This window comes from Rutidosis leptorrhynchoides, chromosome 2, assembly GCF_046630445.1.
Source record: "Rutidosis leptorrhynchoides isolate AG116_Rl617_1_P2 chromosome 2, CSIRO_AGI_Rlap_v1, whole genome shotgun sequence".
In the NCBI taxonomy this organism is placed as follows: domain Eukaryota; kingdom Viridiplantae; phylum Streptophyta; class Magnoliopsida; order Asterales; family Asteraceae; genus Rutidosis; species Rutidosis leptorrhynchoides.
In genome coordinates, this window is record NC_092334.1 from 547,311,518 (window position 1) to 547,383,606 (window position 72,089).

The 72,089-nt window shown below is 33.3% G+C and overlaps 7 protein-coding genes and 1 long non-coding RNA gene across 9 annotated transcripts; 5 read left to right on the forward strand and 3 right to left on the reverse strand.

Moving 5' to 3' along the window:
- Positions 1-6,377: 6,377 nt before the first annotated feature.
- LOC139894561 (serine/arginine-rich SC35-like splicing factor SCL28) lies at positions 6,378-18,482 on the forward strand. 2 transcript variants are annotated; one of them, XR_011775082.1, is made up of 7 exons: positions 6,378-6,578; positions 8,159-8,236; positions 8,856-9,020; positions 9,121-9,176; positions 9,297-9,336; positions 16,870-17,124; positions 17,368-17,504. XR_011775082.1 is itself a non-coding variant. In XM_071877915.1 (7 exons), exons 1-6 carry the CDS (start codon positions 6,421-6,423, stop codon positions 17,663-17,665), a joined length of 795 nt encoding a protein of 264 aa, XP_071734016.1. In that variant the 5' UTR covers positions 6,378-6,420; the 3' UTR covers positions 17,666-17,673; positions 18,285-18,482. The 2 variants fall into 2 exon arrangements, 1 of the variants encoding a protein (XP_071734016.1); XM_071877915.1 differs by lacking the exon at positions 16,870-17,124 and adding an exon at positions 18,285-18,482 and having other exon boundaries at positions 17,368-17,673.
- A 1,354-nt stretch (positions 18,483-19,836) lies between these two features.
- LOC139889670 (uncharacterized) lies at positions 19,837-22,869 on the forward strand. The gene is made up of 6 exons (XM_071872606.1): positions 19,837-20,039; positions 21,148-21,174; positions 21,435-21,533; positions 22,466-22,598; positions 22,648-22,655; positions 22,708-22,869. Exons 1-6 carry the CDS (start codon positions 19,875-19,877, stop codon positions 22,867-22,869), a joined length of 594 nt encoding a protein of 197 aa, XP_071728707.1. The 5' UTR covers positions 19,837-19,874.
- Positions 22,870-22,888: 19 nt separating this feature from the next.
- On the forward strand, positions 22,889-23,987 carry LOC139893038 (uncharacterized). The gene is made up of 3 exons (XR_011774314.1): positions 22,889-23,032; positions 23,214-23,268; positions 23,890-23,987. It is a non-coding gene; the product is annotated as an uncharacterized lncRNA (long non-coding RNA).
- Positions 23,988-25,296: 1,309 nt separating this feature from the next.
- Positions 25,297-26,899, forward strand: LOC139889671 (uncharacterized). The gene is made up of 4 exons (XM_071872608.1): positions 25,297-25,671; positions 25,884-26,126; positions 26,205-26,636; positions 26,728-26,899. The coding sequence occupies exons 1-4, from the start codon at positions 25,297-25,299 to the stop codon at positions 26,746-26,748; spliced, it is 1,071 nt and encodes a 356-aa protein (XP_071728709.1). The 3' UTR covers positions 26,749-26,899.
- A 221-nt stretch (positions 26,900-27,120) lies between these two features.
- On the reverse strand, positions 27,121-30,761 carry LOC139893039 (3'(2'),5'-bisphosphate nucleotidase 1). Its single transcript, XM_071876175.1, has 8 exons — positions 30,435-30,761; positions 30,227-30,302; positions 29,667-29,740; positions 29,365-29,570; positions 28,499-28,706; positions 28,271-28,369; positions 27,557-27,710; positions 27,121-27,426 (listed from the first exon to the last, which is right to left on the reverse strand). The coding sequence occupies exons 1-8, from the start codon at positions 30,741-30,743 to the stop codon at positions 27,260-27,262; spliced, it is 1,293 nt and encodes a 430-aa protein (XP_071732276.1). The 5' UTR covers positions 30,744-30,761; the 3' UTR covers positions 27,121-27,259.
- Positions 30,762-35,101: 4,340 nt separating this feature from the next.
- On the forward strand, positions 35,102-41,140 carry LOC139894562 (ABC transporter F family member 5-like). Its single transcript, XM_071877916.1, has 9 exons — positions 35,102-36,036; positions 36,480-36,821; positions 38,571-38,711; positions 38,808-38,987; positions 39,585-39,740; positions 39,860-39,961; positions 40,079-40,207; positions 40,438-40,542; positions 40,810-41,140. Exons 1-9 carry the CDS (start codon positions 35,191-35,193, stop codon positions 40,903-40,905), a joined length of 2,097 nt encoding a protein of 698 aa, XP_071734017.1. The 5' UTR covers positions 35,102-35,190; the 3' UTR covers positions 40,906-41,140.
- Positions 41,141-41,558: 418 nt separating this feature from the next.
- Positions 41,559-44,744, reverse strand: LOC139893040 (alkane hydroxylase MAH1-like). Its single transcript, XM_071876176.1, has 2 exons — positions 43,492-44,744; positions 41,559-42,131 (listed from the first exon to the last, which is right to left on the reverse strand). Exons 1-2 carry the CDS (start codon positions 44,707-44,709, stop codon positions 41,811-41,813), a joined length of 1,539 nt encoding a protein of 512 aa, XP_071732277.1. The 5' UTR covers positions 44,710-44,744; the 3' UTR covers positions 41,559-41,810.
- Positions 44,745-45,258: 514 nt separating this feature from the next.
- LOC139889672 (uncharacterized) lies at positions 45,259-46,607 on the reverse strand. Its single transcript, XM_071872609.1, has 2 exons — positions 45,995-46,607; positions 45,259-45,854 (listed from the first exon to the last, which is right to left on the reverse strand). The coding sequence occupies exons 1-2, from the start codon at positions 46,605-46,607 to the stop codon at positions 45,259-45,261; spliced, it is 1,209 nt and encodes a 402-aa protein (XP_071728710.1).
- Between the last annotated feature and the right edge of the window lie 25,482 nt (positions 46,608-72,089).

Genomic DNA, 72,089 nt, shown 5'->3' on the forward strand with positions numbered 1-72,089 from the left:
AACGGACGTTAAATAATAAACGTTAAAAGATAACGGAAAAAGTAGGGTCGTGACAGTTTAAGTAAACAATACAGAATGTGCTTGAAATAGAGCTCGTTTAGGCTTGGCTCAAACCGAGATTTTCACGATCCGAATTCGAGTAGCTCACGAGTAGCTTGGCTCGTTTACACCACTAGTTGCAAACGAGGTTGAACTAACGGAACAAAACTTCTGGATGTTCATACGTTCTCTTAGTCGTGCTTGCTTGTGTGATACTTGCATTTGTAAAGTGTGAAGAATTAGGCGATCTATTTATTACATACTACTAAAATTACGAACGAAGTTTTATTAAACGTTAAGGAAATGAGCGTAAATAAAAAAATGTATTAAATTTGTGAGTCTTTTTTATGAAGGAAATGAAAGAAAAACAAATGAGACAATAGCGCGATGAAAAAATCAAAAGAAAATGAATCGATATCTACAATATTTTTTTATATACTTTACATCTATATAAGCCGATCAGAAAGAAAGACTATGATATTATATTATAGCATACAATATTCATTCTTTATAAATAATTCGGGCGTCAATTGACTCAAAATTTTAGCTCTTCCTCTAACCGAGATTGTAGAGCTTGATCTGCAAAGTGGTGGTGGAAGTGATGAAGTTAGTGAATAACATGTGTCTAAGATTGAAAAAAAAATTTGTTGAATATGTCTTAGAAGTCTAGATGAGGATAATGAGAATTAAGATGACATTGCTATTAAGCTCAATTGTGCTTGCAAAGAAGATTTTGATGTTGCACATAAGGAGTGATGAAACGTGGATAATAATCAAGGGCAATAAGTAAGTACCCATTGTTCTTCCAAGATTCAATTTTTATTAGTTATATGATATACAAACTTCACTTGGTATAACCTAAACCTCACTACATGTGTGATATGTAAATCAATTGCACAATATATTGCTGGTGCAAACGAGGCTGAACTAATGGAACGAAACTTCTGGCATGTTCGTCTGATTCTCTTAGTCTTAACAGCGTGTTTGATACTTGCATTTGTCAAGTGTGAAGAAATTAGGTGATCTAGTTAATAGATATTTTCAAATATATTTTTATTTATTTATTATATACTAGTATAAATATGAACGAAGTTTACTTAAATATAAAGGATACTAAAGTAAATAATAAATGTGTTACATTTGTGAGTTTTTATTGGGAAGGAAATGAAAGGAAAACAAATGAAACGACGGCGAGATGAAAGAAAACCAAAATGAAACGAATAGTTATTTACAATTTTTCGTTTGATATACTTTACATCTAAAATAAGTTGATAAGAAAGAAATACTACATTATTTAATTATAACAACCAATATTTATTCTTTTTAAATAAGTTGAGCCTCTCCTAACTCAAAATTATAGCTCCGCCTATGACCGAAATTGTAGAACTTGATCTGGATAGTGGTGGTGGAAGTGACGATGTTAGTGAATTACATGTGTCTAAGATTGAAAAAATTGCAGAATTTGTCTTGGGAGTCTAGATAATCAAGACAATGAGAATGGATATGACATTGCTGTTAAGCTGGGTTGTGCTTGCAGAGGAGAATTAGATGTTCCATATAAATAGTGTGCTGAAATATGGTTCTGAATAAAGGGCAATAAGTAAGTACCCAATGTTCTTCCAGTATTCAATTTCTATCAGTTTTATACTAACTTCAATTGGTACAACCTAAAGCTTCACTACGTGTGAGATATGTTAATCAATTGCACAAAATGTTGTTGGTGCAAATAGGGCTGTAAACGACCCCTGTCGAGCCCAAGATTGGTAGTGTTCAAGCTCGGCTCGTTTGATATTTACAAAGTCTGATCTCGAGCTCGGTTCGAGCCTTAAATTTCTAGCTCGAGCTCGGCTCTTGATATATGTTAAAAGCTCGGGCTCAACTGTAATGACCTGACTTTTCGACTTATATTTTTATATGTGTGTATATGTGTGTGTATATATACGTATATATATTCTTGTCATCATTATCGACTTTTTGAAGTCACGGCTTATTTAGATATTATCCGTTATATCTTAGAAAGCATTTTCACATGTTTAGCCTACCTTGATTTAAGTTCTGAATAAAACTCGATCGTTAGTGTTATTAGCCGCAAAGACTTGAATTTAAGGAGACTTATCTTTATCTTATAATAATAATTGGGATATATTATTTTATTTAATAATAAAATTTAATTTAATATTACTTAAGTGAATTTACTAAATTAAATTATTTAATTGAATGCATTAATTCACTAGTTTGGACTTAACGAATTGATTAATAGATTAATTAATTTGGACTAGAATCACCAACCTAGCTAGTGACCCAATTTAAATAATTAAATGGACTTAGCGGAGATAATGACCAACCCACTAATTTATGTCATTTTATAGATAATGCAAACTCACCCACCTTTAACCCTAAAGCACCCACTACTTAAGTACCTTTTCACTATTTTTTTTTTTTTTTTTTATCATTTAACAAAAAAATCACCTCCTTTTCCTCTCTAAAATTTTTGCCACCCATATCCATCATCATCTTTACCATTTTCAAATTTTAAACATCTCTTTAAGCAAGATCTTATATCAGGGCCGGCACATTGATTTTGGGGGCCCTGTGCCAAATTAAAAATATAGGGCCCCAAACACGAAAATTTTGCTATGAGATATCATATACGTTTTTAATGATACGTCTTTTATTTTGTTTTGAAAACGAGTGAGTTTGATTACTTTTATAATAGAATCATCAAACTTCAAATATTTGGTAAAAAAATAAATTGCACGTTGTATTTTAATAAAATAATGATGCTGTGATTGAAATTTTTTATTCATTATTTGTATTTTGTATTCTAATTTAAAATGACAGAACTACATTAAAAATTGGTGTAAAATGAAATACCCATATAGTTGATGGGTTAAACTGTAACTGTAAAAATAACTAAGGGAGTGTTCATGAAGAAAGCAAATAACGTTTAAAAAAAGATACGGTCCATACCGTTTTTCATATATATGCTGGACCAACAATATTCACTTTTACTATCCATAGCCCATATAGATATTAATTGGATCTTGTAAAAATTGGGCCCTATGTGGGCTGGGGCCCTGTGCGCCAGCACAGGTTGCACATGTTGAAATCCGGACCTGTCATGTATATAGTTTGACTCCTTTCATTTGCTTGCAAAAACTAGTTAGTTTTCTTTACTTTCCCTTACTCTTCTTTACTTTAATCAAGCCTTTTCATTTATTTACTTATCATCATCTAGATCTAAGCTTTCTAGCTTAAGATCCCATAAAAACTTGTAGATCTAAGCTTTATAGCTTAAGACCTCATAAGAACTTGTAGATCTAAGCTTTATAGCTTAAGATCTCATAAAAACTTGTAGATCTAAGCTTTTTATCATAAGACCCCATAAAAATTTGGTTTTTGTTTGTTTGATGGATGAAAGATGCAACCTTTGACACCTTTGTTGCAAAGGTGGTAACTTTCTTAGATCCATACATTCTTTGCTATTTATATTACTTAAAAACACAATATTTATCATTATATGTGATTAAATATTCATATTTATAGATAAAAGTTGGATCTTTATCCCTTGGATGTGAAAAGATCAAACTTTGGTTGATCATGGTGCATTAAATCACCAAAAGATTGAAGCTTTATTACAACTAGGTGATAAAGAAACGATATAGGTTCACCAAAATGTTTAAAACATGTAAAAATTTGATTTTTATTGTTGTTGAAGTGTCAAAGGTATAAACTTTGACCTAAATGGTGTAAAAACATCAAAGAGTTGCACACTTGGTGCTTAAATGCATTAAGGAAGAGAACTCTGATAACCACCATTCGTTTATGGTTCTACCGGGATAAATCCGACTTTTTCGGGTCTGATATGACACCTGAGACTTCTGAAAAATTAATATTCATAAAGTTTAGGTTATGTAGATAACTTTCAGTTTAAGATTCATCAAATTTCAATGTACGGTTTAAGAGATACGCCTAAAAAAAATTTTGCTACGTTTTCTTTTGTGATGTGCTGCAAATTCTGCCCCACTCACCGTTTAACCGACACCACGGTCAAACAACATTGAGTTAGGGTCCGAGCTTCGGACAGAGGCAATGGGACTCACAAATGGAGCCTTGGTCGCTGACCACACGCCAGTTGATTAAGTATAGAGAGCACAACGACTGTCCGAAGTCGGGTATTAAAAACTGACCTAAATTTGAAATGCAAAACTTTTATTTGTAAGAGCTTGATGATGATGATGATGTAAACATGACATGAACAAATTAGCAACCAATTAGATAAGGATTAATGATGAAGTGACTATGACTTAGGTTGATGACATGTTGGACCGACCACCTTATCTACTTTTGTTACTTATTGTTGTCGCTGAGTACTCGAGGTGAGTTATAGCTCTCGTTTTAAACTTTCTAAATTATTTTGGGACTGAGAATGCATGCGTTGTTCTATGATTGACATACTAGACGCGAGTACTTCAAACATTATATGTGTGGGTTATATAACGACACAAATTCCCTTTAGCTTGGTAACGGTTAATTATCGGTTTTCTAACCGACAAACGCGAATCATAAATATGGTTCAAAAGCACATTGATTCTTTTTAGAAAATTGAGCTCATCCAGAGTTGATAAAATGTCCCGTCCAAAACTATTACGGCCCGAGACAATTACAAAAGGTTCAAAACAAGGTCAACGCCCTCTATATGAGACGGTTTAACCAAAATTTGCATTCATTACATTAAAATTTTCTCAAAATAAAAAGTTGATAATAGTACTAAGCTTCCAAAGATAGAAAGCGGCATAAAAAGCATGTTGACTCAAACGTCAATCCATAAACAAAGTACATAAATACAGTTTTAAATTATTGAATGCAAAGTATATTGTTTTGAATCTGCGACACCAAATGCAGGCCTCTAGCACAATGGTAGCAAACAACTAAAAATCTAGGAATAAAACATTCTTAAAAAAGTCAACACGAATGTTGGTGAGATATAGTTTTATTGCGGACAATAAAGCTATGTAGACAACGAGACTTCAGTGTTCAAAAATCGGTATAAGATTATATGTATAATGGGCATCAGGTAACCAAAGTTAACGACTAAAGTACCCCCTAATGTGTACACTGGCAAGTGTATAATGTCTACTAAGTATTAAACACCCGTTAAATGCTAGCGCGATTAGCCTGAGTGGGGTTGCCGTACCCGATAAAGCTCGGCTCGTTAAGTAAAATATCAAGCTCGTTAATAAGCATATTAGACATAACTCGTGAGTTACGAGTTCATTCATAGAGATAACAATACGAAGAGTATATATAAATAACTAGTAGAGAGATTTTAATGATTTTGACAATTGTTTATCGACTGAATTTATAGATATATGAAAAAGAGAGACGTGAATACATAGAACCAAAAGACTTACTAATAGATATTTAATTTAATAGATGTAATTAAAATTGAATGGTCACGTTGAAAAAAGAAAAGTCGGGTAATGAAAATTTGGGTAAATATAGACGTGAATGCAATAGTTCTAACATCAGAATGAGGAATAACATTCAACTTCAAATAATCATTGTCACCTCCTTGATTTATAAATACTACTTCGTTTATAATAAACAAATAAACATTATGAGTGTAGATACACACATATAAGTATATAAATATAAAAGCTCGTTTAAACTCACAAGCTTAAACGAGCTTAACATCTCAAGCTCGAGCTTGTTTATCAAACGAGCCCTAACTTACACTCGAACTTGGGCTCGAGCTAGTTTAGGCTTGGCTCGAACCAAGGTTTTCACGAAGCGAATTCGAGTAGCTCACGAGTAGCCCACGAGTAGCTCGACTCGTTTACACCCCTAAATATAATACTGTTTGTTATTTCTAGGTGACATAATTATGCGATATATCAGTGTGACCTAAGTAACGTACTGATAGTCCACTAACTTATTTAGATGTTCTTGTTGCAAATTAATAGTCTTTCATAAATAGATAAAAAAAACTAACGAAAAGTTAAATATATGAGAGGTGATCTTCACGCACCACTTTTTGATTCATGTACACTTTTATCTTATAAACTTACAATTATACCTCTAAAGTAATTTCGAAAATTGAACTTATATTATTATTATTATTATTGTTATTGTTATAAGCATAAATAAATGTATAATATGTAATTAGGTTTACACGGATTAAAAAATGGTTTGTGAGAATTAACTCAATCAATATATATCATGATCACTAATCTAAATTAAAAAGTGATTAATTATTAGCAAGTTACACTAAAATACGCACGTTTTAATATGTTTAGAAAAATCCCAAATAGAATATATACTATTGAGAAGGCTCGTTATCACCGAACCGAACCAAACAAACAAACCAAACTAACCACAATGGGAAGAAGTTCTAGGCGAAGCCGAAGTTACAGTCCCCGTCGTACTCCGCCACCACCACGCCGTCGTTACGATGACGTCCGAGACCACCGTCGTTCTAACCGCCGCTCCCCTGCTCCTTGTGGCCTCCTCGTTCGCAATATTGCCCTCGATTCTAGGTAATCTTATCGCTTTAGTTGTTGTAAACTAAATTAACCTTGTACCTGTATCATGTCATATAGTTTTATATATCTTAATTCTTAATCTTATATAAATATAAATTAATAAATTAATAAATATATCCGGTTAGGTCATTAGGTTGTGACCTTGTTACACAGTATTATTAGAATGTTAGGTCGATTTCATCCCAATTCTATTGCTGCCGTGGGATCTCTTAATTAAGCTTACAGAAATATGTATATATACGTATGCGTTGTTTATATGATTAAGTTTATGCAAAATTTGGTGTGTATGTGTTTGAAATTAAAAATTGAAGAAATATATTTGTAAAACAAAAGGAGATCCGGTTGCAGGATCGGTCTAGAGATTTTAAGCACCTAGAACAGTGGCGAAAACAGAATTTTTTTTCACCCGGGGTGAAATTTTTTAAAAAAACGAAGCAACTTTTTTTGGGCAAAATATGGAGGTTTTCGGGCAAAATATGAAGGCTTTTGGGCAAAATTTGGAGGTTTTTTGGGCAAAATTTGGTGGTTTTTGGGCAAAATTTGAAGGTTATGGGGCAAAATATGGAGGCTTTTGGAGGTTTTTGGGCAAAATATGGAGGCTTTTGGAGGTATTTGGGCAAAATATGAAGGCTTTTGGGCAAAATTTGGTGGTTTTTGGGCAAAATTTGAAGGTTATGGGGCAAAATATGGAGGTTTTGGGCAAAAAAAATTCCATTGGGGGACAAAATCAAAATACCCGAAATTTTTACACTTAAAATTGCAGATCCACTGGAGGCAGGTCCCCCCTTCCCCCACCTGTTTCCGCCACTGACCTAGAACGAGGTGAAAAAAAGGCCTTTAGACCGTAACAAATAACATAAGCCATTTAAAAAAAAAGACTCTTAGACCCTAACGAATAATATAATCATTTTAAAAACAGGGCCTCTGCTATAATGCTAGTGGACTTTGATTTCTTTCTTTTCTGGGGCCCTTAATTTTTACTTTTGGGCATTAACTGTTTCACCTTCGCTGCTTCATTTGTGTTTCTCTAGTTCTCATGTTTCTCAAATATATATATTAAAAAATTAGGCCCCTGAAAATCCTGTGCTCCGAGTGGTTGATCACCTTGTTCCCCCTCCGAGGCCTCCCCTGCTAGGTTTAATCCCCACTAGTTACACTTTGGGGTCTTGCATTTAAAAAAAAATAAAAATAAATAAAAATAAAAGTAGAACTAGGGTAAGAATGGAAGGTGTTGTGATTATAAATGTTTTTCTTGTCAGTTTCATCTTCATTCGATCATCATTTGTTTTTCAAAGTAATTACTGAACAAGAAAACTACTTGAGCAGTGAAGTATAGTCGTTTGAATTAAGAGGGAAACAATGATAAGTTAAGAAAATTGGAAACAAAAATTGATAATTATCATACCTAAAGTCTACTTCACCGTAAGACTATGATCTGATATTTTTATTTTATTTCTGTTTATGTTCAATTTTACCCTGTATTTCCTATCGTAAGTAGAAGATGTAATTCAATTTATCCCATGAATTGTTAATTGGATAAAATTTTTTATTTTTTGTTATTTTTGTCTGTGCAGGCCAGAAGATCTTAGGGTTCCTTTTGAACGTTTTGGCCCATTGAAGGATATATATCTTCCAAAGAACTACTATACTGGGTATGATTTCATGTAGTCTAGTCAGATGCCCAATATTTTTTTGTTTTTATCTAATCCTAAATAAGTAAATATGGGAAATTTTACTGTTCGCTATCCTGAATATATGTGTTAGTATTACGATATGGAGATATAGCTCTATGAAGAGTTCAATATAATAATTTTATGCATAATTTTTGTATGTCACTAGTTTACTTCCTCAAGCTTGGTAACTTGATTATCCAGGATATGATGTATATCTTGATTTTTTTGTTTCATAGTGATCAAATTATGAGTATCATTCTTGGTCATTATTTTTATGATAATGCTATTTCAGTTTTTTGTAACTATTGTATATTTCATTAAAGCTTTTTTGGAAGAATTCTTATCTTCACCATGGATATTTGGATATGGATGGATTTAAATTATAAAAAGTTAAAGACATCTGTGATACTTGAAACATACAGTAAAACATGTCATGCACTCAAAATATTTCAATATTAACACCATTGATATCTCCTTCTTACTAAACTTCATTTTGTAGTTGTATAATTCAAAATTTTTGGATGATGACATACATTGAATGGAAGAAAAACTTGCAAGTATTCTATTAGAGCACTAATACATTTTTTTATAATTGTAGTGAACCGCGCGGCTTTGGTTTTATTAAGTTCTGCAATCCTGAAGATGCAGCCGAAGCAAAACATCAGTTAAATCATTGCGTGATTGGTGGGCGTGAGATAGCTATTGTATACGCTGAAGAAAATCGAAAAACTCCTCGGGAAATGCGAACAACTACTCAGCCAAGGTGATTAATCTCACACATTGCAGCCGTATTTTTATCTCGTTCTTGATCTATTAAAGGCTCTTATCTGAACGCTTTTGTTTTTTATTTTATTTTATTTCAGGGGGCGTTATGGAGGCTCTGGTAGGCGGACCCCACCGAGGGTTTCGAGACGCCGCTGTTAGTCCTACTAAAGCTTTTGGCATTGATAGGTTTCATTCAGTAAATTAGTTTACGGTGATTATGTTTATGTGTGCTGATATGTTTTTTGTTTTGTTTTTTTGTTTTTTTTTCAAACAGCTTATTCACGTTCTTTATCACCGGTCCGGCGTGACGTCAGGTTAGTATCGTATTCATAATCTTAGTAACTCTTTTTCCGTTTGTATATAGTTATGTATGCCCTTAACGAGTGTAATACACAGATAAGACAGTCCGCTGGTTTAAGACATAAACAGGAGAGCCGTATAAAGTTCCCTTCAACATGTATAATTTATGTTTCTGCATTCTGCAAAAGTGTTCTGTTTTTAATGCAGTTGACAAATCTTAATTAATGGACAACAGGATGAAACATTTTTATTCAATTGTGAAGTTAATAACATATTCATCTGGCCCTTAAAAGTAGAGATAGGACTCTTCGGATAAGGATCACTTTAAAGATAAAAACGGTAGGAAAGCATCAGATTCACACATATACTTGATAAAACCATTAGATTTTCGTTCATACATTTCAAATATGTAAAGGAAAATGGATGTGCATTTCATGAGATGCATAAAATTTGAAAAAGTAATAGACGCACAATAATGTGAGCATCAACGGAAATTGTCAATCTATTGTTTTGCCTATTTTTTACGCAGTTTTAAAAAATGCACATTCATTTCCTACACATATTTGGGATGGATGAACGTGAGTCTACTGGTTTTGTCAAGTATGGGTGTGTTTGGCGTAAGTAGCTGGTAGGTGTGGTTATAAGTTGTAGCTTTTGGTTTGAGCTGAAATCTTTATTTGTATAGATGCGTTTGCTAGATTAGTTGTAGCTGCAATTAATTTATGTAAAATGGCATAAAAGGGTATAAGTGAAACTTGAATCAAATTGTTGTTAAATATTGGAGTAAGATACTTCCAAGTCTATATGTGTATGTGTGTGCGCGTGCGCGACATTTTAAAAGTAGGAGCTTTTTTTATTTAAAACGAAAACCTTGAAACTCCGAAATGCTTCTCTTTATACAACCCTATGTGTGTTAATGTGAAGCGGGTTATGACCGTTAGTTTAAAGTTGAAGGCTATCACTATATTCAAAATTTTATAAAGGGGTGTACAATCTGTCATGCTTGGCATGGCGCACACAGAATTTAATTTGACAGTACTTTACCAAGTAAAGTAGTAATTCTGGATTTTGGCTCTTGAATTAAAATTTAGAAAAGAGTGTGTGTAAAAAGCTATGGTCTCATGTTTGATTTGTTACAAACAAACTCTCTATGCTCTGGTATCAAATCTCTTGCACTTTTATGTCATCTTCGACTGCTATCGACAATTGACCACCATACGATTTATTGGAACTTGCACCGCAATGGAAGTTAATGACCTGTCAAGTTGCAGGCAAGAGAGAATCAGATTGGAGTATAAGGAAGGGTTTTTAGGTGTATTACTATTTGAACTAGCCAAGGTTAGATAATGGCATGCTGCTAAATGTTATTACACCTTATTAGCAAATTACATTAGGCTGCTAACGTTTAGTGTATAGATATAGATATGTGGGTGTAGGTGTCATAATCTAAAGGAACCAAACTTATGCATCATAAAGATCGAGGTAGTTGAAGGTGAAGGCGAAAAAGGCAAATGCCTGAGTCAGCTAAGCTGTTAATCTATGCTTGTCAAATCATTGGTATCTTTTTTGGAGCAGACAGATGTGAATATTTTCATGTCGGGTCTGATCTGTTGTTAGTGTTAAGGCTAGAACCTGCCTTTTATCAAAGTAGAAACCCTAATCGACTAGCAATCACAAACAAGCACAATAATAGCCAAGATAAAAACACAGAAAAAAGAACACGAGAATTATAGTGGTTCGGTTTCTAGGTGAAACCCACATCCACTTTGGAACTAGAGAGTATTATTATTAATTTTGGAGGTGATACCAAATACATACAATTGAGAGACTATTTATAGACAAGGATTAGAATAAACCCTAGTCTAAATAAACCCTAAACCGGCCCAACTAAATTAGGGTTGGCCAAACCCTAACTTAACCACTAAGCTAGCTGCCGTTTTATTTTAGACCGAAGCCTACACCCTTTACAATCTCCCACTTGGAGGCTTCGAATAACATCGATCTGCACTCTTGTACTTCTGCAATGCAAGACTCAGCTCATCTCTTCACTCTCTAGTTCCTGCCTTCTCTTCAATGTTCCTGAAGGCCAGTTGAAGCTATGCACAACTTCAACTTATCCAGCGTTACTGGTTTGGTAAACATATTTGCTGGATTCTTTGAACCTGGAATGCTCTCCAGATTAAATGTTCCATTGCTTATCCGTTCTCTGATAAAGTGATACTTTATGCCAATGTGTTTCGTTTTAGCATGATAGACTGGATTCTTTGCTAACTTGATTGCGCTCTCATTATCACAATATAAGACAAATTCTGTCTGTTTGCTGCCCAGTTCTTTCATGAATGTCTTCAACCACACTAGTTCTTTACTGGCTTCAGTCAAGGCCATGTATTCTGCTTCAGTAGTAGATAGAGCATCCAACTCACTGCTGTTCCTCCTATAGTGAATACATACCCGGTGGTGCTCTTGAAGGTATTGTTGCATCTACCCAGATCTGCATCAGAATAACCCCTGAGAGTAGTATCCCTGCCCTTGAAACATAACCCAACTTTGGGAGTACCCTTTAAATACCTCAGTATCCACTTAACTGCTTCCCAATGTTCTTTCCCCGGAGCTGACATAAAGCGACTGACCATCCCAACTGCATGTGCTATATCAGGTCTTGTACACACCATAGCGTACATTAGACTACCCACGGCGGATGCATAAGGAACCTTAGCCATTTCTGCTTTTTCTACTTCAGTTTTAGGAGACTGATGTTTAGAAAGCTTTAGATGACTTCCTAACGGTGTGTTTCTTGGCTTTGTAGACTCACCATTCATTCTGAACTTTTCAAGAACCTTGCGAATATACTTTTCTTGAGATAAAGAAACTGACCCATCTTTATTCCTGCATATACTCATACCGAGAATCTGCTTAGCTGGCCCGAGATCCTTCATTTCAAATTCTCTAGATAATTGCTTCTTCAAATTGCGTATTTCAACCATATCAGAACCTGCAATTAACATATCATCGACATAAAGAAGCAATATAATATAGGAGCTCTTGAACTTCTTCAAATAACAGCAATGATCTGTAGAACTTCTCACGAATCCTGTCTTCTCCATGAAATTATCAAATTTCAAGTACCACTGTCTGGGAGCTTGTTTTAAACCATACAAGGTTCTCTTTAGATTACACACAAGATTCTCCTTTCCTTTGACACAAAACCCCTCTGGTTGAGACATATAAATGTCTTCTTCAATGTTGCCATGCAGGAAAGCTGTTTTAACATCCAACTGTAACTTCTCGGTTGCCACCATACTTAGAACCAATCTGATAGCCGTCATCTTCACTACTGGAGAAAAGATTTCAGCATAGTCGACTCCTTTCTTTTGTTGAAATCCTTTGACAACTAATCTTGCTTTGTATCGTTTAGAACCATCCGCTTCATCTTTGACTCTGAAAACCCATTTATTCTGTAAGACTCTTTTTCCTGGTGGTAACTTGGTTAACCTCCAAGTTTGATTTTTCAATAAAGATTCCATCTCGCTTTTCATAGCCTGCTCCCACTGGAACGAATCTTTCACCTTCATTGCCTCAGAATAACTTTCTGGTTCCCCATTTTCTGTCAAAAGAAGATAGTTAACTGTGGACTAAACCTCTCTGGCTGTCTTGTGACTCGTGTAGATCTCCTTACCCAATTGGACTGGTCAGATTGTGGTGGGGGCTGTGGGGGTTGCTCATCATCAGAATCTGAGCTCCCACTATCTGAAGTCTGCTCGTGATCAGACTCCGAGCTTTCACTGTTAGGAACTCCCACTGGAACTTCAGTTTCATACTCTGGAGTTTCCCTTTCATCTTCTCTAGTTGTCTCTGTGTCAACCTCAAATTCAACTGATTCTTTTTCTTTTGGTGTTGAGTTGAAATCCTTGTACAATTCTGCTTCATTGAAGGTGGCATGTTTACTTCTGATAACATGTTTTCCCTTGTTATCCCATAATCTGTAACCCATGTCATCTCCCCCATAACCAATGAACACGTACTTCTTTGCTTTTGCATCGAGTTTGTCACCATCTTTATTAATATCATACGCACTGCACCCAAAGATTTTTAGATGCTCCTAACTGATTGCTTTACCTCTCCATTCTTCTTCGGGTATTTTGAAATCAAGCGGAGCTGATGGAGAACGGTTGATCAAATAAGCGGCAGTGCTTACTGCATCAGCCCATAGAGTCTTTGGTAGCCCACAATTAAGTCTCATGCTACGTGCTCTCTCATTTAAGGTACGATTCATCCTTTCTGCAACTCCGTTTTGTTGTGGAGTACCTGGAACCGTCTTGATCATCCGAATGCCATGATCAGCACAATAGTTAACGAATTCGGTGCTGATGTATTCTCCTCCATTATCCGACTTCAAGCATTTTACCTTCAAATCACAAGATAATTCAACAGCAGATTTCCATTTCTTAAAAGCTTCAAATACATCAGATTTATTTTTAAGAAAGTAAACCCATACCTTGCGTGTTGAATCATCGATGAAAGTAACAAAATAGCGTGCTCCTCCCAATGAAGAAACAGGAGTAGGCCCGAACACATCCGTGTGTACTAGCTCCAACTTCTTAGCCTTTAACGTTCTGCCTGCTTTTGCAAAGGTGACCTTCTTCTTCTTTCCTAGAACACATGACTCGCAAAAGTCCGATTCAACTCTCTTTAGACCAGGAATTTTACCATTAGACACTAGCATTTTCATTCCTTTGTCACTCATGTGACCTAAACGTTGGTGCCACTGACTGGTTAAGCTACGATCATTGGAAACTACATTTACTTCATTAGCTGGAACTTCTACCATATAAAGAGTGCCTCTCTTCTTACCCTTGGCTATTACTAAGTTCCCCTTTATTACTTTCCACTGACCTTCACCAAATAGCACACTGTATCCTTGATCATCAAGCTGTCCAACAGAGATTAGCTTCTTCTTTAGGCCAGGAATAACTCGGACATTTTTCAAGGTCCAATTAGTGCCCAAAGAGGTCTTCAGCTCTAAATCTCCAATCCCTGTAATATCAAGACAATGATCATTAGCCAAACGAACTTTACCAAGATGACCTGTTCGTAGATTCTTCATCATATGTGGACTTGGAGTAGCATGAAACGATGCTCCTGAATCCATAACCCACACATCAATTGTATTCTCAATGCAGCAAACAAGGACGTTATCATAATCATCTGTTGCAACTGCAACATTAACTTCCTTTGGCTTTGATGATGTTACTGGCTTAGTGCACTGGTTTCGGAAGTGCCCAGTCTCCTGACAATTCCAACATTTAATATCATTCCTTGTTCTCGACACTCTCCTTCTTCTTGACTTTGACCTGCCCCTAATGTTACTTCTGTCTTTTCTCCTACCCCTCTCTTATGTGCTCAGCAAGTTTCCTGATGGTTCTCCTGAGCTCTTTCTTCTTATATCTTCTCCGAGAATAAAATCACGAATGCCCTCAAACTTGAGCTTTGAGGACTCTGTGGATCCACTGATAGCTGTGACTGAACCTGACCAGCTTTCAGGTAACGAAGATAATAATAGAAGAGCTTTGACTTCGTCATCGAACTTGATATCAACTGACAGTAACCGAGAGATAATATTGTTGAAGTTATTAACATGATTTGTTACTGAAGCACCTTCTTTCAACCTGGTGATCAAAAACACCTCGTTAGAAGCAGACGGCTTCTCATACATATTTGCTAAGGTCTTCATCAAACCATGTGTCGTGGTTTCGTTCACAATGTTAAAGGCAACACTTTTTGTCAACGTGAGTCTGACAACTGCTAGGGCTTTCCTGTCAAGTGTTTTCCACTCGTCGTCTTTCATTCCTTCTGGTTTATTCTCATTCAAGGCATCGATCAGATCCTTCTGACATAACAAATCTTCAACCTGCATCTTCCACCACCCAAAATCTTGCCCATCAAACTTGTCAATTTTAATCCTTCCTTCTTCAGCCATTTAGCTAGCTTTATCAGATCTGGAACAGCAGCAAAAAAACACCTGTGATTGGGCTGTAATTGACGGCAACAGAGGCTCCTGTTGGTGTTTATCAGCTGTGAAGAAGGTGACGGCTGCACCTTAATTGTAACAGCAACAGATCCTAACAGCAGCAGCTGTTAATGAAGCTGTTAATGACGGCTGTCCTTGATTAAAAAAAAACAGCAGTAGTAGACTTGTAACAGCAACAGCGGATCTGTAATCTACTTAATCGAACAACAGCAACAATTGGAGAAGGTGACGGCTGCACCTTGATTGCGACTGTAGCAGCTGTTGGTGACGGCTAGGGTTAAACCTGAGCTCTGATACCAGTTGTTAAGGCTAGAACCGGCCTTTTATCAGAGTAGAAACCCTAATCGACTAGCAATCACAAGCAAGCACAACAATAGCCAAGATAAACACACAGAAAAAAGAACACGAGAATTATAGTGGTTCGGTTTCTAGGTGAAACCTACATCCACTTTGGAACTAGAGAGTATTATTATTAATTTTGGAGGTGATACCAAGTACATACAATTGAGAGACTATTTATAGACAAGAATTAGAATAAACCCTAGTCTAAATAAACCCTAAACCGGCCCAACTAAATTAGGGTTGGCCAAACCCTAACTTAACCACCAAGCTAGCTGCCGTTTTATTTTAGACCGAAGCCTACACCCTTTACAGTTAGTGCTCGCAATCTTGTCTTGTTTCATAATAAAGGAAACCAAAATTTAGATAAAATTACATTTTAAGAATAAATAAAGGTTTGATTTTAAGGTTACAACTAGGGGTGGTCAATATTTGGTTTCAAACCGTTTAAACCGAAAACCAAACCAAAAAAAAGAAACCGAACCGAATTTGAACTCGGCTTTGGGTTTGGTTTTGAAATCTGAATTCGTTTTCGGTTTTAGTTTTCTGAATTCGGTTAAACCAAATTTGAGTAATAATATATTAAATTATTAATTTATATAGACCAAAAATCATTTTAAATACCCAAAATTGGAAATCAAAGTCAATTTTTATGTTTATTTTGATTAAATTATGATTTTTTTCGATTTTAACCGAAACCGAACTGAATTCAAATTCGGTTTTCGGTTCGGTTTTGGTCCAAAAATTTTTAAAGCCGAGGAAACTGAACCGAATAAACCGAAAACCGATGAACACCCCCTAGGTGAAATATCTGTCTTCTTCTTTAGGTGTAATGTCAGCAGAGTAAAATCGCGTGTTAAGATATTTGGAGCATGAGGATATTGGGAAAGGAAATACTTATCTTTGACGTATTTGTATTTTAGATTTAGTTCTAATGAACTAAATTTTTTTAATTATCTTTAAAATAATAATATCCCATAAAGCCGTTAGTGGCTGCTGGGTGAAGGAGAAGAGTCGGGAGGTTACTGAACCAATTCTTGACATTAAACCTAATTCTTTAAACCTAATTCTTGACATCCTTTGGGTTCTGATGTTTACGGACACTTGTTTGCAATGTGCCGAGTTTTAATTTATCCGATATTCAGTATAATGTTTAATATATTGCTTTGCGTACCAACAGTCGAAAAGAATATAAAGATTAAAGCTGGCCCCAAGAGAATGGAAGTTTATCATATCTAAAGAATATAAAGATAGAAGGGTCTGCTTGACAGGATATCAGTATTATTCATCAGTATTAAAGTAATGAATGTTGCCCACATTTAGAGTGAGATGATACAGCAAAAGCTTTCCGGTTTATTGAAGCTCACAAATTGGTTGTAAAGCATAACTTAACCTGTAAGGCTATAAACGTCCAAAATTTTGTGCAACTGGTCAGGTAAACATAATAATACATCTCTAGCCCAGCCACTTTACCTGCTCGTAGACCTCACTTCTTTTAGCGCGTCTTTCAGTTTTTGTTCCAAGTGCATTAGATTATTCATTATTAAACTTCGGTATGAGCATTTAACGTTTCTGTTTTGAGTGTGAAATTATTTTTCTATGCTTTACCATTAAGTTTTATTGTTTATATAATTATATAATTATTATCGGTTAGTGAAGATAAGTTATGGATGTGCAGTGATAGAGATCGTAAAGGGAGGGGTAAGGTTTTGCCACGACGTTCAAGGTCACGTTCGCGCTCGGCCTCACCTCATGATGATCGTAGAACAAAAAAATCTTCACGTCACTCTACAAGTCCCGCGAGGAATGGCCGGGGCCCACTGGACAAAATGCATAGTGGTTCAGATGAAAGGGATGCTGACCACAAACGGGCCCGGGAAGACTCAAATTCAGCAGTCCCAAAGGAGGATGCTGGACCTTCAAGGTCTAGGTCTAGGTCCCCACCTTATCAGTCAATAGCTCATACTCAATCGTGATCTTACAGGTATGTTTGACATTCAAATCAGAATTTCAAATATTAATAGAGTCTGGTTTCTGTTACTTTTTTATACATGCTACACTGTACGGACTTGCTTTGTAAGCAGATAAAACTTGTCGGGCCTCTCTTCATCATTCAAATTGTTTATGCCGCCTTTTGTGTTTAGCCAACCATCAATACTTACCTATAGTAGGATATTATCCAAATGACCAGACGCACGAAAGCTTTGCGTGTTTATTCTTAATATAAATTTTGTCACTTCGAGTTTTCACTGATTATTATTCTAGTTTCAAATGCTGTTTGTTCTTAATATAAATTTTGTTACTTCGAGTTACATTCAAGCATGAAATTTTTAAGCATTCAGTACAAACTTTGATTTGATAAAGGTGACCACTTTTATCACTGTTTATCATAAAAGAACTTATTACGTATTTTCTCATGATTCGATTGTTGCCCGCAGTTACCAGCATTTTTTACAGTCGTGGTGAGAAAATAACTTTTGAGGGTTAGATGATCCTAAGTTTTAAAAATCCAGTTCAATTTGGAGTTTAGCAAGTAAGCTTGATTACTGAACTTTTTAGTGTATTCTGAAAGTATGATTTGCAAACTTTTTGCAGCTGATTTCTGTTGATATAAAGAAGAATGGCCGAATATTGCTGTTTAATAATCGTTCAAATCTTGGTTGCAAAGTCCTGTTCCGGTCTCTTTTCATACAAAGATCTCAATGCTTTGTAATTGTAATGGTATTTTATTATTATTATACTTCTGTAGCATGCTAAAATTTGCTTCTTGTTATTTATAACTTATTTGATACAGCGCGAATCTCTGTAGCCGAACATTTGCTTTGTCACTTTGTGCTTATGGTTGTGCTTTGTTGTAACTTTATTTTGGTTATCAACTCAACATGTTACAACACATTTATAAATGTATATGTAGGTGTCATTATTGGAGCTTAGTCAAGACAAGTAAAAACTAGATTCTAAGAATGCTAAGATAGCGTCCCCATTTTATGAACATCGCTTTCATATTTATTGTATCATTATAAAGTTGTATGTAGGGATGATACCAGCGAGCAATGAGCGCATATTCTATTTTTTTACGGCGAAAAAAGGAATTTATTAATAGACAATAATTTCATCCAAAACATTACAAAGATATAAATTGGAAACATACATAAGAAACAATGGACGAGTACTTGAGAAAACTAAACAAACACATTGACAAACCATAATTCTTTTAGATTTGCGATCTGCCCACCATTAATTATGTTACCCTTTGGGGCCAACATACTTGTCAATGGGTAATATTTTTTGTACGTGCTCATGACCTTTGGATACCCATAATCCATGGGTTATATAAATGTAGTATACAATGTTTTTAATAATTTAAACAAAGTAACAAGATAAAAAAAAAATTAAGAAATATATATAATGACATTAATTCAAGTTTTTTTTTTACTTATATTTACTATTTTATAGTAAAGTAATTTTTTGGTCATAAAACAAGTAATGAAGTATTTAGATTTTATAAGTGTATGTGTATAACTGCCTGTAAATTAAACAAGTCTAGTAGATAGTGGATCGGGTTTTATTTGTGACCCACCTACGTCCTGTCTGTGGATAAATTTTTTTTGCATGTGTCCTCGTGTAAGACTTTACAAGTTGGATAGTCTCGATTTTTTTTCCTTCCATTACCATCCCTACTTCTATCAGTTTTGCTTAAGTTGTCCATATAACACTAATTTATTTATAAGCTAAGTTCATGCCCTAACTAAAACTTTTAAGAAAACTTTTCAATAACAAAACTAAATAAATGAAAAATATAATAATTTATTTAATAAAAATAGAAGTTTTTTTTTTAATGATAACTCTATAATTTGTTAGTTTATGGTGGTTATCTGCAAGAAGTGGACGGCTATCTTTTATGTACAAACAAAAGAAGCGTCTGAATTTCTTAAAGGCAGTCCTAAAGGCTTTCGCTATAAAACTTCATAGAAATAAATGAAAAAATATGATTAACCAAACACCTTTTCAAGACTAGAGAACTTTACATATTTCGGTTTAAGAAGGGGTATGAATGCAAATTTGTCATGAAATGAAGGTTCAAGTTGTAATTTGTGTATATTACTTTCCTTTGATCCTCTTCCTATGAAACACAGCAAACAACCCTGTTCCGGTTTGTCCGAGATTTTGGTCGAACGATAATAAATGAATATGGATAAAATTCTAGTCGGAAGGTCGTTGTTGTACAACATTCAATCAACAACAAGAAATCAATTAATTTCATCATCATCATCATATTTTGTGGCTTATTTTCGATCTACCCCTGCTTGCTTTGATAAATGGAAAAACAAATGGAACAATAATTCGTCTGTAAGTTTCTTGATTCTTTTATGCTTAAACACCTCTTTAATAATAATAATAATAATAATTACTACTTAGTAATTATAATTAAAATATAATTATTCATTTTCAGTTCAATATTGTATGATGATTTTGTTACTTTATTTCTTTCAGAAGATAGTTATTTTGTTGAATAATATCAATTTAATACTTGTCAAAATTATATATAATAGGTATATGGATATAGACATTGAGCAAATAGGTGATTTTAGCATACAAATATCCCTAAAGTTAGCCGTTGTTAGTTGCACAAAGAGTTCAGAATTCAGAATTGGATAATCAAAATTTAATGTTTTTGTGTGCTTGTTTAGCATATATGTCTTTAACATGTTATCGCATGTTTGTGGTTTATAGCTAGATATATAATGATGAATTATTTTGTGCAAGGAAACAATCAAACATTAAATGATTGTATGTTTTTCACCGGTGAAGAGGGTATAAACTGAGAATTTTTTGCTGTGTAAAATCATTTTAAGAACTTTTCTGTTGAGTACTAAACCAACGATAGTTACCACCGAGGTATTGCCTGAGTGGTATAAGCTCTGGGTTGAATCTGGGTCCTAGTTGGCGCATGTTCGAATTCAGGGGGAGGTTTTCTCAAGGATTCTGTTGTGGTAATAAAGGTGTATGCCCCAAGCCACTTGGTTTAATCCAATGCACACCGGGTACCCAATGCGGCGATGGTGTGTGAAGTGTTTTCTCCTAGCGTGCGTGGGTGACAAATGAGAGCATTCGATGTCAAAATTTCCGTTAAAAAAAAGGTCGGAACGATGGTTACCAAAAAAGGACAAAGAACCTTATACTCGATTGAATGTCCGTTAACTTTTTAAGTGCGAAATTTTGAATTCTCATGAGCCATACTCTATTTACCGGCACACACAGAAACATACAAACACATTATTAATATTATTTAATACGGATTCATGTTTACACAGAAACAACATGCCTAGTATTCTTGAGCCATACCGAATTCATGTTTTCGCAGGCTCTATAATATCTTAAACTTGTTATTCCACTTACTTCTATATACTTATTATTTTCTTATGTTGTTTATGTACTAATGTACTAGTTCATGCAGGATTTTGGAGGTCCAAAACCATCTAAGGTATATTTCCATATTCATACCTGTAGTAATATTTGAAGATGTCATTTTTTGAAGAAATTTTCTTCTTTTATCCTTTTTTCCTTTGATAATTCATACCTAAACTTTTTTTTTTTTTTGTCACTTATTATGATTGTTCATGGTGGGGAGACCTCCAATTTCGTATTCTTTGCGAGAATACTTATATTTAGCAAATAAAATCATTGGCATATGCGAGAATACTAATCTGTTTTTTATTATCTGGTGTTCTTATTGTTATCCAGACATATACCAAATACAAGACACGGCAACTGCGTGCTGATGCAAAGAAAGCTTTGAAAGATCTTTTTAATTGTCGTACCACCTCCAAATTTACACTTGAGGTTTCCCTTCAGTTTTCTCATTTTATTATCTTTCCCCCTTTTTTTGTGTACTTTACATGGAATAATAAAGCATTTTATGCTTTGTAGTAAAAGCTGAAAGAATACTGACCTTGTACGTACTTCTTGTTTACTGCCATTTTATCATAATCGAAACAAAAAATGTCTAATGATTTGGTTGTGTGTCCATGTGCATGTGCAAGATAGAATCAATGATATAATAGTCGGCCGACTAGTCCTCGACTAGTCGGATTTGGGAATAGTCCAACCTGACTATGCCAAAAGTCATGGTCAACGGTTGGTCAACACCTCTCAATGGATCAAAATTAGTCAAAAGATTTAGTTGGTAAAAGTCGTATTTATCCGGTTAAAGCCGGTCAACATCGGTCAAAGTCAAATTTGGTCAACGGCCGACTAATCTTCGTCTAGGCAGACTAGTCCCTGACTTGCGACTTTTATAACCTTAGACAGAACATCAAGTTGGCATTGTTTATTCAATATAGCTCATTGTCATTCATGATGTGTGTTGCCTCTTTTTTATTCTTTTATTAGTATTATTTGATCCTTAAATTTTGGCGAGGACAATGATTTGCTTTCAAGAAAAACCATGCACGATGGTTCAAAAAGTCTATTGCCGTTTTTATTTTGTATAAGAGGTGTAGCTAGAATTTAAAAAAAATGTCTTTGTGGGTCCTATTTACTTGGGGAGGAGAAGTGTATGGGGTCCACAGAATTAGTAATGAAGGTAGCTGTTGTTAGTGGATACATTAACCTTTTGTTGTTCATCTCAAACTAATACATGAACACTTGAATTATGTGTAGCTCGTTGTATGTTCATTTGTTGATTTATTTGCACTCAAATTTGATTACGCTAACTTGAATTATTTGATGTGAGTATTTATATATTCTAGTTTTCTGATAAATATATAATTTAGGGTGAGTTTTTGAAGAAAGGAAGAAGAATTTGTTTTGAAGACCCTTTTAATTCAATAGACAACAAAACGAAACGGGACCCATTGAAGTCCTCAACTCGTCGTGCTAACAAAGCTCATCAAAAGAGAAACAAAAGTAAGACAAATTTATAGTAAGATTAAATATTCTTGAATTTTATATTCAGTATATAAAGTTTTATATTTCACCATGATGTTTTGGTGATTTTTGGTTTATAAACATACAGGAAAGTCGAGAAGGGGATTTTCTTTTGAAGAATTTGATGATGATCCCGAGACACATTTTCATGCAAATTTTGGAAATCGACAATATTCTTGGTCTTTTAGATCATGGGAAGAGTCCTTTAACCAAAGTAAAACAAATGGATTTGAATGGAGAGATGATTTAAATGGGGCCCACAATAATAATTATAATAGGAATAAATGGAGGACTCTAAGTGATGAAGAGTCTTCCGATGATGATGAGCCGTGTGTCGTTGGTTCATCTTCAGATAGAATAGCATTAGGTTTGCCGATGAATGGTCCATTAAAGATTGACGAAGTTAAAAATGCGTAAGTATATGTTTATGTTTTAGTTATATTTATAATATAATATAATTTGGGACACTAAATTTTCACGCACACGCTAAATTATATTTATAATATAATTTAGTTATTTAATGTGTGTGTGTGTGTGTTCTTTTAGCATTTGACAAGTATGAGTTTTATGATGATGACTTGTCTTCCTTTGCAGTTTCCGTCTTTCAGCTCTAAAGTGGCACCCTGATAAAAATCAAGGCCCGTCAAAGGTTAGCTTATAAATGTATCTCAACTTTTAGATGAATTTTGTTACTTATTTATTTATTTAAATTTTATGTCAACATTTATTCGGACCACATCACAAGCTAAGCATTATTATTGCTCAATCTTCAACTATTTATATCAAATTTTAGCTTTGTCTTTAGAGATGAAAACATAGACTTTGATCTGTCTTTGTCAATTTTCAGCGTACTTTTTCTGTCCAACAACCAAGATTGCTAACATAGTAATATATATATATATATATATATATATATATATATATATATATATATATATATATATATATATATATATATATATATATATATATATATATATATATATATATATATATATGAGCGTTAAAATCCAGTGACTATTTGGGCAGAAACCATAAAAATCATGTGACCAAACAACTAACTTATGTAGCATGTTGGCCTAAACATGTTATTCCTTAGTGACGTATATTTTCAACATTTTTAATTGCTCGTAATAATTGAAGAATTGCTATCAGTTGGATAATAACAATTTTGTTTACAATAAAAGTCAAACCATAACACACAAGATTAATACGTATAATGGCCACAATGCAGTAGTGACTTATTTATCATCATCGTTTATTTGTGCAGGCATTAGCCGAAGAGAAGTTCAAAGTTTGCGTAAGTGCATACAATTCATTGTGCAACGCCCTATCAAGGGTTTAGCACTTTAGCCCATTTTATTATTTTAAATCATATACTAGTTTTGATGACTATTACAAATTCGACAACCACAAGGATTATAAGTTACACGAAGCGCTCTTCTCAGTTCATGGTTCATCAAAAGATCTTGATAGCAGCAACCATGGACCATGAAGATGTTTTACGCCTTCTGTAATTGCAAATTATTCCAACCAGGTCTATGTTTATTCTTAACAGCTTAAAATGGAAGTTTACAGCTTTTTTAAAGGAGGCTTTATACTAGTCATTTGTTAAGGTAGATAATTGGAGTAGAAAAGGTGTCTTTATGAGTCTATGGAGCATGTTTTTAACTAAGTCAAAACTTGTCTCTATGGTAGTATTGGCGTTGATATTTCACAATTTTGTGTTTTGTTTGTTAGACTAGTTTGCTGTTTCTTCGAATTGCTAACTTATCAAGTTTTGATCAGTTGTTAACCTTGCAAAAAGTGGTTCATTGAAATATGGGAGTGGCAAACAATTTAAAAATAACAAAAGAGGCAGAGACTTATTTTTTATTCTTTGAATGGTAGAGGCAGAAACTTGTTAGAAGTTGAGTTCATGTATCTTGATTTATTCCTATTATGTATCAATTGGGTTGCATGCATGGATGTAGACTCGTTTAAAATTTAAAGTGCTTGGGTTCTGCTAGATTCTAGCTTAATATATCAACTTGGCTTGTTTAATAGTATACAAGTTTGAGCTAGGCTCGAGTTCAGCCCGTTTATTATGGATTTAATGAATAAATATAAACTAAATGCTCGTTTAGGCTCGCGAGCTTGTTTAAGCTCATTATAAGAATCTCGAGTTTGTTTACTAAACGATCTTTCAAAATATGTTCAAATTCGAGCTCCAGCTCCTTTGAGCTCGGTTCGAATTGAGTTTTTATCGAGTCAGACTCGAGTATTCTGTGAGCGCCTCAACTCATTTAGACCTTATGCATCAATTGTAATCAACGTAATATATTTCTTTGCTTTTGTTTCTTATTTAGTTTTAGCTTTATATTGTTTTTTTCAATTTTATTTTTAAGTTACATTTTAGTACAACTCACTTTTAAAGTATTTACTTTGTTATCAGAAACCAAATTTGTTACTATAGATGTCTTCTAATAAAGTATTGTCAAGACTGGAAAGTGCTTGTGAAGTGTCATTTGGCACAAATTGAGGAGTCAATGCAGGCCTTTCACCTTTTGCCTACAAACAAACAAAAGATGCTTTCTATATCACTATTTTATATTATATACTGTCAAAGCAGTCAACAAAAACTCCAAATATAAATTAGAAGACAGCACATTACAAAACTTGCATATTAAATTTTGATATGGGTAAGGCAAGCAGATGGATTAGAAACTTGTTAGTAGGCAAAAAAGATGACAAAATCAGCACCAAAGATGAATCAACACTCAGCACCAGTGCTATTATACCAGCAAGTCCAAAAAGGAGATGGAGTTTTAGAAAATCAAATAACACAGAAAAAGTACAAATCAATCACAAGAGTTGTCGATCGTTCGACTCCATCGCAACCTCTCAATTAGTATCACAAGCATTGTTCGACTACGCAATTCTACAGCAAAGTCACAACTCGATGATGGTGGTGCCACCTCTTAAAGCCACGACGAGAACACTCAATAGAGTATCTATTGTTACCCGAGTGGCTGCCGCAACTAAAATTCAATCAGCCTTTCGTTCATATCTGGTGAGATGGGGGCGGGGTTATTATCGCTGCATCGGCATAGTCGAAACGGGAGATGATCGCAACGGGTGGTTTAGTCCCCTCGGGTGATCCCTATCGTTGTCAAAAAAAAAAAAAAATTAATAAATAACTACAAACTCGAACTCCAGCTACAAGCTCCAACCACATCTATTTTCGCCAAACACACCTATAACGTAAATTTGTTTGTTTTGTAGGCAAGGAAGGCGTTGTGTGCACTACGCGGACTAGTGAAGTTACAAGCCCTGGTGAGAGGTCACTTGGTGCGCAAAAGGACCACCACAATGGTTAGGTGCATGAGTGCACTAGTCTCCATTCAGGTTAGAGCTCGGTTTCAAAGGATACAACTGGCCGAGGATGCTGAGTCAAGGTCACATCATGGCGCTACAAAACAAGGATTAGTGATAGCTCACGAGCGTCGTCTAAGTTCACCACAATTAGTAAGTCACTCGCAAATTATTATATATTATATACATATATAAAAATGTACAAAATAGGTAATCTGTTTGTTCTTTCAGGATCACAAAGATAACTTGGGAAAATATGGAAGCAAAATGAATACCAACACAAGTTATCGACAATCATCAAGAAGATTTTCGATAGATTTATCACGCGAAAAATCAATGAGAATGCAGAATAAGCCAATGGATGAGGTTTCAACAGCATCACAAACAAGTACACAACACGATGAACCAAATTACATGACCCGAACAGAATCTTCAAGAGCAAAAGCAAGGTCGCATAGCGAACCAAGGCAACGGCCCACAAAACAAAAACGCGAAAACAGAACTTCATCAAACGAAGGTCTTTGTGCTGTCACAAAAGGCATTCAAACCCATGACAATCATAAGTACCATGAAGATTGGTTAGCGAAGCTTCATAGATCATCAAAATCAATTAATGATTTTGAGTTTGATTCGTCTTATTATACAACTCTATATGCATATGAGGTTAGTACACCAATTATAATCTGGCTCATTGTTTTCTCCCTCTTTTGTACTTGACTTATTTTCAAATTCTAAGAACATTATTTGCTGGCAGACTGCTGAAAGCGCATATTAATGACGGGCTGATGAAATCGGTGCAGAGTTAGTAACGACAGATGACGTATCTTTTCAAGACAAAGTCGGACCGTCGTGCTTTGAGGATTCGTATTGCTTTTAAAGAAGTAAAACAATACACGAAGAAAAGTTTGCCTCAGTTACAATTTTATAACCCAATTTTCATGTTGTATTATTATATTTTCTTAACTATATAATCTACAATTTTACATCATTATCGACTGAAGTTTAGTAAAGTTACCTAGCATAAATAACCAACTTGGGAAAACACGATAAAGAAGAAAACAATTTGACAAAAATAAGTGAGCATATGCTACATTAACCTTGCAGTTCCATTAAGTAAACTATAACCAAGGTAAAAGGGGAGGATATGTGATTATTGAAATAATTGTATTAAGCTGAATTTTCGATTAAACACTGCAAATTTTATTGTGAAAATCCATGTAAATAACACACAACAACATAATTAACAAAACAAGATCGCATTCGCACCTTCAAAAATGAAGAATTTTTTAGAGCGACGGCAAAGCTTGTTCCTTGAGAGAATCTTGAACGGCTTTCAAAAGAGCCGGCATCAGTTTCTGGTTCGTAACAATGATGCCTGTATCCAGATCAAGATATCGTCCTTTTGAAAAATCCAAAGGCTTTCCGGCAGCATCCGAGGCAACACCCCCGGCTTCTGCAACGAAACACGTAAAACGAAAACGTAAATAACAAAAACGAGTTTACCAATTTGAACTTATTATAACTATATTGCTCATTTATGGAGTAAGTTGCTACTATAAGTCTATAATTAATAATATGGGTACCTGCAATAACAATGTATCCAGCAGCATGGTCCCATATCTTCTCACGATATCCTTTATTTGGGAACCGTAAATATATCACACCGTCTCCTCGTGACAATGCACCATATTTTGCCTGGCTGTCAATTCTGCATGGTGGAGCTTTAACTCCCAATTTCTACAAACAAATAAGTTAATTAATTACTTAAAAATAAAAAATAATTGAAAATAAACACATTTCATCAATATAAAAAATACTTTTAGTCATGTATATTAACAGAAAGATGAATTCCTCTATTCTATTTCTAATCACATTAATATGCGCTTTCCCATGAGTTTTTTTTTATTAATTGCTTTGAAAAGAAACTAAAAAAAATATCAACTGGTATTGATTCTCCTAAGTGTAAGAATATTGGTATTAATTGTTCATGTGTTTTGAAAAGAAACACATGAACAAATATCAACTGGTATTGATTCTCCCAAGTGTAAGAATACAATCAAAGTTATTTATTTGACGGTCGGTGTGGGGCCGCCAGAGGGTCGGTTTTACCCTGTTGTATCACTTTTTTCTACTCCCCGACTACCTAGCAAAAACTAAAAAAAGAAAATTTGCCCAGAATGAGCATCAATATCACAAAAATTTGGCAACGATACACTGGTTGTTGCCCTTTCTTATTTAAATATCATCTGAGTCATCATAATGAAGAAAAAACAGTATACTTATCACATAAAAGGTACCTTTGCTATAGAACCTGATAGACTATGGGACGAATGTGCAGCTTCATATGATTCGAAGAATGAAGCTTCTTCAGGATTCTCCGTGTTGCTAACATGCACCTGAGACGTAAATAAACAAAACTCATGTTTTGATGATAAACGGAAACTTTACCAGTTAGCCATCTTTCAACCTAAAATAACGGCCAACTACGTAAACACACATATTGCTAAGGTGTTAACTTTTTGTACCTTGACGGGTGTTGAGCCATCTAGTGACTCCATGTAGGTCCCACAAGATAATTGCGCAGAGAACAAACACCCCACTTTATTCAGAGCATTTTGATGTTGACTCGTAATGGATTCTAGTGGAAGATTTGGACATGCAAGGACACCTAATACAACTTTCCCTTCATCTAGAAGACCTAATGCTATTGCATATTGGTCACCCCTTAGAAAACTACATTAACAAAAATGGTGAGAACATAATTATATGAATAAATTAAAAAATAATCACCTTTTACAAGTAATGCATCACTATATACACAATGAAGCCTACAACAAATTCATTGAGAGTCTAATTAATAAATTTGTATATTTCAGTTATGGAACCCGCTCTCAAGTTGTCTTCGTAGAAGAAGATAACAGAAACAGCAAGATTAAATGTCCAAATACCATTTTCAATACTAAAAGATATGATGAAGCTGTATGCCCAAATCAATATCAACGATTCTTGTAATGAAAATCAGACAAATTTTCACCACTCCTTTGTAATCCTTTTTAAGTAACTAGCTCTTTGAATCATGATGGTGTTTGTCGTTGAAACAACATCAGCTTTGTATAGACGGCTGATTTAGACCAAAATGTGCCTAGACCAAAATGTGCCAAGTATGATGGTTTTTTATATTTATATTTCAATAGTTTGTCCAAAATCATCCATATAATATAGCATGCCTCTAAATCTTCATAACTCGCGAAAGAAAATGACCTGTTACACGAGCACCTAACTTTTCTATTTGTCCACCTAGTAGAACATGTAGGCATCAAATTGATATGATATATTCACCAGGAAAAAAAAAAAGTAAACCGAAAAACAAACAAAACAGATGTCAACTCACCCTTTAGTACCATCGATAGGATCCAAAACCCAGTGTTGCCCGTTAGGTCCTCCTTCAGATGTACCACAATCAATTATAGTAAGCACCTCGGTTTCAGACAAAGGAGTCACATTGTAAGTTCCATCATTAGCAATCGTATCATTCACTAGTTTCGTGATACGTTGAAGAGTTTCTTGGGATTCTTCTTTTCGTAGATCTCCCGAATCCTATAGACGATCAACGCCATTGAAACATATAACTATAGCACAAATGGAAATATATGATAAGTACAAATAAGTGAAACGGATAAGGTTGACAAATACTTCCTCGGCCACAAGTGAGAATGTTTGAGAAGGAAGTTCTTTCTGAAGAACAAAGCTTACAAGAACTTGAGACCCTGATAATAAAAAAACGGCATATCAGACAGTCAACAAAATAATTCCGATCCATTTACTTGAAAGAAAATGATCATCATATGAAATGCGCTAAAATGAATGAACGGATTGAAAATCAATGAAAGAGAATTCTAAATGAATAGATACTAACAAATTAAAATATTTATACAAATCGAATTCTTATTGCAGTATCATAACCTTTGTAGTCATATTTGGTACACTAATTATATATAGTAAAAAACCAATACAAATCTTAGGTAGAAAGTATTTCATGTAAGCCCAATCTGACCTGATACAAATATACCCAAAAGAAGTCTAATCTAAACCAGTTTTGACCCGTTACTCGGCCCGCCCACTTTGCCACTTCTCGTTTTAGAGATCACATTTCTCAAGCATGAGCTTTAACGGGATCACCATTCGAGTACACACATTCACTTATACGCCCTCCATCAATTCAAATGAAAGTATAAAAAAGTTGAAGAGCATACCATAATCAGCAACAGTGACAGGACTTTTATCAGATTTGGATTGCACATCAGATTGCAACAGTTCTTTTTGTACATTCTACATAAACAACAAGTATCAATCAATCAATAAACTTTCATTAATTAATAAATTCAACATCAAACACAACGAATCACAACATGAAATTAGGAAGTAAGCGAGTAATGTAAAATGTTTGAGAAGTGTTGGTACCTGACAGAGACGAGAAGCAAGTGAAGCAGCTTTTTTGGCAGCAACGAGTTGTTGATTATAACTATAAGGAGAAGATGAAGAAGAAGACATTGTTATCGAACGATTATTAGATGAACGAGTAGTACCAGCAGGTAATGATGATGATGATGATGATGATTTGAGAGTGACGAAAGTGTAGAGTGATTTATTTGTTAATGAAATTGGTTTTAATTTGAATTTGAATAAATTAGGGTTTAATTTTGGGTTTAGGTGAACAAGTCGTGACGCAGCTGCAGCTGTAAATGTGATACACGAGGATGAAGATGCCATTTTTATTTATTTATTTATTTATTTAATTTTCTTTTTCTCGTATATAAGAAAAATATAATAATTTTTTAAATAGATAACATTGGTCGGCTCTAACGATGAGAATGGTCATCCGACCTAACAAGATATTCATTCGATTCCATTTCATAGCAGATGTTAGATGTATAATATAAGTGGATGAATACCATAATATAATACTGCATATGAATTTGAAGGTGAATAATTAGTAGATCAGATATATATTTATATTAGTGGATGTATTGAAAAGGCGTTTAATTGTAGGGAGGAGTAAAGCGTCTTTGTAAAGAATAGATTCATTTTCGACAGCATCTCGATTCCAAACAAGTCTTTGGAAGACTTAAAAGCTCATCGAAGGAAGTGTCTCTTGTTCAAAGATGATTTTAAAAGGCGTTCAACTGCAATAATTGAGACTAATTATTATGAAATGTACTCCATAATGGTTTTGGAGTCAACTGGTTGATATGGATAAATGCATGTCTATCTTTGGTTTCTATTTCTATCTCAGTCCTAATAATCATTTCACCAACTAGAGATTTTAAAATCGAGAGGGGGTGTGACCAGACGATTCATTATCTCCATTCTTATTCATAATAGCCAAATAACGTCTTAACTTTCTTCAAAACGTGGTGGTTGAAAAAGGATTCATCAAAGGAGTAGACATTGGGGCGGAATTTGCGACTTTATCTCATTTACAATAAACGAATTACCAAAATGTTTTAGAAGAAACACACGTAATATTTTGAAATTTGTAGTAGAAGAAACACACGTAATATTTTGAAGCTACCAAAATGTTTTAAAGAGTGTTTAGATTAAAAGTTAATTTTACCAAAACCTGTGTTGTGTCTATGACGTAACTCTTAAATGTGAATTGAGGAGAGGATTAAAGAGAAGTAATTAACGTCTTCTCAAATCATTATAAATTATTGTCTGTTTTCCTATTCCTTATACTTAGCTTTATTCACATTATTCACTTCTAATTAGTTACATATTCCATAATTCCAAATTCAAATCGATTGTAAATTCAAACCTATGTTTGAATAACTTTTGTTATGTGCTTGTAGCTACTTGCTTAGTTGCCTGTCGTCGGAGCTCTTCCGATCATGTCAAAATAGAAAACATGTAGGAACTGAACAACATTGAAAAGGTGACCATTACTACATTGGCGCCACCCACTATCACCGTTGAACACTCATAAGCAGAGGCGGAAGGTAGTGGAGGCCTAAAAGGGCATTGGCCTCCCCAACTTGTTGGACTCCTAGTGTAACTTTTATAATTTTTCATGGGTTATTTCTTTTTACTTAACTGGGCTTCTCTAAATTTTTTGTTTACGTAACTGGGCCTCCCTAATCAAATTCATCACGTTCCACCACTGCTCATAAGATTTGTAATTTCCGTTAGCGAAGGAACTGCCACATGTTGACTATCCCAGTTCTGGTGAGTATAATAAGAAAAGAAGACATTTTTTCACAGATTATTTCGATAGTGATCAAACACTAAAGAATTGATTTAAACTGAAATATGTTAAAGTATTTTCATACCATCATGCATAAAGAGTATTTGACTTTTAAAGTTAAATCATCATCTTCTACTAAATCAACAATTGTTAAAATATTAATGGATTTAAACTTAAAGTTTTGATGTGTAGGTGTTGTGATAACCGTTAAACGTAAAGCAATTTCAAAGATAAAACAAGTTAACGATTAAAAGACGTAATTATCTTTACATGTATAACATGTGCAGGTGAGGGGATTGAACGATCTTTTTAAACTACCGTCAATCATAGATTGTGTTCATGCAAAATCTGGAAAGGACTCTCAACATAAGAAAAAGATTTAGATATTGTATTACTAATTTATTTATTTATTTATTTATTTATCTACATACTAAAATGCATGGGGTTTTTGGTCGTTTTTGACCCCCAATGAATACCAAACGACATTGAAAAAAAAAACAAACACCCCCTCAAACTTTAAACAACTTTCAAGTTCAGCCCCAAACTAGGGGTGCAAAATATAAACTTATTATTTTAATTAAAAAACTTAACCCAACTCCATATCTTCCCACTCGCCTCGCGTTAAATTTTTCCTAACCCACCGAAAAACTCAAAAAAATCTTACGAACACAACGGGACTAACTATACGCGAAACAGACACTTCTAAAAAAACACTAAATACCTCGGACTATATTCAACACATATACATACATCAATAATAAACTACCCAAACGGACTACATCATATCGATGGTTCTGTTTCCCTTTTTTTGTGCAATCTTCCTGTCGTTAAAAATGCATAGACCATTAGGTATGTTAGGTACTAACTACGTGTATCTAAAAACACCTGTAGCAAAACATTTTTACTTATGTAAATACATAACGCTACGTTAACTATGAATGTGCAACCCAAAGATCTCGTGACATCGCGCGAGCCCCTTTTACTAGTTTGAAATAAACTACAAGGACTATACACGTAAACTTTTTAATTGAATATTCACACTTTTGTTTTTTGTAATGAAATAATTGTGCCGTTGGTCCCTCCATTTTACCCCAAAAAGCTAACAGCGTCCCTCAAGTTTTTTTTTTTTTTTTTGGCTTTCAACATCCATCTATTATCACCTTTTTTGATTACGCGTCCCTCCGTCAACTTTCTGTTAAAAAAAGTCCGTTAAGTCATGCCATGTGCCTTGCATGTGAGGGTAAATTCGTTTTTTTTTCTCTTTTCTTCACTAAAATCGAGGGACCACCGGTGCATTTATTATATAATTTATATATTTTTTTATCTATATATTTATTATATAATTTTGGTATAATCGATTATTTTGGTATAATCGATTAATCGAACCACATATGTGAAGAACCTGCAGTCGAATTATATCACACCCATCACACGCAACAAATTCCATCAATCATATTTATTTTATAAATCAGCAAATCATCTCTTTGTTGTCTAATCATCAAGCGTTTTTCCATATGAACCCTAATAGGAAAAAAAAGATTTAATCGATTATATTCATTTCATAATCGTATAATCATCGATGCTTCATCACTTAATCGTCAATAGATCTTCCAAACAAACCCCCATAAATTGAAACAAATCAAATTCAAAGATGTAAGAATTAATCTTACCAATATATCAATTCAACAGTTAACGTACTTTGATTCAAGAAGATAAACGATTACACGAGTAATTCCACATATAGATTCAAATTTTAAAAAATAAATAAATTGACCCACTTTTTCTTTAACATCGGACAGTTTCTTTTGTAAAGATCAAATAAATTGACCCAATTTTTCTTTAACATCAGACAGTTTCATATTCCTCCACTATGAACCTGCTTAATTATAATTTTAAAATAAGAGAGTTTTCAAAATCAAGTTGATATTAATTATAGCCCGAATTTCAGGGAAAAGTGGAAACAAAGCCTGATTTTTTTAAACAAACCCTAAAACGATCGATAATCATGTTTCAATCTCCTCGATCAATAAGTACAAACCTGCAAACCAAGTTATCAAACGGGATGTTCAACAAATGATCGACAGAAGACATCGTAAATTGACGAAAAATTTAAAATTGATTTTGATTTTACGCGATTTGGGAGAAAAACTTGAAAGTTAGGGTTGATATAATTTCTGAATGCATTAAATGTATGCGATTATATTAGACCCCTAATTTGAAATAAGATTAACTTATCTGAATTTAGAGAAGTTATGGTTCATTCTTCAAACCATAATCTTCTCCAGATTTCGCTTATTGACTTGACTCGTAGTTGGTTTATAATAATTATCTTAAATCATTCGATATGTTGTTGAACAAACCGTGATTGAGAATCATAATTTATATATTTTTAATTTATAAATTCTTAAAAATTATATAATAAATATACCAAAATTATATAATAAATATATAGATAAAAAAATATATATAAATTATAAATTATATAGTAAATGCGCCGGTGGTCCCTCAATTTTAGTGAAGAAAAGAGTAAAAAAACGAATTTACCCTCACATGCAAGACACATGACATGACTTAACTGACATTTTTAACAGAAAGTTGACGGAGGGACGCGTAATCAAAAAAGGTGATAATAGAGGGACGCTGAAAGCCAAAAAAAACTTGAGGGACGATGTTAACTTTTTGGGGTAAAATGGAGGGATCAACGGTAAAATTATTTCTTTTTGTAATAGAAAAACGGAAACGGATGACCTACGTTGCTACAACATCTATTATCTTCCACTTTGTGGCTTACAAATCAACCTAAAATACCCAAATAAATTTCAATCACAAATAAATAATAAAATCCCAATTACACAACCCCACCACCATTCTTCATCTTCTTTATACCTTTAATTTTACCCCTATTACACAAACACTCGACTTGTGTTTTTTGATTTTAATTTATTCCCTTCTGTTGTTGTTCATCCAGCAACAAAAATGGAATTAACCTCAAAACTTCACACAATCGATCTTCACTCCACTTTCTTATCCCCTATCCGTAAACCCTGTTTCAGACCTAACACCATTCGCCCAATTTCAACACACCTAATAGTCAATTGCTCATCAAAACCCCATAATCATCATTCAATTAGGTTATCTGCTGTTGCTGTTGACACCCAAACATCCACCACCACTACTAATGAAGATATTGAAAGTTTGTTCACAAAAGACTCGTCGGAAACACCCGATTTTCGACGCGGCGGAAACAAACAATCCGGGACCGGCGCGTCGAGTATTTCATCAGGTATTAGATTAGAAAACATTAGTAAATCATATAAAGGTGTTACTGTATTGAAAGATGTAAGTTGGGAAGTTAAAAAGGGTGAAAAAGTAGGGTTAGTTGGTGTTAATGGAGCTGGTAAAACAACCCAATTAAGAATTATTTCGGGTATGGAAGAACCCGATTCGGGTAATGTTGTTAAGGCTAAACCGAATATGAGGATATCGTTTTTGAGTCAAGAATTCGAGGTTTCGTTGACTAGGACTGTAAAGGAGGAATTTTTACATGCTTTTAAAGAAGAAATGGAGATTTCGAGTCGGTTAGAAAAGGTTCAGAAGGCAATTGAAGGGTCTGTTGACGATTTGGAGTTAATGGGGAGGTTATTGGATGAGTTCGATTTGTTACAGAGACGTGCGCAGGCGGTTAATTTGGATATTGTTGATGTTAAGATCAATAAGTTGATGCCTGAACTCGGGTTTTCGCCTGAAGATGCGGATAGGCTTGTTGCATCATTTAGTGGTGGGTGGCAAATGAGGATGTCACTTGGCAAAATATTGCTTCAGGTATGATTAAACCAATTCAAATTTCGGTTTTTTTATATATATAATAAGTTTGAGACTCCTAAAAACATTGAGAACTAGGGAATAAACTTGGGCCCTTGGATAATAAATCGGATGGTACAGATTGACTCTAATTGTTTGCGATAGAATTGAACTGATGTTTTAATCACGTGATTGAAATTGAAATGATTTCATTTTTTTTTTTTTTTATTATTATTATTATTATTATTATTTTTTTTTGTGGTATTAAATGAGACCTTCCCTATTTATACATGATGAACTTGATGTGTAAACTCAATTATATGCTATTTGTTCTTCACATAAGTGAAGTATGACTGCCTCTTTTCGGATAATAGATTTTTTTTTTTTTTGGTCACTCTTTTGATTATCTGTATATGGTGAATTCTTGTGATGTATGGTCTGATTGAGTAAGTTATGTGTTGCAGGATCCAGATTTGTTACTATTGGATGAACCTACCAATCATCTTGATCTAGACACAATCGAGTGGCTTGAAGGTTATCTGAACAAGCAAGATGTTCCAATGGTGATCATATCTCATGACAGAGCTTTTCTTGATCAATTATGCACAAAAATAGTGGAGACAGACATGGGTGTTTCTAGAACATTTATTGGAAACTATTCGGATTACATAATCGGTAAAGCATCATGGATCGAGGCCCAGTTTACAGCTTGGGAGAAGCAACAAAAGGAAATTGAGCATACAAGAGGCTTAATTAGCAGGTTAAGTGCCGGCGCAAATTCTGGGCGTGCATCTACTGCTGAAAAGGTATCACCTTTAAGTGTTTCTATATGTAATATGAAAGTAGAAGTGACTTTTTTGTACATTTAAGTGTTGATTGAACTATTTAGGCTTTATTTTCGTTCTTTAACAGTTCAAATGTGTTAACATAAATCATTGTTAATTATATTTAATAAGCATAATAATAAAGTATGATTAACCACAAGGTGTTAGACTGTTGGTGCATTGTTTTTTGATAAGGGCGGTCAGGGATTCGACTCTTATGTGCTACAAAAATATTTCACTTGTAGTTAGCCGCCACGGCTCTAGTTATTGAGTCGACAGCAAGCGTCGACTTATTGGCCACTTGACTGACTCTTAGAGCCTAAATTAAATTTAAGGCAGCATTCAAAACCCATGGAAATTTGATTTTACCATTTTCATGGCGTCTCAATTCTATTTTATTTTTTAAAGTTTTTTTTCCTACTTATTGGCCGGAGGTCCACTCAGACGCAATCTCTCTATCCGTCGAATAGAGAGAGGGATGACTTTCTCTCTACTTTTGAGAGTGTTTTGACTCTGGGTGGAGAAATGACTTGTCTTTATTCTCGGATAGGGGAAGGATTGTCTACATCTCACCTCCTCCATACACCACTTATGTGGTATTGGGTTTTGTTGTTGTTGTTGCTGCTGCTGCTGCTGCTGCTGCTGCTGCTGCTGCGGCGGCGGCGGCGGGGGCGGCGGGCGCGGGCGTGGTGGCGGTGGCGGTGGCGGTGGCGGTGTAGTTAGCCGCCCATTTCATGGGCCTTGGAGGTTTCGGACGTCTATACGTTTGAGCCTCACCTGATGGGGTTTTACCACACGTGATGCCCGTATGGATTAGTCCTAGAGGTTCCCTCTTGAGGGTCGGTAGGACTATAATGATTCCTTTAGGAAATGATCGGGTGAATGGGTTCCAACATCGCGTTCGGACCCGTCACTGACTCCTAACCGCCATTAAAAAATATATATATATATATATATATATATATATATATATATATATATATATATATATATATATATATATATATATATATATATATATATTATAGAGTATGTTTAGCACTTCTACCTCCTTTTGAGGTAAATTGAGGTTGGGTTCATCTAAACTTGATTGGATTTTACTATAACTCAATCCTATTTATTAATCAAATTTAAAGGATAAGGACAAGGTTGCAAAAATCACTACTCAGAGAGTACACGGTCGGGACTATTAAGGGAGTACTCGGCAACTCGGTTGTGGTGTACTCGGATGTTTACAAAGTTTGACTTGGACCGAATTTCCGAGTAATCCCGAGTTTTGACCGAATTTCCGAGTAATCCCGAGTTTATTTGAGTTTGACCAACTTTGATCGAGTACTCGCCGAGTTGCTAAAACCGAGTACTCGCCGAGTAATTCTGCGTTTTGCAATCCTTAATAAGGACCCTCATCATGGAACAAAGGAATACCCGTTAAACCGTCATGTTGAGTTTTTTGTTGTAAAATGTCATCTTTGAAAAAATGCGAAAAGAAATCTTAGACTTCTGACAATAAACGAGGAGTCTGATGTTTCTTTTCTTTTCTCTTTTGTGTTTTTAAGCTACAAAATTTAGCTAAAACTGCTCATTCATGCCAAACTTGATGGCCATCTTTCTTCTCTTTGTGTTTCCCGAAGATGTATGTGTGTTCCTATGCTAAAAACCAGTTTGGTGTATCAAATATAATCATTATCATTATACTCATCTGATATTAACGCCTTTGTTATATGATCACAGAAACTAGAAAAGCTTCAGGAGGAGGAACAAGTTGATAAACCATTTATACGGAAACAAATGAAGATTAGATTCCCCGAACGTGGAAGAAGTGGAAGGGAAGTTTTGACTATAAAAAATCTGGAGTTTAGCTATGAAGACAAGGTAATTATTAATAATAACGATAAATTGTTGAATAGTTCCAACTGTTTTGCATGATAATTATGTGGTAATGTGATTTTGGTTGTAATGGTTATCTAGGTTCTCTTTAAAAAAGCTAACATATCAATCGAAAGGGGTGAGAAAATTGCAATAATTGGGCCTAATGGTTGTGGAAAGAGTACTCTGCTTAAGTTGATTATGGGCTTACAAAAGCCCAACAATGGAGAAGTAATTCTTGGCGAACACAACGTGCTACCAAACTACTTTGAGCAAAATCAGGTAATATATATAGACCCACTTATGTATATATCAATTAAGATCAAGTTTTTTTTTCCTTTTCCTTTTTAACTTAGTAACAGGTTAAAATAGAAAAATTATCTTATGAATAAATGCATGAAATGGGTTGAACAGGCTAAACAGGTAGAGGTTTGCAGACAGTGTATTCACAGTTCATGAAACTTATTAAAAATTATGTAGCCTAAATTTTTTTTTTTTTTTTTTTTTTTTGTAAGCGAGGAAACCCTCCTATGAACGCGCACATTGGCTCCCCATAGATGGTAAAACCTCGGGTAATCAAGCCCCCCGAGCGCGAGACCTGGTACCGGGTGAATTGCGCATTATGCGCACCCTCTGGTCACACTCCCTTTTTGAACAATTTGACATAGCCAGGAATTGAACCCGGGTGGTGTGCTTCATTGGGCAACTCGGTGACCACTCAGGCAAACCCGAATGGTTATGTAACTTAAACTTAATTTGCACAAAAGAGATATATATATAAATGCTGCAATTTTTTTAGGACAATTGTCATTTTATCTGTTCTGCATTATTATGCAAATGTTTTATTTTTGTGTAATATCAACTTCATATTACTTTCAGGCCGAAGCTCTAGATTTGGAAAAAAGCGTGGTTGATACTGTAGCCGAAGTTGCAGAAGATTGGAGAATCGATGATATAAAGGGACTCCTTGGACGTTGCAATTTTAAGGCCGATATGCTAGATCGCAAAGTCTCTCTATTGAGTGGTGGCGAAAAGGTAATTTTTTTTAATTTTTTTAGTATTTGTATCTTTTTTAAAGGGAAAAAAGTGGTGATATTACTATTTATTTATATACCTACTTTGTGTTTCAATAAACTAACTTGGTTATGTTTCAGGCACGTCTTGCATTTTGTAAGTTCATGGTTAAACCTTCCACGTTACTGGTACTAGATGAGCCGACTAATCATTTGGATATACCTTCAAAAGAAATGCTCGAGGTTTGTTTTTTAATTTTTTTAATTTTTTTAATTAAAAGTCAATCTTATAGTTTTTGTTAAGTACTGTAACTGATTATTCACAATTATTGCTCATTGGGAATAAACTTTGTTCATCAGGAAGCAATTGCTGAATATGAGGGAACTGTCATTACCGTGTCACACGATCGATACTTTATAAAACAAATAGTGAATAGAGTATTAGAAGTTAAAGATGGAGATCTGCATGACTACAATGGTGACTATGATGTAAGTTCATATGCGTATTCCATTTTAAAAAGTCAAACTTGATATGCGTAATCAAACACTGTATTTATAAAAAGTCAAAATCGACAAGACTTTTTTGGCACCTACTAAACTAATGGTTATGATGTTATATTTCTATATTGAGGTTTCAGTGTAAGCAAATGGGCCTTATTTATAGAAAATTTTGATTTATAAATAGAGGCATTAACGCTACATTGTTTTGGCTTTAATAGTACTATCTCGAGAAGAACCTCGAGGCAAGAGAAAAAGCTCTCGAACGAGAAGCTGAGCTAGAAGACAAATCTCCTAAAGCCAAAGCAAAATCTAAAATGTCAAAGGTATGACATAACTATATTTTCTAATCTAGCAAATGCAAAATCTATGATGTCATGTATGACATCACTAATTTTTTTCCTGTTCATGTTACCCGGGAGGGCGAGTATTCTTCTGACCCCATACTCTAATGTACACGGCCCAGCCGAATTACTGGTCATTTTTTTAACACAAGATTTGAACCCGATCTTCTTTGCTTTTAATAAAACAAGTCTCATAAATCTACTCTAAACATTTTAGTGTGTTTGTTGATATGGTGTTACTGTGTATAGGCTGAACGAGAAGCTCGCAAGAAGCAAAAAATGCAGGCATTTCAGCAGGCTAAACAGAAATCAAAGGGACTGAAAAACTCTAAAAGATGGAATTGAAGGCGACTTGCATGCCGATTGTACATATTTTTACTTATTAAATAAATATAGGAATAGATCATTGATATTAAACTAGTTTGATCTGGGAAAAGAGAATACATGAACGCCGGGCGAAATTTTATGAGCCTTTTGGTATTTTATCTGTGGGCGATATATGTTTAATTTTTCGACCCTGGCTTATTAATATTATTATTAGATAAAACATATGAATTTGATGAGATGTTTCTTATCACAAGTTAACTATATGTTCAAATATTCCTTTTTCATGATTTTTTGCTGCTGTAAAAGTCACTTGAGGAGATGGGCCCCACTTTCAGGATTTGCTCAAGGGATGTTTGTGTTGAAACTTGAAAGCTTATTATGGATTAAGGGAAAAACATTTGTTCTCTTAATAGCACCTAACTTTAGGTTAAAAGGACTTGAAAAGAGGGACTAAAATTGTACATAGACAACGTTAAAGGGTATAGGATGTAAAATGTATTCTTGTTGAAAACACAGCTACCCGTTCGATTTACATGATTATAACAAAAAGATGTTAGGGAGATTTTAATAGCAGAATAGATACATGCAAATAACAATATACCTAAGAGTAAATAAAAAGACATAAATAGATGCCAATATTTTTTACATTATTCATACAAAGAGTGACACATTTAAACAACTTCACAAAAATCATGTAATCACACGACATGAAATAGCTAAACACCTTAAACTTACGAGATGATCTTTTATGAATAAACACATCCTTCTTGCACAAGTGATGTTTCATTTCCATTTCTTTTTGAGCTTACTAGATACAAACCATAGTATTCTTTTTTGCTTTTTTGTTACTTCATAAATACCGATTAATTAGTCACTAATTTTAAAAGCTAAACGCGATAATATATAAGTACACATCACGAGAGTCAAGTCCATTTTCGTGCAACCCTAACCTTCAACCCGTATTTCATGTAGAGAATGATGGACACATTAGGTTCCACGATATGACCTTTAACCATTTCGAAGTTGTAATTATGTAAAATGGTTGCACCTACGGCTTTCATTTGAGTAAACGCGACTTGTTTCCCAATGCACGTCCTTGGTCCTGCATTAAACGACATGAACTTATATGATGGCTCGTGCCTTATCGTTTGTTTCTCAGTGATCCACCTTTCGGGCTTGAATTCGCAGCTATCCTCACCCCAAATGTTTTCCATTCTTCCCATTGCATATAATGAAAACAATATCTGAAAATTACAAGACATTAAAAATTTAGTGCTTATAAGTTATAACTACTTAAAGTTCGATATTTTTCTTGTGTTTTCCAACAAAACAAATCACAGGTGCAATGGTATATAGAAACTTTAATTAATTTTGACATGAGTTGTTACTATTAAATAGCACTTATGTTACTATTAAATAGCACTTATGCTTTTAACAAAAAAAAGATGTAACCAAAAGTTTGTGTAAACCTAAGGGCTTATAACAGTCTAGCGGTATTAAAGGAATCTTTCAACTAAACAAATTGGGGGTTCAAGCTCCATCGTACGCATATTTGCGGATAAATTCTTGTTTAATGTGTGAGTTGCCGAAATAAATAAAAAAAATAAATAGTTAATCTGTCACTTTGTGAAAATAGGTACTCCTAAATAATACTACTCCGTAGTAGACTTGCACAAACTAGATACCTCATTACAGAAATAGCTACAATATTGATGGTAGGTGTTAAATATATTTGGACAACTTTTATTTATTTATAATACACAAAAAATGAAAACTTGTATCAATGCTTTTGGTGATCGCTGATTAGATTACGACACTAGATTTTCTTAAACATTAAATTGTAAACGTGACATCCTTTAACTTTACGCTAAATATATATAGGGAGAGTGGTTAAGATGAAAATATTTTTTTAAACGGGGTAAGCAAATTTTAGATCAGATTAGCTTAAATAAATGGTAAAAAGCGTATTTTCATCATTTTCTGTATATATTTTATATCTAGAATGTTATTCAATCATTTTGACTGATATATAACTCAAATGACTATTAACTTTATGTGATTTTTTTACATTTATCAATCATGAGTTAATAATTACATGAAATAGATGTACACCGTAACATTTATCATCATGAGTTAGTAATGATCATGAAATATCGTAATAAATTTAAATAAATTAAATATAAATAAATAAAATAGTATTAAAAAGAATATTTATACTGTATTTTATAATTAATTCAAACGCGTTTATAATAATATAAATCATACCAGCAGTAGTTGGTAGTGACTTTTTTCCTTGACCACGGAAAACAGAGAGAAAAAGACAATTAAGTGTAGTCTTAAAATGGAGTAACATCTTTCACTTTTTCATTAAAAATTAATTGTAGTCTTAAAAATTAAGTTTAACGTTCTCCTTAATAAATTTGACGGTTGCTAATTGGAGTCAACGATATATTAAATTTATGTGCAGTCAACAATACAACTTATCTCATTTTCCAATATCATGGTAGTCCGTAGTCTTGTATATCTATTTACAATATGTTTATAGCACAATGTTTTAAAAAGAATAAATTAAATAAGAAATGCAAAGAGGTAGATACATGTTACCTTCATTTTTGAATCTACATGATGACCACTTGGAAGAACATCCGGTTCAACCGGTTCTTTATGTTGAAACGGAACAGGAGGATAAAGCCTTAACGCTTCACAAAAAACCGCATGCAAATAAACCAATTTATTAGTCTCTTCAGCTTTAAACATTCGCCATTTTCCAACTTCGAACTCGGGTATCGTCTCATTTATCTCTTCGATAATCCTTTTTTCGACATGAGGATGAGTCATAACGAGCCACAAGAACCACGTTAACGACGAACTAGTCGTGTCCCTACCCGCAATCATCAAATTCAATATCATGTCTCTTAGAAACTTATCATCATTTTTGAACCCTTGTTGATTACTAAAACATGATCCATCTTCGGTTATCAAAGAAGTTAACATGTCAACACCTTTTGATGAATTATCATCTTTCGACGGGATTTTTTCATTTAAATCTTTTCTTTTTCTTGAAATGAGACCTAAAATCACATCATCTAAAATTACCCAGGCATTTTTTAACTTCTTTTCGGTACCAATCCCAAACCATTTTTGTAACTTCCACACGCTTTTTGGAATAACGTGTCGCGCAAAAATAGCTTCTTCGGCTTCATCCATGGCTCGTGAAAAGGGGACGTCCTTAAACTCGACTGATAAACACCCGGGGTCGTAACCAGTCACAAACATACAAGTTGTGTCAAAAGTATACCTTTGAAACACATCTTGCATATCAACAACAATATCTTTTGATGCCACATAATCAAGAACCGGAATTAAGCCTTTACTAATTTTTTCAAAGTTCATTCTTGCTATAAATTGTAAAAACTTAGGGTTATTAATTAAAGAATTAGTAACCTTTCTATGGTATCTCCACAAATCATAATCCGAATTAAAAATCCCATCTCCTAAAACATCAAAAATCTCCCTAAATTCATTGCCTTTAGGGAAATTTAAGAAATTTGAGGACATGATGTGATGAATATCGGTAGGATCGACGGTGGCTAACATGTCCATGTCAATAAACCATGGACCTTTGAACAAGAACGTGCCGCCCGTTTGTTGGAGAATTATGGCACAACGTTGGTGGATTATTCCGGTACCACGAACCAAAGCCGGAAACATCCCTAGAAACGGCCACTCGTAGAGTATTGCGTTTCGTTGACGATAAAAAGAGAAACAGAAGAAGCATATAGTTGCTAGAATAAGCTCAAAGTAGCCGAAAGACAACAACATGTCGTGTTTAATGGACAACTTCGGTTTAGTTTGGTTTGGTGTGGGTAAAAATATGAGTGACAAAGATATTAGGGGATGCATGCTATATATGGTACGTAGGTAGTGAAGTGAAATTAAGGGTTTAGTTGGCGGTTGTTTTACTAGTTTTGTAAAATATATGGGAAAAAGAAAAAATAACAACTTGAATTATTGTCGTAAGTTAAGTTTAAGGTAATTAGTGCATGTTAAGAGAGATCCCAATCATAACAGGATTTCCTCCAGGACTAACCAACCATTCAGCGTCTCATCAGCACTTTCATCTCACTTCCTTCCTAGGACTAAACTCAGGAATAAACACTTTCAACAATAACACTCCTCCTTCCATATTTTTATTTTATTTTTTAATTTTTTATATTATCAAATAATTACAATTATTTAAAAAACATTACAATAATTAAAAAAAATACATTAAAATAAAACATACAATTAAAAATAAAATTACATGAAAATATAAATAAACTAAACTTTTATTAAAAATTAAAAACACTACAATAATTAATATTAAAAGTCCTATTCTTCATCGTCGTCTTCTTGATTTTCTCCATCCTCGTCATTGGGAATGTGCGAAGGTCCGACGTCATCTTGATTGTTTGGATTTCTTGTCGGATCATGTCGTATGCGATAATTAGGTGGAAGATTATGTATGTGTTCTACAAGCATATCTCGTAGTAGTCGATGAATGCCCACATCTCTTATTTCCGCGTCCACTCGCATATGCGCATCAACCCTTTCTTGGAATGATCCCCGTGTTCGTCGAACCGAACGATAATTTTCCTCGAGTCCACAAAATGCACGACCGTTGTCCTCAGTTATCATATTATTTAATATCACACAAGCTAAGAAAATTCTTCTAATTTTGCGAATATAATACGGTCGTGCCGGACGTTGAACAATTTGCCATCGGCCTTGTAGTATTCCAAATGCTGGTTCAATATCTTTTCTTGCCGATTCTTGATACCCTTTGAATTTTTTTTGTTTCGGGTCTATCGGATTTCTGAATGACTTAACTAATGTAGACCATTCCGGGTAAATTTCAACCGCCAAATAATAACCCTTAGTAAACGTACACTCGTTAACCGTATACGTACATGGTGGTGCTTCACCGGCTAATAAGTCGTTAAACAAATCGAATTGATTATGTACGTTGATATCATTGTTTGATCCAGCAGTTTCAAAAAAAGCGTACCATAATCATCCATCGTACGACGCTACCGCTTCAAGCATAATTGACGGTAACCATGGTCACCTCGTGTATGATGACCCTTCCGACGTGCCGGACAATTTCTCCATGCCCAATGCATACAATCAATACTTCCTAACATTCCCGAAAAACCATGTATTTGAGCATGTTTAGTGGTCAAACGTTGCACATCTTGTGCATTTGGTTTTCTCAAATATTCGGGTCCGTACATGTGGAAAACACATTTGCAGAAATTGTTTAAACAATCATATGAGGTTTGTTCACTCATATGCAAATACTCATCAAAAACATCGGCCGAAGCGGCATAAGCTAGTTGACGTATGGCGGATGTGTTTTTTTGAACAATATTAAAACCAAGTAATCCGGTAGCATCACGTCTTTGAATAAAATAACTAAAATATTTTGGAACTGGAGATTGAGAAAAGTTCAAAATACCTTGACATATACGAAGAAATAGAGGTTTGCTCATTCGAAAATGATTACGAAAATAATCGGCCGAAAATGTGGGATAGTCGGAAAAATAATCATTCCATAAAGCTCTTGCACGACCCTGACGATCTCTTTGTAAATATCTTCTAGGTGCCCGTGGTATTGGTTCAACTTCTTCGTTGTCACTTAATTCATCTAACGCGTCAAGTGATTCGAGTGCTCGATTCATAGTGGTATTCGTGATCGATAATACCATATATGCGTCGGGATCGGGATTTGTGTTATTGGAACTCATTTTGTTTATTTGAATATAAAAATGATGGAAAGGTAAAAAAAAAATATGAAATGAGAGTAATGGAAATGAAAAAGAAATGTATGTTTGTGTGTGTAGAAATAAGAGAATAGGAGTAATATATAGGGTAAAAAAAATGTATCCGTTAACTAGCCGTTGGAATTTTATTTTAATTTTTTTTTAGTGCCAAAAACCGTCCACAAATATGCTAAGGACGGACAAAGTGGGGGACGGAGGAGCTGGGCGAGCCCCTGGGCGGGGGCCTGGGCGAGCTCGTGCCATCAGCGCCCAGGCTGGGCGGAGCTGGGCGGCTCTCCTGAATGAACCATTGGGACCGCTCTAAGTGCTTTTATATCTTTTTAGATTAGTGTAGAACTAGTCCGGAGCAGCCCGCTCGATGCTGCGAGAGTTTTCGGGCTGCATGTTCGTATTTAACGTAGCGTTGTGTATGTACAGAGAGAGAAACTGTAGTGACCCGAACTTTTCCATGTTTTTATATATTAAATGAAATTGATATTTACATGATTAAATGTTTCTAACATGTTAAGCAATCAAACTTGTTAAGACTTGATTAATTGAAATAGGTTTCATATAGACAATTGACCACCCAAGTTGACCGGTGATTCACGAACGTTAAAACTTGTAAAAACTATATGATGACATATATATGGTTTTATATATATATATATATATATATATATATATATATATATATATATATATATATATATATATATATATATATATATATATATATATATATATATATATATATATATATATATATATATATATATATAGTTAACATGATATTATGATAAGTAAACATATCATTAAGTATATTAATAATGAATTACATATGTAAAAACAAGACTACTAACTTAATGATTTTGAAACGAGACATATATGTAACGATTATCGTTGTAACGACATTTAATGTATATATATATATATATCATATTAAGATATATTCGTACATCATAATATCATGATTATATAATAATTTAAAATCTAATTTGATATTATAAACATTGGGTTAACAACATTTAACAAGATCGTTAACCTAAAGGTTTCAAAACAACACTTACATGTAACGACTAACGATGACTTAACGACTCAGTTAAAATGGATATACATGTAGTGTTTTAATATGTATTCATACACTTTTGAAAGACTTTAAGACACTTATAAAAATACTTCTACTTAACAAAAATGCTTACAATTACATCCTCGTTCAGTTTCATCAACAATTCTACTCGTATGCACCCGTATTCGTACTCGTACAATACACAGCTTTTAGATGTATGTACTATTGGTATATACACTCCAATTATCAGCTCTTAGCAGCCCATGTGAGTCACCTAACACATGTGGGAACCATCATTTGGCAACTAGCATGAAATATCTTATAAAATTACAAAAATATGAGTAATCATTCATGACTTATTTACATGAAAACAAAATTACATATCCTTTATATCTAATCCATACACCAACGACCAAAAATACCTACAAACACTTTCATTCTTCAATTTTCTTCATCTAATTGATCTCTCTCAAGTTCTATCTTCAAGTTCTAAGTATTCTTCATAAATTCTACAAGTTCTAGTTTCATAAAATCAAGAATACTTCCAAGTTTGCTAGCTTACTTTCAATCTTGTAGAGTGATCATCCAACCTCAAGAAATCTTTCTTATTTACAGTAAGATATCTTTCTAATATAAGGTAATACTCATATTCAAACTTTGGTTCAATTTCTATAACTATAACAATCTTATTTCGAGTGATGATCTTACTTGAACTTGTTTTCGTGTCATGATTCTGCTTCAAGAACTTCGAGCCATCCAAGGATCCATTGAAGCTAGATCCATTTTTCTCTTTTCCAGTAGGTTTATCCAAGGAACTTAAGGTAATAATGATGTTCATAACATCATTCGATTCATACATGAAAAGCTATCATATTCGAAGTGGTAAACTTGTAATCACTAGAACATAGTTTAGTTAATTCTAAACTTGTTCGCAAATAAAGTTAATCCTTCTAACTACACTTTTAAAATCAACTATACACATGTTCTATATCTATATGATATGCTAACTTAATGATTTAAAACCCGGAAACACGATAAACACCATAAAATCGGATTTACGCCGTCGGAGTTACAACCGGGGGCTGTTTTGGTTTGGATAATTAAAAACTATGAAAAACTTTGATTTAAAAGATATACTTCTGAGAAAATGATTTTTCTTATGAACATGAAACCATATCCAAAAATCATGGTTAAACTCAAAGTGAAAGTATGTTTTTCAAAACAGTCATCAAGATGTCGTTCTTTCGACGGAAATAACTACCTCTTTCAAAAACAACTTGTAACTTGTATTTCTGACTATAAACCTATACCTTTTATGTTTAGTTTCATAAAGTCAAGTTCAATACGAAACCGTGGCCGCTTAAATCACTCAAAACAGATTAGAAACGAAGAAATGGCGAGCAAAACAAAATTGGTAAAAACTACTCATTTTAGCTACGTGAAAATTGGTAACAAATCTATTCCAACCATAACTTAATCAACTTGTATTGTATATTATGTAATCTTGAGATACCATAGACACGTATACAATGTTTCGACCTATCATGTCGACACATCTATATATATTTCGGAATAACCATAGACACTCTATATGTGAATGTTGGAGTTAGCTATACAGGGTTGAGGTTGATTCCAAAATATATATATAGTTTGAGTTGTGATCAATACTGAGATATGTATACACTGGGTCGTGGATTGATTCAAGATATATATATTAAATTATTCATGTACGATCAATTGTGGACTTCTAACATCGGACCGCTAACTGGACAACTAAAAATCATCAACACATAATAAAGAAAATATTGTGAATATATTTCGATCATATTTTGATATATATATATATATATATATATATATATATATATATATATATATATATATATATATATATATATATTGTTATAGGTTTGTGAATCAACCCGTGGCCAAGTCAAATTCTCGACGAAGTGATATTTGGTGAAAGTGAGTTATAGTCCCACTTTTAAAATCTAATATTTTTGGGATGAGAATACATGCAGGTTTTATAAATGATTTACAAAATAGACACAAGTACGTGAAACTACATTCTATGGTTGAATTATCGAAATCGAATATGCCCCTTTTTATTAAGTCTGGTAATCTAAGAATTAGGGAACAGACACCCTAATTGATGCGAATCCTAAAGATAGATCTATTGGGCCTAACAAACCCTATCCAAAGTACCGGATGCTTTAGTACTTCGAAATTTATATCATATCCGAAGGGTATCCCGGAATGATGGGGATATTCTTATATATGCATCTTGTTAATGTCGGTTACCAGGTGTTCACCATATGAATGATTTTTATCTCTATGTATGGGATGTATATTGAAATATGAAATCTTGTGGTCTATTGTTACGATTTGATATATATAGGTTAAACCTATAACTCACCAACATTTTTTGTTGACGTTTTAAGCATGTTTATTCTCAGGTGATTATTAAGAGCTTCCGATGTCGCATACTTAAATAAGGACAAGATTTGGAGTCCATGCTTGTATGATATTGTGTAAAAACTGCATTCAAGAAACTTATTTCGTTGTAACATATTTGTATTGTAAACCATTATGTAATAGTCGGGTGTAAACAGGATATTTTAGATTATCATTATTTGATAATCTACGTAAAGCTTTTTAAACCTTTATTGATGAAATAAAGGTTATGGTTTGTTTTAAAATGAATGCAGTCTTTGAAAAACGTCTCATATGGAGGTCAAAACCTCGCAACGAAATCAATTAATATGGAACATTTTTAATCAATAAGAACGGGACATTTCAGAAACGACCCATGTGTTAAGACCCGTTTAGATGTTGGTGTGGTTAGCGTTTTTAAAGGTATCCGTTTCGGACGTAGTTAGTCTCGTTTTGTTCGTAAAATTATTTTAAGTTTAATGGTAGTAGCGGTGAAAATTAATTCGTGATGAGTAGGAAGATAGGGTCCGTTGAAGTTTATGGTGAGTTTTCTTTTTTGATTTAAATTAAAAATTGAAGTTACACTTTTAACTTCTGCAAAATTTAACAGCCCAAGAAAATTGAGGGGGGTAAAGTGGAAAATCGCAGTGTGAATGAAAGGTGATGAACGACAAAAAAATTGGGGGAACGACATTAGTTTCCATGTCTTATAGCATATATATAATTTATGATCAAAATTTAATGGGGCTTAACACTTTTTCAAAGCTAATGATATTTTAAGAGTACTTTAGTCATTATTATATTATATTATATCTTATATACTAAAAGAAGTGGACAATTTTGTAGTTTGATTAAGCAAAACTACAATCTCAGTATATATCTTAGCCACTTAGTCGAATTTATAACCCATTCATGTCCACGTGCATAGCATGTGATGATATTTTCTTTTTAATTTTTATTTTTTAAGTGTTTATTTCTAAAAAATTGTAGTTACTGTTGTGATAAAGTAAATATGGATGACAACTACTCCTAATTATAAGTCAAATAATGCACAGTAAATCATGTATTATAAATAGCCCATCAAATGTAATCATGTAACTTGCTTGAATGATATATATATTTCATATATATACACTCTTTCTCTCTTTATATCTTCTAATAATTATCAATAGTCCACAGTCAAAAACCACGTCACTAAAGGTAGTTATAAGCCTACTGAATTATAACACGTCACTAAAGGTAGTTATAAGCCTATTGAATTATAACACGTCACTAAAGGTAGTTATAAGCCTATTGAATTATAATACGTTATCAGCACGAAGTGCTCCGCATAATCAAGGTAAAAAAAAAAATTTCTTTAACGATATCTTCTATTATTTATTAGTAAGGTAAATATTATTATCATCATAACTAACATTTATATTTATGTTATTTAAGTTATATATGGTCGGTTATACCGCCTGAATTATATTTCTGTAATCTAACTTTTATTAACTTCATTAACATTTATATTTATGTTATTTAAGTTATATATGGTCGGTTATACCGCCTGAATTATATTTCTGTAATCTAAATCTTATTAACTTCACTAACATTTATATTGCAATTAATCATTATTTATTTCATGCATACTAATGTTTATTCTTAAATTTATTATTTATGCATAATATGTTTATTCTCTTAATCTTTGTATTTATACTAAACGTATTTATACTAAATGTATTTTATAGTAATCATATTTATACTAATAAAATAATTTTATTAAAATTATTATTAATATAACGAATACATAACGGTTGTTAACGTCAACTGATGACGTTACAACGACTATATTTTTCAAATATAAAATAAACATCTCCGTTTTTTCACATTTTCACAAATCAATCTTCATTTTCTCAGATTACCACTCTCAAAAAGTTTTTGTAAAGATGATTCACAAAAGGATGATTTTTTCTATTGTATTGGTCATATTAACTATCATCATTGTTGCTAATATACCACCGGGTGAACCTATATTCTATCTTGCCCTTGTAGTTTTATTATTTGTAATCATACCATTATTTTGTTGTTTGCTACTTATGAATTTAAATTGATTCTAATTTCATGTTGTTAGAAATTGATTATGATTATAATTTATGTTGTTCATCTTTCTGAAAATAGAAAATGTCAAACTTATCAAAGCTTGAGTTTGATGCCCTAGACGTATCGGGAACAAACTACACATTATGGGTCATGGATGTAGAAATAAATCTTGGATCATTGGGTATTCTAGAAACTTTAAAAGAAAACAATACTTGTTCTGATCAAGATAAATTAAAATCAATTGCTTTTATTCGCAAACATATTGATATCACCTTAAAACATATGTATCTCACTATCAAAGATCCACATGTTTTATGGGAAAGTATCAAGAGTAGATTCGATAATTAAAAGGAAATATTACTCCCAGCTGTGAGGGAAGAATGGAGAAATCTAAGGTTCCAAGATTTTAAAAAGGTAAGTGAATACAGCTCGGCCATGTTCAAGATCCGTTCAAAGCTTCAATTCTGTGGTCAAGAAATAAGTGATGCTGATATGATGGAGAAAACTTTCTCCACAATGCATTCTGCAAATATAACTATACAAGAAAATTTAAGATTGCAGAATTACAAAACTTTTTCCAAACTTCAAACTTATCTCTTAGTTGCAGAAGTGAATAAAGAATTACTGATAAAGAATCAAGAATCTCGTCCTACCGGTGTGCTAGCATTCCCTGAAGCTAATGCTATTAACAATAATAATAATAAAAAAAGAAATGCACCTGGACAAGGACGTGGGCGAGGTCGTGGTCATATTGGCCAAAACCATCATCATGGAAATTACCATAACAATAATAAAAATCATAACTATGTTCGAAATCACCCTTATGGTAATGGTCGTGGTCGTAATGTTTACGGTTGTAACATCCCTTTTTTCCCGTAAACTTTTAAAGGTACAAACTTAATTTTTAGTACGCTTATAACTTGTGCATTTATATGATTAAAAGACCTAAGTGTTAGAAATTGTGTAATTATATATATATATATATATATACGAATATGTATGTATATATATATGTGTTTAGAATATATGCATGTATAGTTATATGCATGAGTCTTTGTTCATGTTAAGGCTTGTGAGACTAAAGATGAGGTTTAGACGTGTATAGGAAGCTTGAACGAAGTGTACAAGTTGGATAAATCATTAAGTTGTGTAAAGCTGTCGAATGGCTCAGTTGAAGGCCATTGCCGTGCCGTGGAAGCCTTTGTCACGCCACGACATTGAACTCAAACCAGAGTCAGGAGGTATGTTAAGAAGGGTCGAGTTTCCCTTTATATGTCGCGCCGCGGAGAAGAGGGTCGCGCCGCGACAAATAACTAGAGTCTGAGTCAGGAATGATTTAAGAAAGCTCGTCAAATACGTTAAACGCCGCGCCGCGACAATTGGGGCCGCGCCGCGACCCACTGGGTGTACTGGTCCCGGATTTTGTTTTTAAAATAAGGGGTTCAAGGGCAAAATCATCATTTTACGTCTAGATCTGATTGGAGCACTAATTATCCACCACTCATCCATTTTATTCATTTTCATTTCCCTTTTCTGAAATGACCCGTCCTAATCCATCTGGACGAAGTCTTCAACAGTTGGTCCCATTGTGATGACCCGAGAATTTCCAACCAAATTTAAACTTAATCTTTACATGATCTCGATACGATAAGCAAAGTCTATAATGTTGAGTCTCAGAAATTTTCAACTGTTTCATTTATGCAATTACCCTTCGACTGTTCTCGACGATTCATGAACAATTATTTGTGAATAGGTGCATATATATATAAAAATATAAATAAATATATTGATTCAAAATATAATATTAAGTATTATATTATTTAGATATTAGGATTAATTTTGTAAAATAAAATAATATAAGATATAATGAAATTTATTATTAAAATGAATAAATATATATATAATGTATATCGAAAAATATATATTTGGTTTTGAACTCATTTAGAAAATGATTTAGCACTCCGTGAAAAACTGTCCGTAGAAATTATTGGTTGTCCACGTTTAATTTGAGAATTCATAATATAGTATTATTATATCATTCTGTTATCTGCCTTTGTTTCTTTCCATCACCACTCACTTAGTTCATATCATTTATCCGTGATTTGGGGTTACCTTTATTATGTGTAACAGTTTCAATTGATTACTGTTGATGATTGATTGTAATGTTAACCTACTTATATACATATCTATTACTATATATTAACCATCTCCTTGCTCTATATATAACGTATCTACATATATGAGTACATACTACACTCACGCGTCTAATTGCTTCTTCAACTTAAATTAACATTGTGATTGTAAGTAATAAACTAGTAAGCAAACAATCAAGCAAAAATGTTTGGTAGTGGTGCATCAATGACTTTTGCTTCAATATGGATGTTCATAATTAATTGGTCCACATCAATTTTTTCTTAACCTCATGTTTTCCATTATCTTTATTGTATCAAACTTTAAGTCTCAATCACCACAATCTAAAGTTAATCATGAGTATGAAACAACCGAGTACAACTCAGTGAATCAACTCAGCCGTAACCGCTTCTCTTTTGCAAATGACTTAAGTCAAATGATTTTTTTTTCATGTCTCATTTCCACAAGTCGATCCCAGCCGAGTCAGAACAAATTGATAACTCAACTAGTCGACTCACTTGAGCCCCTTCGTTCCTGAAACAAGTCAACTAGTTTAAACTAGTCACGTTCTATTACAAATCAAAGGCTAGCTAAGATAAACATTCAACCATGGACCCACTGCATGACTAAGAAGAAAATTTCTTTTTGTTTATTGCTTTCTGTTAAACTGATCTATCACCTTCTTAACTTTATCTACATATAACATATACACATACAAGTGTAGAGATAAAAACTAAGGGTATAACACCCACACCAACTCCACCCTCTTTGCTTCCATCGATCACCAACGTAAGCAATGAACCCACCTGCACCTCCTAAGTGATTGTTGGTTACTCCTGTTCTTATCTATAATCGACCCAAACTAATTCAACATTTCACACCTTCACCTGCGAATCACCAACTTCATTATAAGAACCATCAGTCACCATGACTGCTACGACTGCTATCTGGTTTTCTGTTATTTGTCAATGAAACCACCTCCATCTGTCGAGCAAACACCTGCAAGATGTTCCAATTTCATAAAACCAAACATCATTCAAAAACTTGTAAATTATTACTCTCCCTGATGATCAAGTACCACCATTCTAAGCCTCCTACAGCTGCAACTTTTCCTGTATTGCCACACCTTTTTAATTATCAAACCAACCCACGAAAACTGCTGCAGTTCGGTCACTATTGCTCCTGTTCTCAATTCTGTCCAAATAACCTAACCTGCAACCATCATCTTCATCATTTCTATATATATGTATATATATACACTGGTGAGTACAAAACAATCACCAACTTCAGCTTGTAATATTGAAAGAACCCGTTTTCATTTAAAAAGAATCATATTTGTGTAGCAATCTAAACACTGATATAAGCAATAAAATCAAAAGAGCAAACAGATGTATTTATTTATTTATTTATTTATTTTTTCTTTCTCTTTATAAAACTTGAGGTAACAGATGTTTAACAGTTTCATTGTATCTATATTACAACCTGTAAAAGTTGAATAGATCTCAACATCTGTTACATCGTTTACAATTTCAATTTCTTTCAATTATCATTATCAAGCCATTAAGAACATCATAAAATTTCTGCCATTGTTCAACCAAATAAATATATAAAGGGATTTAAGAAATTAAGAGAACATCATGAATCGATTGCTTACTTGAATTAATTGATTTCCGGTTACTTGATCGATTAATTAGGGATAACGATGAACGATGATGATGAAGATTGAAACGATGATGATGATGATTGAGACGATGATGATGAATCGATGACCGATTACCTCGAGTTGTTATGTGATCGATTGATCGATTAAAGAATCGAAGGTTTCATGAATCGTGGTATTTTTTTTTTCCTGCGTTTTCTATTTCTGCCTTCTCGATCTGTTGTGGCCGCCAACAAAGCCACATATTCCCTTTTATTAGGTATATTATTATTATTATTATTATTATTATTATTATTATTATTATTATTATTATTATTATTATTATTATCATCATTATTATTATTACAAATATTATTATCTAATTGTTATTGTTGTTATTAATATTATTATTATTGTTAAGATCATATTTATTAATATTATTAATACAATTATTAATATTGTTTATTTTTATTATTATTAAGCTTTAAAGGTAATTATCATTTATTAATATTATTATCTTTACATTATTATTATTATCATTTGTATTATTACTAGTATCATTATTTTATAAAAACTATATTATTATTATTGTTATCAATATTATTACTAATATTATTATCATTACTACAATATAAATTAGTTATATAAGAATATACTTAAGTAAACTATATTAATATTTTTATTTATTTAAGGTATATAAAATAAATACTTTTAATTAAGTTAATAATGAAACCCATAACTTATTAAAAATAACAAATAATATATAATTTTATTCAATAACAACTATGTATATTATATATATATATATATATATATATATATATATATATATATATATATATATATATATATATATATATATATATATATATATATATATATATATATATATATATATATATATATATATATGATATAGGTTCGTGAATCCGAGGCCAACCCTACACTGTTCATTGTTGTCATATGTATTTTTACTACAAAATACATTAGGTGAGTTCCTTTGACCCCCTTTTACTCTTTACATTTTTGGGACTGAGAATACATGCGCAACTTTTATAACTGTTTTACAAAATAGACACAAGTAATTAAAATGACATTATATGGTTGAATGATCGAAATCGAATATGCCCCTTTTTAGATAGTCTGGTAATCTAAGAATTAGGGAACAGACACCCTAATTGACGCGAACTCTAAAGATAGATCTATCGGGCCCAACAAGCCCCATCCAAAGTACCGGATGCTTTAGTACTTCGAAATTTATATCATGTCCGAAGGAGGATCCCGGAATGATGGGGATATCTTATACGCATATTGTGAATGTTGATTACCAGGTGTTCAATCCATATGAATGATATTTTTGTCTCTATGTATGGGACGTATGTTTTTGAGAAATGGAAATATGAAATCTTGTGGTCTATTAAAATTATGAAATAATTGTTTATGATAAACTAATGAACTCACCAACCTTTTGGTTGACACTTGAAAGCATGTTTATTCTCAGGTACGAAAGAAATCTTCCGCTGTGCATTTGCTCATTTTATAGATATTACTTGGAGTTATTCATGGCATATTTCAAAAGACGTTGCATTCGAATCATCGAGTTCATCAAGATTATTATTAAGTCAATTTTAGTTGGATATATTATGAAATGGAATGCATGTTGTCAACTTTAGATGTAATGAAAGTTTGTCTTTTAAAAACGAATGCAATGTTTGTAAAATTGTATCATATAGAGGTCAAGTACCTCGCGATGTAACCAACTATTGTGAATCATTTATAATCGATATGGACTTCGTCCAGATGGATTAGGACAGGTCCTTTCAGTTGGTATCAGAGCGGTGGTCTTAGTGAACCAGGTCTTGCATTGGTATGTCTAACTGATAGTTGTTAGGATGCATTAGTGAGTCTGGACTTCGACCGTGTCTGCATGTCAAAAGTTTTGCTTATCATTTTTGTCAAAAATTATCTGCTTATCATCCTTAGGAAATCACTTACTCATTACTCTTAGTCTAGACACGTTTTACTGCATTGACTGCATGAATAGTGTATAGATAAAATTCATATCTTAGCGTATCTGACAATTCATATCTTAGCGTATCTGTTACTGTAGACCTTGTCTGATATCTCTCGTAAATTTCTCCTTAATTTAAGGGATCCTGGTACTATATATATCTATGTAAATTATGCATTAAGAATAGCATCCAGCTATCAATTACTGTCACTAAACTCTTCATATCAAAAATCTTTCCTGAAATCGCGTAAGATGGCCTCTACGAATCGACCAAGTTCCTCTGACTCCGAAGACAGCGTGACAGGAACACACCAATCAATCAACTATCGTGATTACTGGAGAAAATGGGGGTGGGTTCGCGACATACTCACCCTATGGAGAAGGGAAGAAGGTACTCCATATCATGAATCGAATCTACCACCTAACCTTGGAGTACTCGACCCGCTCACCGGCGAACCTGTTCGCAACACCGTTTATACCCTTTTTGCCAGAATTTTTCGTCTTGAGACTACCATTAATGGAACTAGAGAAGATATCCAACCTCTACCCCACACTGATAACCAACCAGGGTTAGTAGAAGAAGTTAAAGAACTCCGAGCTCGAGTGTTAACTTTAGAGAGCACGGTACACAGTTTGCAAGCATCAGCAGTATCACCAACACCAGTCACATCACCAACCTTAGCACCAACAGCACTAGTACCACCAACAACGACATCCGCATCACCAGCTTCAACATCTCATTCTGTACCTCGAGTATAATCATCGTTCCACATGACGTTCTACATCATTTATCTTCGTTTGACATGATGATTATGTAAACTCTAATGTTTTAGAGATTATATCTACTTGTTCAAACGGTAAATCAAAAGAGTTTAATATCATATTGACTCATTAAATCCATGGTTACATCTGAAGAAAATATATATGTAAGTATATTTTCATAAAGATTGTGATTAAAAATTCTCTTGTACAAACTGTTAATGGTGAAAATATTTTAACGGGTAGGTAATACCCGAGGACTATTTAAATTTCACATTAATAAGTTACATTGTACGTTCTTCAAATCTGTTTCAACAGTCATATACTATCCTACTTACATCCACCGATATACAAATCCGTTCATCACAGAATAACCATATTCATCCAATTACCTATTTGGATTTTGACCTATCAGAATCCAACAAGTGGCATAATGAAGAAATAATGGACAAAAAAAAAAAAAAATTGATTAGAAACAGATTAATTAACAATATGAAATTCTATTTAAGAATCCACGCTAACAAAATCCTAGCTAACTGTTCCTAGCTAACTGTTAATTCCGCATTACATTTAATTTATCGCCATTTAATTATCGCAATTTATTTTATCGCAATTTATATTCTCGTAATTTTATTTATTGTCATTTAATTTCTGTTATTTACTTTATGCACTTTATTTATCGTTATTTAATTTCTGTTATTTATTTTACGCACTTTAAATATCGGGACACGTATACAAGGTTTTGACATATCATATCGACGCATCTATATATATTATTTGGAATCACCATAGACACTCTATATGCAGTAATGATCGATTTCTCTATACATGGTTGAGGTTGATTCTATAATAATATATATACTTTGAGTTGTGATCGAGTCTGAGACGAGTACGGGTCACGATACGTATTAATTAATTCGAATATTATATATTAAATTATATATGAATTATTGAATTGCTAACTGTAGACTATCAATCAAGGACTACCAACATTGGACAATTAAAATGAATTAAAATATTGATTATAATATATGAAACTAAACAATTCTTCAAGTTTGCCACTTGATTTCATTTTAAACCCCATTCGTATCATCACAATTACAATCTGCGTTCAAACCTTTCATGACTCTTGAAAACACCTCAATCGATAGGATGAATCAACCGCACTTCATCTACAGGAGAAAAGATTGATGCATTTAGTTATGCATCTGAAAAACTCTCGAAAACTGAGTAAACGTTTAACACATAGTTGTGCTAATTCCTTTAGTGTTATTATTACCCAAAATAACTTGGTAATTCCTTTCAAAGTAGCAAATTTCGTCACAGCTCCAGCAAATCAACTTCGACTTTTCATTCGAAACAACCTTATTATCACCTTGATTTATATGTATGCTCTTTTATTGTTACCGGGGAACCTTTTATATTCCACCATATTACCATCAGCGTTTAATCATCTAAAAACACAATTCTCCTGGAACTACCTCGGATTAATAACCGATGATTCAGATATCATAGCATTAAATGCAGAGGAAACAGAAAAATGGTAGATGGTCTAAACGGACAAAAGTTTGATGATAAAGAAAGGAGTGTTAGGAACGCTCGATAGAAAATTGGGTATTGAAAAACAGATTGAGCTACCCATAAAGGAGACCAAGGATAAATACAAGGACCAAATCCTATATTCAAAGGATTCAGGTAATTCTGGGTCCGTTGAAATCTTTAGAGAATATCTTGCTCCTTACTCTAAACCCTTGCGGACAATATTCTTCATCATCCTCTGATCTTAGAAATTCTAAGATATCATCGTATCTTTCATTATAAATATCCTCCATATCTCTGAAAATATTTTCGTAACTATTCTTATCTGAAATCATTAATCTATTAGTGCTATCAGTGTTACATAATATAGAAACTGTTAGTTTCTATATTCTGTAAACTTTCGAGCTTAAAATATGAATGTTATTCAAGTAATGTTGGGAACTGATGCATGAGTTAGTTCAATATAATGACACTTGATCAACGTGATTATTTTACAGTAAGTCATGCTGAGTTCTAATGGGACATGATGGTTCACAGTAGATCATACCACCATCATGTGTCATGTTACATAACTCTTTCATTCTAATTAACTTCTGAACATATCAAGAAAGTATATTCTTGATAGCTCTATTCTCAATGATTCTGGTAATTTGACAAATCAAAATCGTGCTAATACGTTCTTTCTTGTTTAGGACATTAAGCTCATTCGAAGCTCCACACCTATGAATTCTGGACCATTACAAGAGGTGTCCAATCGTAAAAAGAAGAAACGAAGGGACAAAGCTCCAAAAGAAATAGAAATTGGAGTATAAATCGCAGCAAAGAGGAAGGAGTATTAACCGTGGATGACAATGATTATAGAAAACAGATATAGGGACATTGAAATATAAGGAAAGATATAAAGCCCGATAACAACACCTAAATTACAAACCGTGTATATCAATGTTTATCGCAACATAAAGACACGGGAGAATTATAAGTATTATAATCCCAAGGGCGAAGTAGAAGAAGGCAGATTCCTCTGGTGGAAGTTGGAAAAAGAGAATGATTGTTGCGATAGTAAGAATGAGGACAAGGATCAGAACATGACTAAGCATTTTCACAATCTTTTGGGATGTATGAACTAAGAAAGAAAGTATAAGAATGGTGAGAATAATGGAACGGAAGAGCTTAATTTATAATGGAAATATCAGACAGAGTAATCGAGGCAGATCACCGTATTTAATTATAGAGATCTTAATTTCCTTACTCACCGAAGAATCAAATCTTTTTGATTTCGAAGATTTTCTATAAATCCCATAAATTCCGGAATTCAACCCTGTTTACGTCAAAAGCTAAGGAAAGATCTTATTTTCTTCAATTCACTATTTTGCGACCGCTTCATTCGTATTCTTAGAATAATCGAATTGTTTCATCATTATTATTCAATGATGATAAACCTCTAATTATCAACTCATTTTGGTCATGAAAACATTTTTTATTGTTAGCCATGACGACCACACTCAAATTTCGGGACGAAATTTCTTTAACGGGTAGGTACTGTGATGACCCGGGAATTTCCAACCAAATTTAAACTTAATCTTTACATGATCTCGATACGATAAGCAAAGTCTATAATGTTGAGTCTCAGAAATTTTCAACTGTTTCATTTATGCAATTACCCTTCGACTGTTCTCGACGATTCACGAACAATTATTTGTGAATAGGTGCATATATATTTAAAAATATAAATAAATATATTGATTCAAAATATAATATTAAGTATTATATTATTTAGATATTAGGATTAATTTTGTAAAACAAAATAATATAAGATATAATGAAATTTATTATTAAAATGAATAAATATATATATAATGTATATCGAAAAATATATATTTGGTTTTGAACTCATTTAGAAAATGATTTAGCACTCCGTGAAAAACTGTCCGTAGAAATTATTGGTTGTCCACGTTTAATTTGAGAATTCATAATATAGTATTATTATATCATTCTGTTATCTGCCTTTGTTTCTTTCCATCACCACTCACTTAGTTCATATCATTTATCCGTGATTTGGGGTTACCTTTATTATGTGTAACAGTTTCAATTGATTACTGTTGATGATTGATTGTAATGTTAACCTACTTATATACATATCTATTACTATATATTAACCATCTCCTTGCTCTATATATAACGTATCTACATATATGAGTACATACTACACTCACGCGTCTAATTGCTTCTTCAACTTAAATTAACATTGTGATTGTAAGTAATAAACTAGTAAGCAAACAATCAAGCAAAAATGTTTGGTAGTGGTGCATCAATGACTTTTGCTTCAATATGGATGTTCATAATTAATTGGTCCACATCAATTTTTTCTTAACCTCATGTTTTCCATTATCTTTATTGTATCAAACTTTAAGTCTCAGTCACCACAATCTAAAGTTAATCATGAGTATGAAACAACCGAGTACAACTCAGTGAATTAACTCAGCCGTAACCGCTTCTCTTTTGCAAACGACTTAAGTCAAATGATTTTTTTTTCATGTCTCATTTCCACAAGTCGATCCCAGCCGAGTCAGAACAAATTGATAACTCAACTAGTCGACTCACTTGAGCCCCTTCATTCCTGAAACAAGTCAACTAGTTTAAACTAGTCACGTTCTATTACAAATCAAAGGCTAGCTAAGATAAACATTCAACCATGGACCCACTGCATGACTAAGAAGAAAATTTCTTTTTGTTTATTGCTTTCTGTTAAACTGATCTATCACCTTCTTAACTTTATCTACATATAACATATACACATACAAGTGTAGAGATAAAAACTAAGGGTATAACACCCACACCAACTCCACCCTCTTTGCTTCCATCGATCACCAACGTAAGCAATGAACCCACCTGCACCTCCTAAGTGATTGTTGGTTACTCCTGTTCTTATCTATAATCGACCCAAACTAATTCAACATTTCACACCTTCACCTGCGAATCACCAACTTCACTATAAGAACCATCAGTCACCATGACTGCTACGACTGCTATCTGGTTTTCTGTTATTTGTCGATGAAACCACCTCCATCTATCGAGCAAACACCTACAAGATGTTCCAATTTCATAAAACCAAACATCATTCAAAAACTTGTAAATTATTACTCTCCCTGATGATCAAGTACCACCATTCTAAGCCTCCTACAGCTGCAACTTTTCCTGTATTGCCACACCTTTTTAATTATCAAACCAACCCACGAAAACTGCTGCAGTTCGGTCACTATTGCTCCTGTTCTCAATTCTGTCCAAATAACCTAACCTGCAACCATCATCTTCATCATTTCTATATATATGTATATATATACACTGGTGAGTACAAAACAATCACCAACTTCAGCTTGTAATATTGAAAGAACCCGTTTTCATTTAAAAAGAATCATATTTGTGTAGCAATCTAAACACTGATATAAGCAATAAAATCAAAAGAACAAACAGATGTATTTATTTATTTATTTTTTCTTTCTCTTTATAAAACTTGAGGTAACAGATGTTTAACAGTTTCATTGTATCTATATTACAACCTGTAAAAGTTGAATAGATCTCAACATCTGTTACATCGTTTACAATTTCAATTTCTTTCAATTATCATTATCAAGCCATTAAGAACATCATAAAATTTCTGCCATTGTTCAACCAAATAAATATATAAAGGGATTTAAGAAATTAAGAGAACATCATGAATCGATTGCTTACTTGAATTAATTGATTTCCGGTTACTTGATTGATTAATTAGGGATAACGATGAACGATGATGATGAAGATTGAAATGATGATGATGATGATTGAGACGATGATGATGAATCGATGACCGATTACCTCGAGTTTTTATGTGATCGATTGATCGATTAAAGAATCGAAGGTTTCATGAATCGTGGTATTTTTTTTTTTCTGCGTTTTCTATTTCTGCCTTCTCGATCTGTTGTGGCCGCCAACAAAGCCACATATTCCCCTTTATTAGGTATATTATTTATTATTATTATTATTATTATTATTATTATTATTATTATTATTATTATTATTATTATTATTATTATTATTATTATTATTATTATTATTATTATCCTCATCATCATTATTATTATTATTACAAATATTATTATCTAATTGTTATTGTTGTTATTAATATTATTATTATTGTTAAGATCATATTTATTAATATTATTAATACAATTATTAATATTGTTTATTTTTATTATTATTAAGCTTTAAAGGTAATTATCATTTATTAATATTATTATCTTTACATTATTATTATTATCATTTGTATTATTACTAGTATCATTATTTTATAAAAACTATATTATTATTATTGTTATCAATATTATTACTAATATTATTATCATTACTACAATATAAATTAGTTATATAAGAATATACTTAAGTAAACTATATTAATATTTTTATTTATTTAAGGTATATAAAATAAATACTTTTAATTAAGTTAATAATGAAACCCATAACTTATTAAAAATAACAAATAATATATAATTTTATTCAATAACAACTATGTATATATATATATATATATATATATATATATATATATATATATATATATATATATATATATATATATATATATATATATGATATAGGTTCGTGAATCCGAGGCCAACCCTACACTGTTCATTGTTGTCATATGTATTTTTACTACAAAATACATTAGGTGAGTTCCTTTGATCCCCTTTTACTCTTTACATTTTTGGGACTGAGAATACATGCGCAACTTTTATAACTGTTTTACAAAATAGACACAAGTAATTAAAATGAAATTATATGGTTGAATGATCGAAATCGAATATGCCCCTTTTTAGATAGTCTGGTAATCTAAGAATTAGGGAACAGACACCCTAATTGACGCGAACTCTAAAGATAGATCTATCGGGCCCAACAAGCCCCATCCAAAGTACCGGATGCTTTAGTACTTCGAAATTTATATCATGTCCGAAGGAGGATCCCGGAATGATGGGGATATCTTATACGCATATTGTGAATGTTGATTACCAGGTGTTCAATCCATTTAATAAAGCAGTTGTAAAAATATATTCTCAGTTCAAAATATATTTCAAAAGCATTTAATAAAGCAGTTGTAAAAACAGTGCATGTATTCTCAGTCCCAAAAATATAAAGAGTAAAAGGGAGCAAATGAACTCACCGTACTGTATTTCGTAGTAAAAAATACATATAACATCATTGAACAAGTGTAAGGTTGGTCTCGAAATCACGAACCTATATCAAGTATATCTATTAAAACATATACTCGTAATCGAACTATTATAACCTTATATATTCTGTAATTGATTTGCATATATATATATATATATATATATATATATATATATATATATATATATATATATATATATATATATATATATATATATATATATATATATATATATATATATATATATATATATATATATATATATATATATATATATATATATATATATATATATGCAAATCAATTACAGAATATATAAGGTTATAATAGTTCGATTACGAGTATATGTTTTAATAGATATACTTGATATAGGTTCGTGATTTCGAGGCCAACCTTACACTTGTTCGATTACGAGTATATGTTTTAATATCTATTAAAACATATACTCGTAATCGAACTATTATAACCTTATATATTCTGTAATTGATTTGTGAAATGTCCCGTTCTTATTGATTAAAAACGTTCCATATTAATTGATTTCGTTGCGAGGTTTTGACCTCTATATGAGACGTTTTTCAAAGACTGCATTCATTTTTAAACAAACCATAACCTTTATTTCATCAATAAAGGTTTAAAAAGCTTTACATAGATTATCAAATAATGATAATCTAAAATATCCTGTTTACACACGACCATTACATAATGGTTTACAATACAAATATGTTACAACAAAATAAGTTTCTTGAATGCAGTTTTTACACAATATCATACAAGCATGGACTCCAAATCTTGTCCTTATTTAAGTATGCGACAGCGGAAGCTCTTAATAATCACCTGAGAATAAACATGCTTAAAACGTCAACAAAAATGTTGGTGAGTTATAGGTTTAACCTATATATATCAAATCGTAACAATAGACCACAAGATTTCATATTTCAATACACATCCCATACATAGAGATAAAAATCATTCATATGGTGAACACCTGGTAACCGACATTAACAAGATGCATATATATAAGAATATCCCCATCATTCCGGGACACCCTTCGGATATGATATAAATTTCGAAGTACTAAAGCATCCGGTACTTTGGATGGGGTTTGTTAGGCCCAATAGATCTATCTTTAGGATTCGCGTCAATTAGGGTGTCTGTTCCCTAATTCTTAGATTACCAGACTTAATAAAAAGGGGCATATTCGATTTCGATAATTCAACCATAGAATGTAGTTTCACGTACTTGTGTCTATTTTGTAAATCATTTATAAAACCTGCATGTATTCTCATCCCAAAAATATTAGATTTTAAAAGTGGGACTATAACTCACTTTCACAGATTTTTACTTCGTCGGGAAGTAAGACTTGGCCACTGATTGATTCACGAACCTATAACAATATATACATATATATCAAAGTATGTTCAAAATATATTTACAACACTTTTAATATATTTTGATGTTTTAAGTTTATTAAGTCAGCTGTCCTCGTTAGTAACCTACAACTAGTTGTCCACAGTTAGATGTACAGAAATAAATCGATAAATATTATCTTGAATCAATCCACGACCCAGTGTATACGTATCTCAGTATTGATCACAACTCAAACTATATATATTTTGGAATCAACCTCAACCCTGTATAGCTAACTCCAACATTCACATATAGAGTGTCTATGGTTGTTCCGAAATATATATAGATGTGTCGACATGATAGGTCGAAACATTGTATACGTGTCTATGGTATCTCAAGATTACATAATATACAATACAAGTTGATTAAGTAATGGTTGGAATAGATTTGTTACCAATTTTCACGTAGCTAAAATGAGAAAAATTATCCAATCTTGTTTTACCCATAACTTCTTCATTTTAAATCCGTTTTGAGTGAATCAAATTGCTATGGTTTCATATTGAACTCTATTTTATGAATCTAAACAGTAAAAGTATAGGTTTATAGTCAGAAAAATAAGTTACAAGTCGTTTTTGTAAAGGTAGTCATTTCAGTCGAAAGAACGACGTCTAGATGACCATTTTAGAAAACATACTTCCACTTTGAGTTTAACCATAATTTTTGGATATAGTTTCATGTTCATAATAAAAATCATTTTCTCAGAATAACAACTTTTAAATCAAAGTTTATCATAGTTTTTAATTAACTAACCCAAAACAGCCCGCGGTGTTACTATGACGGCGTAAATCCGGTTTTACGGTATTTTTCGTGTTTCCAGATTTTAAATCATTAAGTTAGCATATCATATAGATATAGAACATGTGTTTAGTTGATTTTAAAAGTCAAGTTAGAAGGATTAACTTTTGTTTGCGAACAAGTTTAGAATTAACTAAACTATGTTCTAGTGATTACAAGTTTAAACCTTCGAATAAGATAGCTTTATATGTATGAATTGAATGATGTTATGAACATCATTACTACCTTAAGTTCTTTGGATAAACCTACTGGAAAAGAGAAAAATGGATCTAGCTTCAACGGATCCTTGGATGGCTCGAAGTTCTTGAAGCAGAATCATGACACGAAAACAAGTTCAAGTAAGATCATCACTTGAAATAAGATTGTTATAGTTATAGAAATTGAACCAAAGTTTGAATATGATTATTACCTTGTATTAGAATGATAACCTACTGTAAGAAACAAAGATTTATTGAGGTTGGATGATCACCTTACAAGATTGGAAGTGAGCTAGCAAACTTGAAAGTATTCTTGATTTTATGTAACTAGAACTTGTAGAATATATGAAGAACACTTAGAACTTGAAGATAGAACTTGAGAGAGATAAATTAGATGAAGAAAATTGAAGAATGAAAGTGTTTGTAGGTGTTTTTGGTCGTTGGTGTATGGATTAGATATAAAGGATATGAAATTTTGTTTTCATGTAAATAAGTCATGAATGATTACTCATATTTTTGTAATTTTATGAGATATTTCATGCTAGTTGCCAAATGATGGTTCCCACATGTGTTAGGTGACTCACATGGGCTGCTAAGATCTGATCATTGGAGTGTATATACCAATAGTACATACATCTAAAAGCTGTGTATTGTACGAGTACGAATACGGGTGCATACGAGTAGAATTGTTGATGAAACTGAACGAGGATGTAATTGTAAGCATTTTTGTTAAGTAGAAGTATTTTGATAAGTGTCTTGAAGTCTTTCAAAAGTGTATGAATACATATTAAAACACTACATGTATATACATTTTAACTGAGTCGTTAAGTCATCGTTAGTCGTTACATGTAAGTGTTGTTTTGAAACCTTTAGGTTAACGATCTTGTTAAATGTTGTTAACCCAATGTTTATAATATCAAATGAGATTTTAAATTATTATATTATCATGATATTATCATGTATGAATATCTCTTAATATGATATATATACATTAAATGTCTTTACAACGATAATCGTTACATATATGTCTCGTTTAAAAATCATTAAGTTAGTAGTCTTGTTTTTACATATGTAGTTCATTGTTAATATACTTAATGATATATTTACTTATCATAGTATCATGTTAACTATATATATATCCATATATATGTCATCATATAGTTTTTACAATTTTTAACGTTCGTGAATCACCGGTCAACTTGGGTGGTCAATTGTCTATATGAAACATATTTCAATTAATCAAGTCTTAACAAGTTTGATTGCTTAACATGTTGGAAACATTTAATCATGTAAATATCAATCTCAATTAATATATATAAACATGGAAAAGTTCGGGTCACTACAGTACCTACCCGTTAAATAAATTTCGTCCCAAAATTTTAAGCTGTTGAAGGTGTTGACGAATCTTCTGGAAATAGATGCGGGTATTTCTTCTTCATCTGATCTTCACGCTCCCAGGTGAACTCGGGTCCTCTACGAGCATTCCATCGAACCTTAACAATTGGTATCTTGTTTTGCTTAAGTCTTTTAACCTCACGATCCATTATTTCGACGGGTTCTTCGATGAATTGGAGTTTTTCGTTGATTTGGATTTCATCTAACGGAATAGTGAGATCTTCTTTAGTAAAACATTTCTTCAAATTCGAGACGTGGAAAGTGTTATGTACAGCTGCGAGTTGTTGAGGTAACTCAAGTCGGTAAGCTACTGGTCCGACACGATCAATAATCTTGAATGGTCCAATATACCTTGGATTTAATTTCCCTCGTTTACCAAATCGAACAACGCCTTTCCAAGGTGCAACTTTAAGCATGACCATCTCTCCAATTTCAAATTCTATATCTTTTCTTTTAATGTCAGCGTAGCTCTTTTGTCGACTTTGGGCGGTTTTCAACCGTTGTTGAATTTGGATGATCTTCTCGGTAGTTTCTTGTATAATCTCCGGACCCGTAATCTGTCTATCCCCCACTTCACTCCAACAAATCGGAGACCTGCACTTTCTACCATAAAGTGCTTCAAACGGCGCCATCTCAATGCTTGAATGGTAGCTGTTGTTGTAGGAAAATTCTGCTAACGGTAGATGTCGATCCCAACTGTTTCCGAAATCAATAACACATGCTCGTAGCATGTCTTCAAGCATTTGTATCGTCCTTTCGCTCTACCCATCAGTTTGTGGATGATAGGCAGTACTCATGTCTAGACGAGTTCCTAATGCTTGCTGTAATGTCTGCCAGAATCTTGAAATAAATCTGCCATCCCTATCAGAGATAATAGAGATTGGTATTCCATGTCTGGAGACGACTTCCTTCAAATACAGTCGTGCTAACTTCTCCATCTTGTCATCTTCTCTTATTGGCAGGAAGTGTGCTGACTTGGTGAGACGATCAACTATTACCCAAATAGTATCAAAACCACTTGCAGTCCTTGGCAATTTAGTGATGAAATCCATGGTAATGTTTTCCCATTTCCATTCCGGGATTTCGGGTTATTGAAGTAGACCTGATGGTTTCTGATGCTCAGCTTTGACCTTAGAACACGTCAAACATTCTCCTACGTATTTAGCAACATCGGCTTTCATACCCGGCCACCAAAAATGTTTCTTGAGATCCTTGTACATCTTCCCCGCTCCAGGATGTATTGAGTATCTGGTTTTATGAGCTTCTCTAAGTACCATTTTTCTCATATCTCCAAATTTTGGTACCCAAATCCTTTCAGCCCTATACCGTGTTCCGTCTTCCCGAATATTAAGATGCTTCTCCGATCCTTTGGGTATTTCATCCTTTAAATTTCCCTCTTTTAAAACTCCTTGTTGCGCCTCCTTTATTTGAGTAGTAATGTTATTATGAATCATTATATTCATAGATTTTACTCGAATGGGTTCTCTGTCCTTCCTGCTCAAGGCATCGGCTACCACATTTGCCTTCCCCGGGTGGTAACGAATCTCAAAGTCGTAATCATTCAATAATTCAATCCACCTACGCTGCCTCATATTCAGTTGTTTCTGATTAAATATGTGTTGAAGACTTTTGTGGTCGGTATATATAATACTTTTGACCCCATATAAGTAGTGCCTCCAAGTCTTTAATGCAAAAACAACCGCGCCTAATTCCAAATCATGCGTCGTATAATTTTGTTCGTGAATCTTCAATTGTCTAGACGCATAAGCAATCACCTTCGTTCGTTGCATTAATACACAACCGAGACCTTGCTTTGATGCATCACAATAAATCACAAAATCATCATTCCCTTCAGGCAATGACAATATAGGTGCCGTAGTTAGCTTTTTCTTCAATAACTAAAACGCTTTCTCTTGTTCATCATTCCATTCAAATTTCTTCCCTTTATGCGTTAATGCAGTCAAGGGTTTTGCTATTCTGGAAAAGTCTTGGATGAACCTTCTGTAGTAACCAGCTAGTCCTAAAAACTGGCGTATGTGTTTCGGAGTTTTCGGGGTTTCCCACTTTTCAACAGTTTCTATCTTTGCCGGATCCACCTTAATACCTTCTTTGTTCACTATGTGACCGAGGAATTGAACCTCTTCCAACCAAAATGCACACTTTGAAAACTTAGCGTACAATTCTTCCTTTCTCAATACTTTTAACACCTTTCTCAAATGTTCACCGTGTTCTTGGTCATTCTTTGAGTAAATAAGTATGTCATCAATGAAAACAATGACAAACTTGTCAAGGTATGGTCCACACACTCGGTTCATAAGGTCCATGAACATAGCTGGTGCATTAGTTAAACCAAACGACATGACCATAAACTCGTAATGACCATAACGTGTTCTGAAAGCAGTCTTTGGAATATCATCTTCTTTCACCCGCATTTGATGATACCCGGAACGTAAGTCAATCTTTGAATAAACAGACGAGCCTTGTAGTTGATCAAATAAGTCATCGATTCTCGGTAGTGGGTAGCGGTTCTTGATGGTAAGTTTGTTCAACTCTCGGTAGTCGATACACAACCTGAATGTACCATCTTTCTTCTTGACAAACAAAACAGGAGCTCCCCACGGTGATGTGCTTGGTCGAATGAAACCACGCTCTAAAAGTTCTTGTAATTGGCTTTGTAGTTCTTTCATCTCGCTGGGTGCGAGTCTGTAAGGAGCACGAGCTATTGGTGCAGCTCCTGGTACA

What these genes read in the sequence shown, in the direction of transcription:
- LOC139894561 (XM_071877915.1), top strand. Translation starts at nt 6,421, where the DNA reads ATGGGAAGAAGTTCTAGGCGAAGCCGAAGTTACAGTCCCCGTCGTACT. An exon ending in AATATTGCCCTCGATTCTAG is followed by an intron (nt 6,579 to 8,158) that starts GTAATCTTATCG and finishes TTGTCTGTGCAG; the next exon opens with GCCAGAAGATCTTAGGGTTC. An exon ending in CGAACAACTACTCAGCCAAG is followed by an intron (nt 9,021 to 9,120) that starts GTGATTAATCTC and finishes ATTTTATTTCAG; the next exon opens with GGGGCGTTATGGAGGCTCTG.
- LOC139889670 (XM_071872606.1), top strand. Translation starts at nt 19,875, where the DNA reads ATGAATATGGATAAAATTCTAGTCGGAAGGTCGTTGTTGTACAACATT. An exon ending in AATGGAACAATAATTCGTCT is followed by an intron (nt 20,040 to 21,147) that starts GTAAGTTTCTTG and finishes TAGTTCATGCAG; the next exon opens with GATTTTGGAGGTCCAAAACC. An exon ending in CCTCCAAATTTACACTTGAG is followed by an intron (nt 21,534 to 22,465) that starts GTTTCCCTTCAG and finishes TATATAATTTAG; the next exon opens with GGTGAGTTTTTGAAGAAAGG.
- LOC139889671 (XM_071872608.1), top strand. Translation starts at nt 25,297, where the DNA reads ATGGGTAAGGCAAGCAGATGGATTAGAAACTTGTTAGTAGGCAAAAAA. An exon ending in GTCTAAGTTCACCACAATTA is followed by an intron (nt 26,127 to 26,204) that starts GTAAGTCACTCG and finishes TTGTTCTTTCAG; the next exon opens with GATCACAAAGATAACTTGGG. An exon ending in CAACTCTATATGCATATGAG is followed by an intron (nt 26,637 to 26,727) that starts GTTAGTACACCA and finishes ATTTGCTGGCAG; the next exon opens with ACTGCTGAAAGCGCATATTA.
- LOC139893039 (XM_071876175.1), bottom strand. Translation starts at nt 30,743, where the DNA reads ATGGCATCTTCATCCTCGTGTATCACATTTACAGCTGCAGCTGCGTCA. An exon ending in CCTATCGATGGTACTAAAGG is followed by an intron (nt 28,707 to 29,364) that starts GTGAGTTGACAT and finishes TTGTTAATGTAG; the next exon opens with TTTTCTAAGGGGTGACCAAT. An exon ending in TATCAGGTTCTATAGCAAAG is followed by an intron (nt 27,711 to 28,270) that starts GTACCTTTTATG and finishes ATTTGTTTGTAG; the next exon opens with AAATTGGGAGTTAAAGCTCC.
- LOC139894562 (XM_071877916.1), top strand. Translation starts at nt 35,191, where the DNA reads ATGGAATTAACCTCAAAACTTCACACAATCGATCTTCACTCCACTTTC. An exon ending in GTGCATCTACTGCTGAAAAG is followed by an intron (nt 36,822 to 38,570) that starts GTATCACCTTTA and finishes ATATGATCACAG; the next exon opens with AAACTAGAAAAGCTTCAGGA. An exon ending in TATTGAGTGGTGGCGAAAAG is followed by an intron (nt 39,741 to 39,859) that starts GTAATTTTTTTT and finishes GTTATGTTTCAG; the next exon opens with GCACGTCTTGCATTTTGTAA.
- LOC139893040 (XM_071876176.1), bottom strand. Translation starts at nt 44,709, where the DNA reads ATGTTGTTGTCTTTCGGCTACTTTGAGCTTATTCTAGCAACTATATGC. An exon ending in ATGTAGATTCAAAAATGAAG is followed by an intron (nt 42,132 to 43,491) that starts GTAACATGTATC and finishes TGTAATTTTCAG; the next exon opens with ATATTGTTTTCATTATATGC.
- LOC139889672 (XM_071872609.1), bottom strand. Translation starts at nt 46,607, where the DNA reads ATGAATCGAGCACTCGAATCACTTGACGCGTTAGATGAATTAAGTGAC. An exon ending in GAAGGGTCATCATACACGAG is followed by an intron (nt 45,855 to 45,994) that starts GTGACCATGGTT and finishes ACGACTTATTAG; the next exon opens with CCGGTGAAGCACCACCATGT.